Source organism: Crinia signifera, unplaced genomic scaffold (assembly GCF_055691185.1).
Source record: "Crinia signifera unplaced genomic scaffold, ASM5569118v1 HAP2_SCAFFOLD_73, whole genome shotgun sequence".
In the NCBI taxonomy this organism is placed as follows: domain Eukaryota; kingdom Metazoa; phylum Chordata; class Amphibia; order Anura; family Myobatrachidae; genus Crinia; species Crinia signifera.
This window is the reverse complement of record NW_028142632.1, coordinates 74,661-146,749: the sequence shown is the minus strand read 5'-3', so window position 1 is coordinate 146,749 and position 72,089 is coordinate 74,661. Positions and strand designations below refer to the sequence as shown.

Here is a 72,089-nt window from a genome sequence, read left to right as displayed (position 1 = left end):
GGGGATGTCTGTCTCGTTTCTCCCTAAAATTGCGGTTTTTCTGCGTTTACGGGAAAAGTTGAGATCCGACGCGCAAAAGTGGGGTATCGTAGAAATCACCTTTTAAAGACGCACATTTCTGGCCCCCCAAAAATGGGCATTTCAAATGAGAAATGAGTCCAATGAACAAAATAGGATGAATAAGTATGTATTTCAGGGGTGAGTTAGCAGGTTATTGGGGAAGTAAGTCCTGATATTTTTGGAGGTTGCAGGGGCCACTACACCATTCAAAATAGGCAGGCTTTAGCATATGCAGTTAGGCCCTGTAGGATGATTTTAGCTAAAAAGTGCCCCAAACACTCAAACGGGCTTGCATCTGGGAAGGGAAAATATGGGAAACATGACTTAGACACCAAAAGATTCACTAAATGCCATGTTTCCAAATTTTTATGCACAGTGGTTACAGCATGAAGCGAATGCATGTGAATATACAAAGGTGCATTGCATTAAACAAGTCCAATGAGCGTCCCAAAATGGCCGGCCTGCCTGCTTTCATCCATCAATTGTTCTAAATTTTTCATTACCCAATGAGCTGAGGTGGAGTCTTAGCCAGTGGTACCATCAGGGAGGTGTGTAATGCACTTTAGGCTAGACAGCCAATCAGCTGCCAGCTTCCATCTGTCAATCAAATACAGCAGCCAATCAGAAAGCTGCCCATTGATCAGCAGGCCCTTTATGACATCACAGACAGACCCTCAGAACTATCTGTGCATGTCTAATGGCTGGCTGTCAGTTGGGTGGGTGGGTGGCAGAGGGAGGGGATGTCTGTCTCGTTTCTCCTGAAAATTTCGCTTTTTCTGCGTTCACGGGAAAAGTTGAGGTCCGACGCGCAAAAGTGGGGTATCGTAGAAATCACCTTTTAAAGACGCACATTTCTGGCCCCCCAAAAATGGGCATTTCAAATGAGAAATGAGTCCAATGAACAAAATAGAATGAATAAGTATGTATTTCAGGGGTGAGTTAGCAGGTTATTGGGGAAGTAAGTCCTGATATTTTTGGAGGTTGCAGGGGCTACTACACCATTCAAAATAGGCAGGCTTTAGCATATGCAGTTAGGCCCCGTAGGATGATTTTAGCTAAAAAGTGCCCCAAACACTCAAACGGGCTTGTATCTGGGAAGGGAAAATATGGGAAACATGACTTAGACAGCAAATGATACACTGTTTGCCATGTTTACAAATTTTTATGCACAGTGGTTACAGCATGAAGCGAATGCATGTGAATATACAAAGGTGCATTGCATTAAACAAGTCCACTGAGTGTCCCAAAATGGCCGGCCTGCCTGCTTTCATCCATCAATTGTTCTAAATTTTTCATTACCCAATGAGCTGAGGTGGAGTCTTAGCCAGTGGTACCATCAGGGAGGTGTGTAAAGCACTTTAGGCTAGACAGCCAATCAGCTGCCAGCTTCCATCTGTCAATCAAATACAGCAGCCAATCAGAAAGCTGCCCATTGATCAGCAGGCCCTTTATGACATCACATAAAGACCCTCAGAACTATCTGTGCATGTCTAATGGCTGGCTGTCAGTTGGGCGGGTGGGTGGCAGAGGGAGGGGATGTCTGTCTCGTTTCTCCTGAAAATTGCGCTTTTTCTGCGTTTACGGGAAAAGTTGAGGTCCGACGCGCAAAAGTGGGGTATCGTAGAAATCACCTTTTAAAGACGCACATTTATGGCCCCCCAAAAATGGGCATTTCAAATAAGAAATGAGTCCAATGTACAAAATAGGGTGAATAAGTATGTATTTCAGGGGTGAGTTAGCAGGTTATTGGGGAAGTAAGTCCTGATATTTTTTGGAGGTTGCAGGGGCCACTACACCATTCAAAATAGGCAGGTTTTAGCATATGCAGTTAGGCCCCGTAGGATGATTTTAGCTAAAAAGTGCCCCAAACACTCAAACGGGCTTGCATCTGGGAAGGGAAAATATGGGAAACATGACTTAGACACCAAAAGATACACTAAATGCCATGTTTCCAAATTTTTATGCACAGTGGTTACAGCATGAAGCGAATGCATGTGAATATACAAAGGTGCATTGCATTAAACAAGTCTAATGAGTGTCCCAAAATTGCCGGCCTGCCTGCTTTCATCCATCAATTGTTCTAAATTTTTCATTACCCAATGAGCTGAGGTGGAGTCTTAGCCAGTGGTACCATCAGGGAGGTGTGTAAAGCACTTTAGGCTAGACAGCCAATCAGCTGCCAGCTTCCATCTGTCAATCAAATACAGCAGCCAATCAGAAAGCTGCCCATTGATCAGCAGGCCCTTTATGACATCACATAAAGACCCTCAGAACTATCTGTGCATGTCTAATGGCTGGCTGTCAGTTGGGCGGGTGGGTGGCAGAGGGAGGGGATGTCTGTCTCGTTTCTCCTGAAAATTGCGCTTTTTCTGCGTTTACGGGAAAAGTTGAGGTCCGACGCGCAAAAGTGGGGTATCGTAGAAATCACCTTTTAAAGACGCACATTTATGGCCCCCCAAAAATGGGCATTTCAAATAAGAAATGAGTCCAATGTACAAAATAGGGTGAATAAGTATGTATTTCAGGGGTGAGTTAGCAGGTTATTGGGGAAGTAAGTCCTGATATTTTTTGGAGGTTGCAGGGGCCACTACACCATTCAAAATAGGCAGGTTTTAGCATATGCAGTTAGGCCCCGTAGGATGATTTTAGCTAAAAAGTGCCCCAAACACTCAAACGGGCTTGCATCTGGGAAGGGAAAATATGGGAAACATGACTTAGACACCAAAAGATACACTAAATGCCATGTTTCCAAATTTTTATGCACAGTGGTTACAGCATGAAGCGAATGCATGTGAATATACAAAGGTGCATTGCATTAAACAAGTCTAATGAGTGTCCCAAAATTGCCGGCCTGCCTGCTTTCATCCATCAATTGTTCTAAATTTTTCATTACCCAATGAGCTGAGGTGGAGTCTTAGCCACTGGTACCATCAGGGAGGTGTGTAAAGCACTTTAGGCTAGACAGCCAATCAGCTGCCAGCTTCCATCTGTCAATCAAATACAGCAGCCAATCAGAAAGCTGCCCATTGATCAGCAGGCCCTTTATGACATCACAGACAGACCCTCAGAACTATCTGTGCATGTCTAATGGCTGGCTGTCAGTTGGGCGGGTGGGTGGCAGAGGGAGGGGATGTCTGTCTCATTTCTCCTGAAAATTGCGGTTTTTCTGCGTTTACGGGAAAAGTTGAGGTCCGACGCGCAAAAGTGGGGTATCGTAGAAATCACATTTTAAAGACGCACATTTCTGGCCCCCCAAAAATGGGCATTTCAAATGAGAAATGAGTCCAATGAACAAAATAGGGTGAATAAGTATGTATTTCAGGGGTGAGTTAGCAGATTATTGGGGAAGTAAGTCCTGATATTTTTGGAGGTTGCAGGGGCCACTACACCATTCAAAAAAGGCAGGTTTTAGCATACAGTATGCAGTTAGGCCCCGTAGGATGATTTTAGCTAAAAAGTGCCCCAAACACTCAAACGGGCTTGTATCTGGGAAGGGAAAATATGGGAAACATGACTTAGACACCAAATGATACACTATATGCCATGTTTCCAAATTTTTATGCACAGTGGTTACAGCATGAAGCGAATGCATGTGAATATACAAAGGTATTGCATTAAACAAGTCCACTGAGTGTCCCAAAATGGCCAGCCTGCCTGCTTTCATCCATCAATTGTTCTAAATTTTTCATTACCCAATGAGCTGAGGTGGAGTCTTAGCCAGTGGTACCATCAGGGAGGTGTGTAAAGCACTTTAGGCTAGACAGCCAATCAGCTGCCAGCTTCCATCTGTCAATCAAATACAGCAGCCAATCAGAAAGCTGCCCATTGATCAGCAGGCCCTTTATGACATCACAGACAGACCCTCAGAACTATCTGTGCATGTCTAATGGCTGGCTGTCAGTTGGGCGGGTGGGTGGCAGAGGGAGGGGATGTCTGTCTCATTTCTCCTGAAAATTGCGGTTTTTCTGCGTTTACGGGAAAAGTTGAGGTCCGACGCGCAAAAGTGGGGTATCGTAGAAATTACATTTTAAAGACGCACATTTCTGGCCCCCCAAAAATGGGCATTTCAAATGAGAAATGAGTCCAATGAACAAAATAGGGTGAATAAGTATGTATTTCAGGGGTGAGTTAGCAGATTATTGGGGAAGTAAGTCCTGATATTTTTGGAGGTTGCAGGGGCCACTACACCATTCAAAAAAGGCAGGTTTTAGCATATGCAGTTAGGCCCCGTAGGATGATTTTAGCTAAAAAGTGCCCCAAACACTCAAACGGGCTTGTATCTGGGAAGGGAAAATATGGGAAACATGACTTAGACACCAAATGATACACTATATGCCATGTTTCCAAATTTGTATGCACAGTGGTTACAGCATGAAGCGAATGCATGTGAATATACAAAGGTATTGCATTAAACAAGTCCACTGAGTGTCCCAAAATGGCCAGCCTGCCTGCTTTCATCCATCAATTGTTCTAAATTTTTCATTACCCAATGAGCTGAGGTGGAGTCTTAGCCAGTGGTACCATCAGGGAGGTGTGTAAAGCACTTTAGGCTAGACAGCCAATCAGCTGCCAGCTTCCATCTGTCAATCAAATACAGCAGCCAATCAGAAAGCTGCCCATTGATCAGCAGGCCCTTTATGACATCACAGACAGACCCTCAGAACTATCTGTGCATGTCTAATGGCTGGCTGTCAGTTGGGTGGGTGGGTGGCAGAGGGAGGGGATGTCTGTCTCGTTTCTCCTGAAAATTGCGCTTTTTCTGCGTTTACGGGAAAAGTTGAGGTCCGACGCGCAAAAGTGGGGTATCGTAGAAATAACCTTTTAAAGACGCACATTTCTGGCCCACCAAAAATGGGCATTTCAAATGAGAAATGAGTCCAATGAACAAAATAGGATGAATAAGTATGTATTTCAGGGGTGAGTTAGCAGGTTATTGGGGAAGTAAGTCCTGATATTTTTGGAGGTTGCTGGGGCCACTACACCATTCAAAATAGGCAGGCTTTAGCATATGCAGTTAGGCCTCGTAGGATGATTTTAGCTAAAAAGTGCCCCAATCACTCAAACGGGCTTGTATCTGGGAAGGGAAAATATGGGAAACATGACTTAGACAGAAAATGATACACTGTATGCCATGTTTCCAAATTTTTATGCACAGTGGTTACAGCATGAAGCGAATGCATGTGAATATACAAAGGTGCATTGCATTAAACAAGTCCAATGAGCGTCCCAAAATGGCCGGCCTGCCTGCTTTCATCCATCAATTGTTCTAAATTTTTCATTACCCAATGAGCTGAGGTGGAGTCTTAGCCAGTGGTACCATCAGGGAGGTGTGTAAAGCACTTTAGGCTAGACAGCCAATCAGCTGCCAGCTTCCATCTGTCAATCAAATACAGCAGCCAATCAGAAAGCTGCCCATTGATCAGCAGGCCCTTTATGACATCACAAACAGACCCTCAGAACTATCTGTGCATGTCTAATGGCTGGCTGTCAGTTGGGCGGGTGGGTGGCAGAGGGAGGGGATGTCTGTCTCGTTTCTCCTGAAAATTGCGGTTTTTCTGCGTTTACGGGAAAAGTTGAGGTCCGACGCGCAAAAGTGGGGTATCGTAGAAATCACATTTTAAAGACGCACATTTCTGGCCCCCCAAAAATGGGCATTTCAAATGAGAAATGAGTCCAATGAACAAAATAGGGTGAATAAGTATGTATTTCAGGGGTGAGTTAGCAGGTTATTGGGGAAGTAAGTCCTGATATTTTTGGAGGTTGCAGGGGCCACTACACCATTCAAAATAGGCAGGCTTTAGCATATGCAGTTAGGCCTCGTAGGATGATTTTAGCTAAAAAGTGCCCCAATCACTCAAACGGGCTTGTATCTGGGAATTGAAAATATGGGAAACATGACTTAGACAGCAAATGATACACTGTTTGCCATGTTTCCAAATTTTTATGCACAGTGGTTACAGCAAGAAGCGAATGCATGTGAATATACAAAGGTGCATTGCATTAAACAAGTCCACTGAGTGTCCCAAAATGGCCGGCCTGCCTGCTTTCATCAATCAATTGTTCTAAATTTTTCATTACCCAATGAGCTGAGGTGGAGTCTTAGCCAGTGGTACCATCAGGGAGGTGTGTAAAGCACTTTAGGCTAGACAGCCAATCAGCTGCCAGCTTCCATCTGTCAATCAAATACAGCAGCCAATCAGAAAGCTGCCCATTGATCAGCAGGCCCTTTATGACATCACAGAAAGACTCTCAGAACTATCTGTGCATGTCTAATGGCTGGCTGTCAGTTGGGCGGGTGGGTGGCAGAGGGAGGGGATGTCTGTCTCGTTTCTCCTGAAAATTGCGGTTTTTCTGCGTTTACGGGAAAAGTTGAGGTCCGACGCGCAAAAGTGGGGTATCGTAGAAATCACATTTTAAAGACGCACATTTCTGGCCCCCCAAAAATGGGGATTTCAAATGAGAAATGAGTCCAATGAACAAAATAGGGTGAATAAGTATGTATTTCAGGGGTGAGTTAGCAGGTTATTGGGGAAGTAAGTCCTGATATTTTTGGAGGTTGCAGGGGCCACTACACCATTCAAAATAGGCAGGCTTTAGCATATGCAGTTAGGCCTCGTAGGATGATTTTAGCTAAAAAGTGGCCCAATCACTCAAACGGGCTTGTATCTGGGAATTGAAAATATGGGAAACATGACTTAGACAGCAAATGATACACTGTTTGCCATGTTTCCAAATTTTTATGCACAGTGGTTACAGCATGAAGCGAATGCATGTGAATATACAAAGGTGCATTGCATTAAACAAGTCCACTGAGTGTCCCAAAATGGCCGGCCTGCCTGCTTTCATCCATCAATTGTTCTAAATTTTTCATTACCCAATGAGCTGAGGTGGAGTCTTAGCCAGTGGTACCATCAGGGAGGTGTGTAAAGCACTTTAGGCTAGACAGCCAATCAGCTGCCAGCTTCCATCTGTCAATCAAATACAGCAGCCAATCAGAAAGCTGCCCATTGATCAGCAGGCCCTTTATGACATCACAGAAAGACTCTCAGAACTATCTGTGCATGTCTAATGGCTGGCTGTCAGTTGGGTGGGTGGGTGGCAGAGGGAGGGGATGTCTGTCTCGTTTCTCCTGAAAATTTCGCTTTTTCTGCGTTTACGGGAAAAGTTGAGGTCCGACGCGCAAAAGTGGGGTATCGTAGAAATCACCTTTTAAAGACGCACATTTCTGCCCCCCCAAAAATGGGCATTTCAAATGAGAAATGAGTCCAATGAACAAAATAGAATGAATAAGTATGTATTTCAGGGGTGAGTTAGCAGGTTATTGGGGAAGTAAGTCCTGATATTTTTGGAGGTTGCAGGGGCTACTACACCATTCAAAATAGGCAGGCTTTAGCATATGCAGTTAGGCCCCGTAGGATGATTTTAGCTAAAAAGTGCCCCAAACACTCAAACGGGCTTGTATCTGGGAAGGGAAAATATGGGAAACATGACTTAGACAGCAAATGATACACTGTTTGCCATGTTTCCAAATTTTTATGCACAGTGGTTACAGCATGAAGCGAATGCATGTGAATATACAAAGGTGCATTGCATTAAACAAGTCCACTGAGTGTCCCAAAATGGCCGGCCTGCCTGCTTTCATCCATCAATTGTTCTAAATTTTTCATTACCCAATGAGCTGAGGTGGAGTCTTAGCCAGTGGTACCATCAGGGAGGTGTGTAAAGCACTTTAGGCTAGACAGCCAATCAGCTGCCAGCTTCCATCTGTCAATCAAATACAGCAGCCAATCAGAAAGCTGCCCATTGATCAGCAGGCCCTTTATGACATCACATAAAGACCCTCAGAACTATCTGTGCATGTCTAATGGCTGGCTGTCAGTTGGGCGGGTGGGTGGCAGAGGGAGGGGATGTCTGTCTCGTTTCTCCTGAAAATTGCGCTTTTTCTGCGTTTACGGGAAAAGTTGAGGTCCGACGCGCAAAAGTGGGGTATCGTAGAAATCACCTTTTAAAGACGCACATTTATGGCCCCCCAAAAATGGGCATTTCAAATAAGAAATGAGTCCAATGTACAAAATAGGGTGAATAAGTATGTATTTCAGGGGTGAGTTAGCAGGTTATTGGGGAAGTAAGTCCTGATATTTTTTGGAGGTTGCAGGGGCCACTACACCATTCAAAATAGGCAGGTTTTAGCATATGCAGTTAGGCCCCGTAGGATGATTTTAGCTAAAAAGTGCCCCAAACACTCAAACGGGCTTGCATCTGGGAAGGGAAAATATGGGAAACATGACTTAGACACCAAAAGATACACTAAATGCCATGTTTCCAAATTTTTATGCACAGTGGTTACAGCATGAAGCGAATGCATGTGAATATACAAAGGTGCATTGCATTAAACAAGTCCACTGAGTGTCCCAAAATTGCCGGCCTGCCTGCTTTCATCCATCAATTGTTCTAAATTTTTCATTACCCAATGAGCTGAGGTGGAGTCTTAGCCACTGGTACCATCAGGGAGGTGTGTAAAGCACTTTAGGCTAGACAGCCAATCAGCTGCCAGCTTCCATCTGTCAATCAAATACAGCAGCCAATCAGAAAGCTGCCCATTGATCAGCAGGCCCTTTATGACATCACAAACAGACCCTCAGAACTATCTGTGCATGTCTAATGGCTGGCTGTCAGTTGGGCGGGTGGGTGGCAGAGGGAGGGGATGTCTGTCTCATTTCTCCTGAAAATTGCGGTTTTTTTGCATTTACGGGAAAAGTTGAGGTCCGACGCGCAAAAGTGGGGTATCGTAGAAATCACATTTTAAAGACGCACATTTCTGGCCCCCCAAAAATGGGCATTTCAAATGAGAAATGAGTCCAATGAACAAAATAGGGTGAATAAGTATGTATTTCAGGGGTGAGTTAGCAGATTATTGGGGAAGTAAGTCCTGATATTTTTGGAGGTTGCAGGGGCCACTACACCATTCAAAAAAGGCAGGTTTTAGCATATGCAGTTAGGCCCCGTAGGATGATTTTAGCTAAAAAGTGCCCCAAACACTCAAACGGGCTTGTATCTGGGAAGGGAAAATATGGGAAACATGAATTAGACAGAAAATGATACACTGTATGCCATGTTTCCAAATTTTTATGCACAGTGGTTACATCATGAAGCGAATGCATGTGAATATACAAAGGTGCATTGCATTAAACAAGTCCAATGAGCGTCCCAAAATGGCCGGCCTGCCTGCTTTCATCCATCAATTGTTCTAAATTTTTCATTACCCAATGAGCTGAGGTGGAGTCTTAGCCAGTGGTACCATCAGGGAGGTGTGTAAAGCACTTTAGGCTAGACAGCCAATCAGCTGCCAGCTTCCATCTGTCAATCAAATACAGCAGCCAATCAGAAAGCTGCCCATTGATCAGCAGGCCCTTTATGACATCACAAACAGACCCTCAGAACTATCTGTGCATGTCTAATGGCTGGCTGTCAGTTGGGCGGGTGGGTGGCAGAGGGAGGGGATGTCTGTCTCGTTTCTCCTGAAAATTGCGGTTTTTCTGCGTTTACGGGAAAAGTTGAGGTCCGACGCGCAAAAGTGGGGTATCGTAGAAATCACATTTTAAAGACGCACATTTCTGGCCCCCCAAAAATGGGCATTTCAAATGAGAAATGAGTCCAATGAACAAAATAGGGTGAATAAGTATGTATTTCAGGGGTGAGTTAGCAGGTTATTGGGGAAGTAAGTCCTGATATTTTTGGAGGTTGCAGGGGCCACTACACCATTCAAAATAGGCAGGCTTTAGCATATGCAGTTAGGCCTCGTAGGATGATTTTAGCTAAAAAGTGCCCCAATCACTCAAACGGGCTTGTATCTGGGAATTGAAAATATGGGAAACATGACTTAGACAGCAAATGATACACTGTTTGCCATGTTTCCAAATTTTTATGCACAGTGGTTACAGCATGAAGCGAATGCATGTGAATATACAAAGGTGCATTGCATTAAACAAGTCCACTGAGTGTCCCAAAATGGCCGGCCTGCCTGCTTTCATCCATCAATTGTTCTAAATTTTTCATTACCCAATGAGCTGAGGTGGAGTCTTAGCCAGTGGTACCATCAGGGAGGTGTGTAAAGCACTTTAGGCTAGACAGCCAATCAGCTGCCAGCTTCCATCTGTCAATCAAATACAACAGCCAATCAGAAAGCTGCCCATTGATCAGCAGGCCCTTTATGACATCACAGAAAGACTCTCAGAACTATCTGTGCATGTCTAATGGCTGGCTGTCAGTTGGGCGGGTGGGTGGCAGAGGGAGGGGATGTCTGTCTCGTTTCTCCTGAAAATTGCGGTTTTTCTGCGTTTACGGGAAAAGTTGAGGTCCGACGCGCAAAAGTGGGGTATCGTAGAAATCACATTTTAAAGACGCACATTTCTGGCCCCCCAAAAATGGGCATTTCAAATGAGAAATGAGTCCAATGAACAAAATAGGGTGAATAAGTATGTATTTCAGGGGTGAGTTAGCAGGTTATTGGGGAAGTAAGTCCTGATATTTTTGGAGGTTGCAGGGGCCACTACACCATTCAAAATAGGCAGGCTTTAGCATATGCAGTTAGGCCTCGTAGGATGATTTTAGCTAAAAAGTGCCCCAATCACTCAAACGGGCTTGTATCTGGGAATTGAAAATATGGGAAACATGACTTAGACAGCAAATGATACACTGTTTGCCATGTTTCCAAATTTTTATGCACAGTGGTTACAGCATGAAGCGAATGCATGTGAATATACAAAGGTGCATTGCATTAAACAAGTCCACTGAGTGTCCCAAAATGGCCGGCCTGCCTGCATTCATCCATCAATTGTTCTAAATTTTTCATTACCCAATGAGCTGAGGTGGAGTCTTAGCCAGTGGTACCATCAGGGAGGTGTGTAAAGCACTTTAGGCTAGACAGCCAATCAGCTGCCAGCTTCCATCTGTCAATCAAATACAGCAGCCAATCAGAAAGCTGCCCATTGATCAGCAGGCCCTTTATGACATCACATAAAGACCCTCAGAACTATCTGTGCATGTCTAATGGCTGGCTGTCAGTTGGGCGGGTGGGTGGCAGAGGGAGGGGATGTCTGTCTCGTTTCTCCTGAAAATTGCGCTTTTTCTGCGTTTACGGGAAAAGTTGAGGTCCGACGCGCAAAAGTGGGGTATCGTAGAAATCACCTTTTAAAGACGCACATTTATGGCCCCCCAAAAATGGGCATTTCAAATAAGAAATGAGTCCAATGTACAAAATAGGGTGAATAAGTATGTATTTCAGGGGTGAGTTAGCAGGTTATTGGGGAAGTAAGTCCTGATATTTTTTGGAGGTTGCAGGGGCCACTACACCATTCAAAATAGGCAGGTTTTAGCATATGCAGTTAGGCCCCGTAGGATGATTTTAGCTAAAAAGTGCCCCAAACACTCAAACGGGCTTGCATCTGGGAAGGGAAAATATGGGAAACATGACTTAGACACCAAAAGATACACTAAATGCCATGTTTCCAAATTTTTATGCACAGTGGTTACAGCATGAAGCGAATGCATGTGAATATACAAAGGTGCATTGCATTAAACAAGTCCACTGAGTGTCCCAAAATTGCCGGCCTGCCTGCTTTCATCCATCAATTGTTCTAAATTTTTCATTACCCAATGAGCTGAGGTGGAGTCTTAGCCACTGGTACCATCAGGGAGGTGTGTAAAGCACTTTAGGCTAGACAGCCAATCAGCTGCCAGCTTCCATCTGTCAATCAAATACAGCAGCCAATCAGAAAGCTGCCCATTGATCAGCAGGCCCTTTATGACATCACAAACAGACCCTCAGAACTATCTGTGCATGTCTAATGGCTGGCTGTCAGTTGGGCGGGTGGGTGGCAGAGGGAGGGGATGTCTGTCTCATTTCTCCTGAAAATTGCGGTTTTTTTGCATTTACGGGAAAAGTTGAGGTCCGACGCGCAAAAGTGGGGTATCGTAGAAATCACATTTTAAAGACGCACATTTCTGGCCCCCCAAAAATGGGCATTTCAAATGAGAAATGAGTCCAATGAACAAAATAGGGTGAATAAGTATGTATTTCAGGGGTGAGTTAGCAGATTATTGGGGAAGTAAGTCCTGATATTTTTGGAGGTTGCAGGGGCCACTACACCATTCAAAAAAGGCAGGTTTTAGCATATGCAGTTAGGCCCCGTAGGATGATTTTAGCTAAAAAGTGCCCCAAACACTCAAACGGGCTTGTATCTGGGAAGGGAAAATATGGGAAACATGAATTAGACAGAAAATGATACACTGTATGCCATGTTTCCAAATTTTTATGCACAGTGGTTACATCATGAAGCGAATGCATGTGAATATACAAAGGTGCATTGCATTAAACAAGTCCAATGAGCGTCCCAAAATGGCCGGCCTGCCTGCTTTCATCCATCAATTGTTCTAAATTTTTCATTACCCAATGAGCTGAGGTGGAGTCTTAGCCAGTGGTACCATCAGGGAGGTGTGTAAAGCACTTTAGGCTAGACAGCCAATCAGCTGCCAGCTTCCATCTGTCAATCAAATACAGCAGCCAATCAGAAAGCTGCCCATTGATCAGCAGGCCCTTTATGACATCACAAACAGACCCTCAGAACTATCTGTGCATGTCTAATGGCTGGCTGTCAGTTGGGCGGGTGGGTGGCAGAGGGAGGGGATGTCTGTCTCGTTTCTCCTGAAAATTGCGGTTTTTCTGCGTTTACGGGAAAAGTTGAGGTCCGACGCGCAAAAGTGGGGTATCGTAGAAATCACATTTTAAAGACGCACATTTCTGGCCCCCCAAAAATGGGCATTTCAAATGAGAAATGAGTCCAATGAACAAAATAGGGTGAATAAGTATGTATTTCAGGGGTGAGTTAGCAGGTTATTGGGGAAGTAAGTCCTGATATTTTTGGAGGTTGCAGGGGCCACTACACCATTCAAAATAGGCAGGCTTTAGCATATGCAGTTAGGCCTCGTAGGATGATTTTAGCTAAAAAGTGCCCCAATCACTCAAACGGGCTTGTATCTGGGAATTGAAAATATGGGAAACATGACTTAGACAGCAAATGATACACTGTTTGCCATGTTTCCAAATTTTTATGCACAGTGGTTACAGCATGAAGCGAATGCATGTGAATATACAAAGGTGCATTGCATTAAACAAGTCCACTGAGTGTCCCAAAATGGCCGGCCTGCCTGCTTTCATCCATCAATTGTTCTAAATTTTTCATTACCCAATGAGCTGAGGTGGAGTCTTAGCCAGTGGTACCATCAGGGAGGTGTGTAAAGCACTTTAGGCTAGACAGCCAATCAGCTGCCAGCTTCCATCTGTCAATCAAATACAACAGCCAATCAGAAAGCTGCCCATTGATCAGCAGGCCCTTTATGACATCACAGAAAGACTCTCAGAACTATCTGTGCATGTCTAATGGCTGGCTGTCAGTTGGGCGGGTGGGTGGCAGAGGGAGGGGATGTCTGTCTCGTTTCTCCTGAAAATTGCGGTTTTTCTGCGTTTACGGGAAAAGTTGAGGTCCGACGCGCAAAAGTGGGGTATCGTAGAAATCACATTTTAAAGACGCACATTTCTGGCCCCCCAAAAATGGGCATTTCAAATGAGAAATGAGTCCAATGAACAAAATAGGGTGAATAAGTATGTATTTCAGGGGTGAGTTAGCAGGTTATTGGGGAAGTAAGTCCTGATATTTTTGGAGGTTGCAGGGGCCACTACACCATTCAAAATAGGCAGGCTTTAGCATATGCAGTTAGGCCTTGTAGGATGATTTTAGCTAAAAAGTGCCCCAATCACTCAAACGGGCTTGTATCTGGGAATTGAAAATATGGGAAACATGACTTAGACAGCAAATGATACACTGTTTGCCATGTTTCCAAATTTTTATGCACAGTGGTTACAGCATGAAGCGAATGCATGTGAATATACAAAGGTGCATTGCATTAAACAAGTCCACTGAGTGTCCCAAAATGGCCGGCCTGCCTGCATTCATCCATCAATTGTTCTAAATTTTTCATTACCCAATGAGCTGAGGTGGAGTCTTAGCCAGTGGTACCATCAGGGAGGTGTGTAAAGCACTTTAGGCTAGACAGCCAATCAGCTGCCAGCTTCCATCTGTCAATCAAATACAGCAGCCAATCAGAAAGCTGCCCATTGATCAGCAGGCCCTTTATGACATCACAGAAAGACTCTCAGATCTATCTGTGCATGTCTAATGGCTGGCTGTCAGTTGGGTGGGTGGGTGGCAGAGGGAGGGGATGTCTGTCTCGTTTCTCCTGAAAATTGCGCTTTTTCTGCGTTTACGGGAAAAGTTGAGAGCCGACGCGCAAAAGAGGGGTATCGTAGAAATCACCTTTTAAAGATGCACATTTCTGCCCCCCCAAAAATGGGCTTTTCAAATGAGACATGAGTCCAATGAACAAAATAGGGTGAATAAGTATGTATTTCAGGGGTGAGTTAGCAGGTTATTGGGGAAGTAAGTCCTGATATTTTTGGAGGTTGCAAGGGCCACTACACCATTCAAAATAGGCAGGCTTTAGCATATGCAGTTAGGCCTCGTAGGATGATTTTAGCTAAAAAGTGCCCCAATCACTCAAACGGGCTTGTATCTGGGAATTGAAAATATGGGAAACATGACTTAGACAGCAAATGATACACTGTTTGCCATGTTTCCAAATTTTTATGCACAGTGGTTACAGCATGAAGCGAATGCATGTGAATATACAAAGGTGCATTGCATTAAACAAGTCCACTGAGTGTCCCAAAATGGCCGGCCTGCCTGCTTTCATCCATCAATTGTTCTAAATTTTTCATTACCCAATGAGCTGAGGTGGAGTCTTAGCCAGTGGTACCATCAGGGAGGTGTGTAAAGCACTTTAGGCTAGACAGCCAATCAGCTGCCAGCTTCCATCTGTCAATCAAATACAGCAGCCAATCAGAAAGCTGCCCATTGATCAGCAGGCCCTTTATGACATCACAGAAAGACTCTCAGAACTATCTGTGCATGTCTAATGGCTGGCTGTCAGTTGGGCGGGTGGGTGGCAGAGGGAGGGGATGTCTGTCTCGTTTCTCCTGAAAATTGCGGTTTTTCTGCGTTTACGGGAAAAGTTGAGGTCCGACGCGCAAAAGTGGGGTATCGTAGAAATCACATTTTAAAGACGCACATTTCTGGCCCCCCAAAAATGGGCATTTCAAATGAGAAATGAGTCCAATGAACAAAATAGGGTGAATAAGTATGTATTTCAGGGGTGAGTTAGCAGATTATTGGGGAAGTAAGTCCTGATATTTTTGGAGGTTGCAGGGGCCACTACACCATTCAAAAAAGGCAGGTTTTAGCATATGCAGTTAGGCCCCGTAGGATGATTTTAGCTAAAAAGTGCCCCAAACACTCAAACGGGCTTGTATCTGGGAAGGGAAAATATGGGAAACATGACTTAGACACCAAATAATACACTATATGCCATGTTTCCAAATTTTTATGCACAGTGGTTACAGCATGAAGCGAATGCATGTGAATATACAAAGGTGCATTGCATTAAACAAGCCCACTGAGTGTCCCAAAATGGCCGGCCTGCCTGCTTTCATCCATCAATTGTTCTAAATTTTTCATTACCCAATGAGCTGAGGTGGAGTCTTAGCCAGTGGTACCATCAGGGAGGTGTGTAAAGCACTTTAGGCTAGACAGCCAATCAGCTGCCAGCTTCCATCTGTCAATCAAATACAGCAGCCAATCAGAAAGCTGCCCATTGATCAGCAGGCCCTTTATGACATCACAGAAAGACTCTCAGAACTATCTGTGCATGTCTAATGGCTGGCTGTCAGTTGGGTGGGTGGGTGGCAGAGGGAGGGGATGTCTGTCTCGTTTCTCCTGAAAATTGCGCTTTTTCTGCGTTTACGGGAAAAGTTGAGAGCCGACGCGCAAAAGTGGGGTATCGTAGAAATCACCTTTTAAAGATGCACATTTCTGCCCCCCCAAAAATGGGCATTTCAAATGAGAAATGAGTCCAATGAACAAAATAGGGTGAATAAGTATGTATTTCAGGGGTGAGTTAGCAGGTTATTGGGGAAGTAAGTCCTGATATTTTTGGAGGTTGCAGGGGCCACTACACCATTCAAAATAGGCGGGCTTTAGCATATGCAGTTAGGCCCCGTAGGTTGATTTTAGCTAAAAAGTGCCCCAAACACTCAAACGGGCTTGTATCTGGGAAGGGAAAATATGGGAAACATGACTTAGACAGCAAATGATACACTGTATGCCATTTTTCCAAATTTTTATGCACAGTGGTTACAGCATGAAGCGAATGCATGTGAATATACAAAGGTGCATTGCATTAAACAAGTCCAATGAGCGTCCCAAAATGGCCGGCCTGCCTGCTTTCATCCATCAATTGTTCTAAATTTTTCATTACCCAATGAGCTGAGGTGGAGTCTTAGCCACTGGTATCATCAGGGAGGTGTGTAAAGCACTTTAGGCTAGACAGCCAATCAGCTGCCAGCTTCCATCTGTCAATCAAATACAGCAGCCAATCAGAAAGCTGCCCATTGATCAGCAGGCCCTTTATGACATCACAAACAGACCCTCAGAACTATCTGTGCATGTCTAATGGCTGGCTGTCATTTGGTCGGGTGGGTGGCAGAGGGAGGGGATGTCTGTCTCGTTTCTCCTGAAAATTGCGGTTTTTCTGCGTTTACGGGAAAAGTTGAGGTCCGACGCGCAAAAGTGGGGTATCGTAGAAATCACATTTTAAAGACGCACATTTCTGCCCCCCCAAAAATGGGCATTTCAAATGAGAAATGAGTCCAATGAACAAAATAGGGTGAATAAGTATGTATTTCAGGGGTGAGTTAGCAGATCATTGTGGAAGTAAGTCCTGATATTTTTGGAGGTTGCAGGGGCCACTACACCATTCAAAAAAGGCAGGTTTTAGGATATGCAGTTAGGCCCCGTAGGATGATTTTAGCTAAAAAGTGCCCCAAACACTCAAACGGGCTTGTATCTGGGAAGGGAAAATATGGGAAACATGACTTAGACACCAAATGATACACTATATGCCATGTTTCCAAATTTTTATGCACAGTGGTTACAGCATGAAGCGAATGCATGTGAATATACAAAGGTGCATTGCATTAAACAAGTCCACTGAGTGTCCCAAAATGGCCGGCCTGCATGCTTTCATCCATCAATTGTTCTAAATTTTTCATTACCCAATGAGCTGAGGTGGAGTCTTAGCCAGTGGTACCATCAGGGAGGTGTGTAAAGCACTTTAGGCTAGACAGCCAATCAGCTGCCAGCTTCCATCTGTCAATCAAATACAGCAGCCAATCAGAAAGCTGCCCATTGATCAGCAGGCCCTTTATGACATCACAGACAGACCCTCAGAACTATCTGTGCATGTCTAATGGCTGGCTGTCAGTTGGGTGGGTGGGTGGCAGAGGGAGGGGATGTCTGTCTCGTTTCTCCTGAAAATTGCGCTTTTTCTGCGTTTACGGGAAAAGTTGAGGTCCGACGCGCAAAAGTGGGGTATCGTAGAAATAACCTTTTAAAGACGCACATTTCTGGCCCACCAAAAATGGGCATTTCAAATGAGAAATGAGTCCAATGAACAAAATAGGATGAATAAGTATGTATTTCAGGGGTGAGTTAGCAGGTTATTGGGGAAGTAAGTCCTGATATTTTTGGAGGTTGCAGGGGCCACTACACCATTCAAAATAGGCAGGCTTTAGCATATGCAGTTAGGCCTCGTAGGATGATTTTATCTAAAAAGTGCCCCAATCACTCAAACGGGCTTGTATCTGGGAAGGGAAAATATGGGAAACATGACTTAGACAGCAAATGATACACTGTTTGCCATGTTTCCAAATTTTTATGCACAGTGGTTACAGCATGAAGCGAATGCATGTGAATATACAAAGGTGCATTGCATTAAACAAGTCCACTGAGTGTCCCAAAATGGCCGGCCTGCCTGCTTTCATCCATCAATTGTTCTAAATTTTTCATTACCCAATGAGCTGAGGTGGAGTCTTAGCCAGTGGTACCATCAGGGAGGTGTGTAAAGCACTTTAGGCTAGACAGCCAATCAGCTGCCAGCTTCCATCTGTCAATCAAATACAGTTGGCAATCAGAAAGCTGCCCATTGATCAGCAGGCCCTTTATGACATCACAAACAGACCCTCAGAACTATCTGTGCATGTCTAATGGCTGGCTGTCAGTTGGGCGGGTGGGTGGCAGAGGGAGGGGATGTCTTTCTCGTTTCTCCTGAAAATTGCGCTTTTTCTGCGTTTACGGGAAAAGTTGAGGTCCGACGCGCAAAAGTGGGGTATCGTAGAAATCACATTTTAAAGACGCACATTTCTGGCCCCCCAAAAATGGGCATTTCAAATGAGAAATGAGTCCAATGAACAAAATAGGGTGAATAAGTATGTATTTCAGGGGTGAGTTAGCAGATTATTGGGGAAGTAAGTCCTGATATTTTTGGAGGTTGCAGGGGCCACTACACCATTCAAAATAGGCAGGTTTTAGCATATGCAGTTAGGCCCCGTAGGATGATTTTAGCTAAAAAGTGCCCCAAACACTCAAACGGGCTTGTATCTGGGAAGGGAAAATATGGGAAACATGACTTAGACAGAAAATGATACACTGTATGCCATGTTTCCAAATTTTTATGCACAGTGGTTACAGCATGAAGCGAATGCATGTGAATATACAAAGGTGCATTGCATTAAACAAGTCCAATGAGCGTCCCAAAATGGCCGGCCTGCCTGCTTTCATCCATCAATTGTTCTAAATTTTTCATTACCCAATGAGCTGAGGTGGAGTCTTAGCCAGTGGTACCATCAGGGAGGTGTGTAAAGAACTTTAGGCTAGACAGCCAATCAGCTGCCAGCTTCCATCTGTCAATCAAATACAGCAGCCAATCAGAAAGCTGCCCATTGATCAGCAGGCCCTTTATGACATCACAGACAGACCCTCAGAACTATCTGTGCATGTCTAATGGCTGGCTGTCAGTTGGGTGGGTGGGTGGCAGAGGGAGGGGATGTCTGTCTCGTTTCTCCTGAAAATTGCGCTTTTTCTGCGTTTACGGGAAAAGTTGAGGTCCGACGCGCAAAAGTGGGGTATCGTAGAAATAACCTTTTAAAGACGCACATTTCTGGCCCACCAAAAATGGGCATTTCAAATGAGAAATGAGTCCAATGAACAAAATAGGATGAATAAGTATGTATTTCAGGGGTGAGTTAGCAGGTTATTGGGGAAGTAAGTCCTGATATTTTTGGAGGTTGCAGGGGCCACTACACCATTCAAAATAGGCAGGCTTTAGCATATGCAGTTAGGCCTCGTAGGATGATTTTAGCTAAAAAGTGCCCCAATCACTCAAACGGGCTTGTATCTGGGAAGGGAAAATATGGGAAACATGACTTAGACAGCAAATGATACACTGTTTGCCATGTTTCCAAATTTTTATGCACAGTGGTTACAGCATGAAGCGAATGCATGTGAATATACAAAGGTGCATTGCATTAAACAAGTCCACTGAGTGTCCCAAAATGGCCGGCCTGCCTGCTTTCATCCATCAATTGTTCTAAATTTTTCATTACCCAATGAGCTGAGGTAGAGTCTTAGCCAGTGGTACCATCAGGGAGGTGTGTAAAGCACTTTAGGCTAGACAGCCAATCAGCTGCCAGCTTCCATCTGTCAATCAAATACAGCAGCCAATCAGAAAGCTGCCCATTGATCAGCAGGCCCTTTATGACATCACAAACAGACCCTCAGAACTATCTGTGCATGTCTAATGGCTGGCTGTCAGTTGGGCGGGTGGGTGGCAGAGGGAGGGGATGTCTGTCTCGTTTCTCCTGAAAATTGCGCTTTTTCTGCGTTTACGGGAAAAGTTGAGGTCCGACGCGCAAAAGTGGGGTATCGTAGAAATCACCTTTTAAAGACGCACATTTATGGCCCCCCAAAAATGGGCATTTCAAATAAGAAATGAGTCCAATGTACAAAATAGGGTGAATAAGTATGTATTTCAGGGGTGAGTTAGCAGGTTATTGGGGAAGTAAGTCCTGATATTTTTTGGAGGTTGCAGGGGCCACTACACCATTCAAAATAGGCAGGTTTTAGCATATGCAGTTAGGCCCCGTAGGATGATTTTAGCTAAAAAGTGCCCCAAACACTCAAACGGGCTTGTATCTGGGAAGGGAAAATATGGGAAACATGACTTAGACACCAAATGATACACTATATGCCATGTTTCCAAATTTTTATGCACAGTGGTTACAGCATGAAGCGAATGCATGTGAATATACAAAGGTATTGCATTAAACAAGTCCACTGAGTGTCCCAAAATGGCCAGCCTGCCTGCTTTCATCCATCAATTGTTCTAAATTTTTCATTACCCAATGAGCTGAGGTGGAGTCTTAGCCAGTGGTACCATCAGGGAGGTGTGTAAAGCACTTTAGGCTAGACAGCCAATCAGCTGCCAGCTTCCATCTGTCAATCAAATACAGCAGCCAATCAGAAAGCTGCCCATTGATCAGCAGGCCCTTTATGACATCACAGACAGACCCTCAGAACTATCTGTGCATGTCTAATTTCTGGCTGTCAGTTGGGTGGGTGGGTGGCAGAGGGAGGGGATGTCTGTCTCGTTTCTCCTGAAAATTGCGCTTTTTCTGCGTTTACGGGAAAAGTTGAGGTCCGACGCGCAAAAGTGGGGTATCGTAGAAATAACCTTTTAAAGACGCACATTTCTGGCCCACCAAAAATGGGCATTTCAAATGAGAAATGAGTCCAATGAACAAAATAGGATGAATAAGTATGTATTTCAGGGGTGAGTTAGCAGGTTATTGGGGAAGTAAGTCCTGATATTTTTGGAGGTTGCTGGGGCCACTACACCATTCAAAATAGGCAGGCTTTAGCATATGCAGTTAGGCCTCGTAGGATGATTTTAGCTAAAAAGTGCCCCAATCACTCAAACAGGCTTGTATCTGGGAAGGGAAAATATGGGAAACATGACTTAGACAGAAAATGATACACTGTATGCCATGTTTCCAAATTTTTATGCACAGTGGTTACAGCATGAAGCGAATGCATGTGAATATACAAAGGTGCATTGCATTAAACAAGTCCAATGAGCGTCCCAAAATGGCCGGCCTGCCTGCTTTCATCCATCAATTGTTCTAAATTTTTCATTACCCAATGAGCTGAGGTGGAGTCTTAGCCAGTGGTACCATCAGGGAGGTGTGTAAAGCACTTTAGGCTAGACAGCCAATCAGCTGCCAGCTTCCATCTGTCAATCAAATACAGCAGCCAATCAGAAAGCTGCCCATTGATCAGCAGGCCCTTTATGACATCACAAACAGACCCTCAGAACTATCTGTGCATGTCTAATGGCTGGCTGTCAGTTGGGCGGGTGGGTGGCAGAGGGAGGGGATGTCTGTCTCGTTTCTCCTGAAAATTGCGGTTTTTCTGCGTTTACGGGAAAAGTTGAGGTCCGACGCGCAAAAGTGGGGTATCGTAGAAATCACATTTTAAAGACGCACATTTCTGGCCCCCCAAAAATGGGCATTTCAAATGAGAAATGAGTCCAATGAACAAAATAGGGTGAATAAGTATGTATTTCAGGGGTGAGTTAGCAGGTTATTGGGGAAGTAAGTCCTGATATTTTTGGAGGTTGCAGGGGCCACTACACCATTCAAAATAGGTAGGCTTTAGCATATGCAGTTAGGCCTCGTAGGATGATTTTAGCTAAAAAGTGCCCCAATCACTCAAACGGGCTTGTATCTGGGAATTGAAAATATGGGAAACATGACTTAGACAGCAAATGATACACTGTTTGCCATGTTTCCAAATTTTTATGCACAGTGGTTACAGCATGAAGCGAATGCATGTGAATATACAAAGGTGCATTGCATTAAACAAGTCCACTGAGTGTCCCAAAATGGCCGGCCTGCCTGCTTTCATCCATCAATTGTTCTAAATTTTTCATTACCCAATGAGCTGAGGTGGAGTCTTAGCCAGTGGTACCATCAGGGAGGTGTGTAAAGCACTTTAGGCTAGACAGCCAATCAGCTGCCAGCTTCCATCTGTCAATCAAATACAGCAGCCAATCAGAAAGCTGCCCATTGATCAGCAGGCCCTTTATGACATCACAGAAAGACTCTCAGAACTATCTGTGCATGTCTAATGGCTGGCTGTCAGTTGGGCGGGTGGGTGGCAGAGGGAGGGGATGTCTGTCTCGTTTCTCCTGAAAATTGCGGTTTTTCTGCGTTTACGGGAAAAGTTGAGGTCCGACGCGCAAAAGTGGGGTATCGTAGAAATCACATTTTAAAGACGCACATTTCTGGCCCCCCAAAAATGGGGATTTCAAATGAGAAATGAGTCCAATGAACAAAATAGGGTGAATAAGTATGTATTTCAGGGGTGAGTTAGCAGGTTATTGGGGAAGTAAGTCCTGATATTTTTGGAGGTTGCAGGGGCCACTACACCATTCAAAATAGGCAGGCTTTAGCATATGCAGTTAGGCCTCGTAGGATGATTTTAGCTAAAAAGTGGCCCAATCACTCAAACGGGCTTGTATCTGGGAATTGAAAATATGGGAAACATGACTTAGACAGCAAATGATACACTGTTTGCCATGTTTCCAAATTTTTATGCACAGTGGTTACAGCATGAAGCGAATGCATGTGAATATACAAAGGTGCATTGCATTAAACAAGTCCACTGAGTGTCCCAAAATGGCCGGCCTGCCTGCTTTCATCCATCAATTGTTCTAAATTTTTCATTACCCAATGAGCTGAGGTGGAGTCTTAGCCAGTGGTACCATCAGGGAGGTGTGTAAAGCACTTTAGGCTAGACAGCCAATCAGCTGCCAGCTTCCATCTGTCAATCAAATACAGCAGCCAATCAGAAAGCTGCCCATTGATCAGCAGGCCCTTTATGACATCACAGAAAGACTCTCAGAACTATCTGTGCATGTCTAATGGCTGGCTGTCAGTTGGGTGGGTGGGTGGCAGAGGGAGGGGATGTCTGTCTCGTTTCTCCTGAAAATTTCGCTTTTTCTGCGTTTACGGGAAAAGTTGAGGTCCGACGCGCAAAAGTGGGGTATCGTAGAAATCACCTTTTAAAGACGCACATTTCTGGCCCCCCAAAAATGGGCATTTCAAATGAGAAATGAGTCCAATGAACAAAATAGAATGAATAAGTATGTATTTCAGGGGTGAGTTAGCAGGTTATTGGGGAAGTAAGTCCTGATATTTTTGGAGGTTGCAGGGGCTACTACACCATTCAAAATAGGCAGGCTTTAGCATATGCAGTTAGGCCCCGTAGGATGATTTTAGCTAAAAAGTGCCCCAAACACTCAAACGGGCTTGTATCTGGGAAGGGAAAATATGGGAAACATGACTTAGACAGCAAATGATACACTGTTTGCCATGTTTCCAAATTTTTATGCACAGTGGTTACAGCATGAAGCGAATGCATGTGAATATACAAAGGTGCATTGCATTAAACAAGTCCACTGAGTGTCCCAAAATGGCCGGCCTGCCTGCTTTCATCCATCAATTGTTCTAAATTTTTCATTACCCAATGAGCTGAGGTGGAGTCTTAGCCAGTGGTACCATCAGGGAGGTGTGTAAAGCACTTTAGGCTAGACAGCCAATCAGCTGCCAGCTTCCATCTGTCAATCAAATACAGCAGCCAATCAGAAAGCTGCCCATTGATCAGCAGGCCCTTTATGACATCACATAAAGACCCTCAGAACTATCTGTGCATGTCTAATGGCTGGCTGTCAGTTGGGCGGGTGGGTGGCAGAGGGAGGGGATGTCTGTCTCGTTTCTCCTGAAAATTGCGCTTTTTCTGCGTTTACGGGAAAAGTTGAGGTCCGACGCGCAAAAGTGGGGTATCGTAGAAATCACCTTTTAAGGACGCACATTTATGGCCCCCCAAAAATGGGCATTTCAAATAAGAAATGAGTCCAATGTACAAAATAGGGTGAATAAGTATGTATTTCAGGGGTGAGTTAGCAGGTTATTGGGGAAGTAAGTCCTGATATTTTTTGGAGGTTGCAGGGGCCACTACACCATTCAAAATAGGCAGGTTTTAGCATATGCAGTTAGGCCCCGTAGGATGATTTTAGCTAAAAAGTGCCCCAAACACTCAAACGGGCTTGCATCTGGGAAGGGAAAATATGGGAAACATGACTTAGACACCAAAAGATACACTAAATGCCATGTTTCCAAATTTTTATGCACAGTGGTTACAGCATGAAGCGAATGCATGTGAATATACAAAGGTGCATTGCATTAAACAAGTCCACTGAGTGTCCCAAAATTGCCGGCCTGCCTGCTTTCATCCATCAATTGTTCTAAATTTTTCATTACCCAATGAGCTGAGGTGGAGTCTTAGCCACTGGTACCATCAGGGAGGTGTGTAAAGCACTTTAGGCTAGACAGCCAATCAGCTGCCAGCTTCCATCTGTCAATCAAATACAGCAGCCAATCAGAAAGCTGCCCATTGATCAGCAGGCCCTTTATGACATCACAAACAGACCCTCAGAACTATCTGTGCATGTCTAATGGCTGGCTGTCAGTTGGGCGGGTGGGTGGCAGAGGGAGGGGATGTCTGTCTCATTTCTCCTGAAAATTGCGGTTTTTCTGCATTTACGGGAAAAGTTGAGGTCCGACGCGCAAAAGTGGGGTATCGTAGAAATCACATTTTAAAGACGCACATTTCTGGCCCCCCAAAAATGGGCATTTCAAATGAGAAATGAGTCCAATGAACAAAATAGGGTGAATAAGTATGTATTTCAGGGGTGAGTTAGCAGATTATTGGGGAAGTAAGTCCTGATATTTTTGGAGGTTGCAGGGGCCACTACACCATTCAAAAAAGGCAGGTTTTAGCATATGCAGTTAGGCCCCGTAGGATGATTTTAGCTAAAAAGTGCCCCAAACACTCAAACGGGCTTGTATCTGGGAAGGGAAAATATGGGAAACATGAATTAGACAGAAAATGATACACTGTATGCCATGTTTCCAAATTTTTATGCACAGTGGTTACATCATGAAGCGAATGCATGTGAATATACAAAGGTGCATTGCATTAAACAAGTCCAATGAGCGTCCCAAAATGGCCGGCCTGCCTGCTTTCATCCATCAATTGTTCTAAATTTTTCATTACCCAATGAGCTGAGGTGGAGTCTTAGCCAGTGGTACCATCAGGGAGGTGTGTAAAGCACTTTAGGCTAGACAGCCAATCAGCTGCCAGCTTCCATCTGTCAATCAAATACAGCAGCCAATCAGAAAGCTGCCCATTGATCAGCAGGCCCTTTATGACATCACAAACAGACCCTCAGAACTATCTGTGCATGTCTAATGGCTGGCTGTCAGTTGGGCGGGTGGGTGGCAGAGGGAGGGGATGTCTGTCTCGTTTCTCCTGAAAATTGCGGTTTTTCTGCGTTTACGGGAAAAGTTGAGGTCCGACGCGCAAAAGTGGGGTATCATAGAAATCACATTTTAAAGACGCACATTTCTGGCCCCCCAAAAATGGGCATTTCAAATGAGAAATGAGTCCAATGAACAAAATAGGGTGAATAAGTATGTATTTCAGGGGTGAGTTAGCAGGTTATTGGGGAAGTAAGTCCTGATATTTTTGGAGGTTGCAGGGGCCACTACACCATTCAAAATAGGCAGGCTTTAGCATATGCAGTTAGGCCTCGTAGGATGATTTTAGCTAAAAAGTGCCCCAATCACTCAAACGGGCTTGTATCTGGGAATTGAAAATATGGGAAACATGACTTAGACAGCAAATGATACACTGTTTGCCATGTTTCCAAATTTTTATGCACAGTGGTTACAGCATGAAGCGAATGCATGTGAATATACAAAGGTGCATTGCATTAAACAAGTCCACTGAGTGTCCCAAAATGGCCGGCCTGCCTGCTTTCATCCATCAATTGTTCTAAATTTTTCATTACCCAATGAGCTGAGGTGGAGTCTTAGCCAGTGGTACCATCAGGGAGGTGTGTAAAGCACTTTAGGCTAGACAGCCAATCAGCTGCCAGCTTCCATCTGTCAATCAAATACAGCAGCCAATCAGAAAGCTGCCCATTGATCAGCAGGCCCTTTATGACATCACAGAAAGACTCTCAGAACTATCTGTGCATGTCTAATGGCTGGCTGTCAGTTGGGCGGGTGGGTGGCAGAGGGAGGGGATGTCTGTCTCGTTTCTCCTGAAAATTGCGGTTTTTCTGCGTTTACGGGAAAAGTTGAGGTCCGACGCGCAAAAGTGGGGTATCGTAGAAATCACATTTTAAAGACGCACATTTCTGGCCCCCCAAAAATGGGGATTTCAAATGAGAAATGAGTCCAATGAACAAAATAGGGTGAATAAGTATGTATTTCAGGGGTGAGTTAGCAGGTTATTGGGGAAGTAAGTCCTGATATTTTTGGAGGTTGCAGGGGCCACTACACCATTCAAAATAGGCAGGCTTTAGCATATGCAGTTAGGCCTCGTAGGATGATTTTAGCTAAAAAGTGGCCCAATCACTCAAACGGGCTTGTATCTGGGAATTGAAAATATGGGAAACATGACTTAGACAGCAAATGATACACTGTTTGCCATGTTTCCAAATTTTTATGCACAGTGGTTACAGCATGAAGCGAATGCATGTGAATATACAAAGGTGCATTGCATAAAACAAGTCCACTGAGTGTCCCAAAATGGCCGGCCTGCCTGCTTTCATCCATCAATTGTTCTAAATTTTTCATTACCCAATGAGCTGAGGTGGAGTCTTAGCCAGTGGTACCATCAGGGAGGTGTGTAAAGCACTTTAGGCTAGACAGCCAATCAGCTGCCAGCTTCCATCTGTCAATCAAATACAGCAGCCAATCAGAAAGCTGCCCATTGATCACCAGTCCCTTTATGACATCACAGAAAGACTCTCAGAACTATCTGTGCATGTCTAATGGCTGGCTGTCAGTTGGGTGGGTGGGTGGCAGAGGGAGGGGATGTCTGTCTCGTTTCTCCTGAAAATTTCGCTTTTTCTGCGTTTACGGGAAAAGTTGAGGTCCGACGCGCAAAAGTGGGGTATCGTAGAAATCACCTTTTAAAGACGCACATTTCTGGCCCCCCAAAAATGGGCATTTCAAATGAGAAATGAGTCCAATGAACAAAATAGGGTGAATAAGTATGTATTTCAGGGGTGAGTTAGCAGGTTATTGGGGAAGTAAGTCCTGATATTTTTGGAGGTTGCAGGGGCCACTACACCATTCAAAATAGGCAGGCTTTAGCATATGCAGTTAGGCCTCGTAGGATGATTTTAGCTAAAAAGTGCCCCAATCACTCAAACGGGCTTGTATCTGGGAATTGAAAATATGGGAAACATGACTTAGACAGCAAATGATACACTGTTTGCCATGTTTCCAAATTTTTATGCACAGTGGTTACAGCATGAAGCGAATGCATGTGAATATACAAAGGTGCATTGCATTAAACAAGTCCACTGAGTGTCCCAAAATGGCCGGCCTGCCTGCTTTCATCCATCAATTGTTCTAAATTTTTCATTACCCAATGAGCTGAGGTGGAGTCTTAGCCAGTGGTACCATCAGGGAGGTGTGTAAAGCACTTTAGGCTAGACAGCCAATCAGCTGCCAGCTTCCATCTGTCAATCAAATACAGCAGCCAATCAGAAAGCTGCCCATTGATCAGCAGGCCCTTTATGACATCACAGAAAGACTCTCAGAACTATCTGTGCATGTCTAATGGCTGGCTGTCAGTTGGGTGGGTGGGTGGCAGAGGGAGGGGATGTCTGTCTCGTTTCTCCTGAAAATTTCGCTTTTTCTGCGTTTACGGGAAAAGTTGAGGTCCGACGCGCAAAAGTGGGGTATCGTAGAAATCACCTTTTAAAGACGCACATTTCTGGCCCCCCAAAAATGGGCATTTCAAATGAGAAATGAGTCCAATGAACAAAATAGAATGAATAAGTATGTATTTCAGGGGTGAGTTAGCAGGTTATTGGGGAAGTAAGTCCTGATATTTTTGGAGGTTGCAGGGGCTACTACACCATTCAAAATAGGCAGGCTTTAGCATATGCAGTTAGGCCCCGTAGGATGATTTAAGCTAAAAAGTGCCCCAAACACTCAAACGGGCTTGTATCTGGGAAGGGAAAATATGGGAAACATGACTTAGACAGCAAATGATACACTGTTTGCCATGTTTCCAAATTTTTATGCACAGTGGTTACAGCATGAAGCGAATGCATGTGAATATACAAAGGTGCATTGCATTAAACAAGTCCACTGAGTGTCCCAAAATGGCCGGCCTGCCTGCTTTCATCCATCAATTGTTCTAAATTTTTCATTACCCAATGAGCTGAGGTGGAGTCTTAGCCAGTGGTACCATCAGGGAGGTGTGTAAAGCACTTTAGGCTAGACAGCCAATCAGCTGCCAGCTTCCATCTGTCAATCAAATACAGCAGCCAATCAGAAAGCTGCCCATTGATCAGCAGGCCCTTTATGACATCACATAAAGACCCTCAGAACTATCTGTGCATGTCTAATGGCTGGCTGTCAGTTGGGCGGGTGGGTGGCAGAGGGAGGGGATGTCTGTCTCGTTTCTCCTGAAAATTGCGCTTTTTCTGCGTTTATGGGAAAAGTTGAGGTCCGACGCGCAAAAGTGGGGTATCGTAGAAATCACCTTTTAAAGACGCACATTTATGGCCCCCCAAAAATGGGCATTTCAAATAAGAAATGAGTCCAATGTACAAAATAGGGTGAATAAGTATGTATTTCAGGGGTGAGTTAGCAGGTTATTGGGGAAGTAAGTCCTGATATTTTTTGGAGGTTGCAGGGGCCACTACACCATTCAAAATAGGCAGGTTTTAGCATATGCAGTTAGGCCCCGTAGGATGATTTTAGCTAAAAAGTGCCCCAAACACTCAAACGGGCTTGCATCTGGGAAGGGAAAATATGGGAAACATGACTTAGACACCAAAAGATACACTAAATGCCATGTTTCCAAATTTTTATGCACAGTGGTTACAGCATGAAGCGAATGCATGTGAATATACAAAGGTGCATTGCATTAAACAAGTCCACTGAGTGTCCCAAAATTGCCGGCCTGCCTGCTTTCATCCATCAATTGTTCTAAATTTTTCATTACCCAATGAGCTGAGGTGGAGTCTTAGCCACTGGTACCATCAGGGAGGTGTGTAAAGCACTTTAGGCTAGACAGCCAATCAGCTGCCAGCTTCCATCTGTCAATCAAATACAGCAGCCAATCAGAAAGCTGCCCATTGATCAGCAGGCCCTTTATGACATCACAAACAGACCCTCAGAACTATCTGTGCATGTCTAATGGCTGGCTGTCAGTTGGGCGGGTGGGTGGCAGAGGGAGGGGATGTCTGTCTCATTTCTCCTGAAAATTGCGGTTTTTCTGCATTTACGGGAAAAGTTGAGGTCCGACGCGCAAAAGTGGGGTATCGTAGAAATCACATTTTAAAGACGCACATTTCTGGCCCCCCAAAAATGGGCATTTCAAATGAGAAATGAGTCCAATGAACAAAATAGGGTGAATAAGTATGTATTTCAGGGGTGAGTTAGCAGATTATTGGGGAAGTAAGTCCTGATATTTTTGGAGGTTGCAGGGGCCACTACACCATTCAAAAAAGGCAGGTTTTAGCATATGCAGTTAGGCCCCGTAGGATGATTTTAGCTAAAAAGTGCCCCAAACACTCAAACGGGCTTGTATCTGGGAAGGGAAAATATGGGAAACATGAATTAGACAGAAAATGATACACTGTATGCCATGTTTCCAAATTTTTATGCACAGTGGTTACATCATGAAGCGAATGCATGTGAATATACAAAGGTGCATTGCATTAAACAAGTCCAATGAGCGTCCCAAAATGGCCGGCCTGCCTGCTTTCATCCATCAATTGTTCTAAATTTTTCATTACCCAATGAGCTGAGGTGGAGTCTTAGCCAGTGGTACCATCAGGGAGGTGTGTAAAGCACTTTAGGCTAGACAGCCAATCAGCTGCCAGCTTCCATCTGTCAATCAAATACAGCAGCCAATCAGAAAGCTGCCCATTGATCAGCAGGCCCTTTATGACATCACAAACAGACCCTCAGAACTATCTGTGCATGTCTAATGGCTGGCTGTCAGTTGGGCGGGTGGGTGGCAGAGGGAGGGGATGTCTGTCTCGTTTCTCCTGAAAATTGCGGTTTTTCTGCGTTTACGGGAAAAGTTGAGGTCCGACGCGCAAAAGTGGGGTATCGTAGAAATCACATTTTAAAGACGCACATTTCTGGCCCCCCAAAAATGGGCATTTCAAATGAGAAATGAGTCCAATGAACAAAATAGGGTGAATAAGTATGTATTTCAGGGGTGAGTTAGCAGGTTATTGGGGAAGTAAGTCCTGATATTTTTGGAGGTTGCAGGGGCCACTACACCATTCAAAATAGGCAGGCTTTAGCATATGCAGTTAGGCCTCGTAGGATGATTTTAGCTAAAAAGTGCCCCAATCACTCAAACGGGCTTGTATCTGGGAATTGAAAATATGGGAAACATGACTTAGACAGCAAATGATACACTGTTTGCCATGTTTCCAAATTTTTATGCACAGTGGTTACAGCATGAAGCGAATGCATGTGAATATACAAAGGTGCATTGCATTAAACAAGTCCACTGAGTGTCCCAAAATGGCCGGCCTGCCTGCTTTCATCCATCAATTGTTCTAAATTTTTCATTACCCAATGAGCTGAGGTGGAGTCTTAGCCAGTGGTACCATCAGGGAGGTGTGTAAAGCACTTTAGGCTAGACAGCCAATCAGCTGCCAGCTTCCATCTGTCAATCAAATACAGCAGCCAATCAGAAAGCTGCCCATTGATCAGCAGGCCCTTTATGACATCACAGAAAGACTCTCAGAACTATCTGTGCATGTCTAATGGCTGGCTGTCAGTTGGGTGGGTGGGTGGCAGAGGGAGGGGATGTCTGTCTCGTTTCTCCTGAAAATTGCGCTTTTTCTGCGTTTACGGGAAAAGTTGAGAGCCGACGCGCAAAAGTGGGGTATCGTAGAAATCACCTTTTAAAGATGCACATTTCTGCCCCCCCAAAAATGGGCATTTCAAATGAGAAATGAGTCCAATGAACAAAATAGGGTGAATAAGTATGTATTTCAGGGGTGAGTTAGCAGGTTATTGGGGAAGTAAGTCCTGATATTTTTGGAGGTTGCAGGGGCCACTACACCATTCAAAATAGGCGGGCTTTAGCATATGCAGTTAGGCCCCGTAGGTTGATTTTAGCTAAAAAGTGCCCCAAACACTCAAACGGGCTTGTATCTGGGAAGGGAAAATATGGGAAACATGACTTAGACAGCAAATGATACACTGTATGCCATTTTTCCAAATTTTTATGCACAGTGGTTACAGCATGAAGCGAATGCATGTGAATATACAAAGGTGCATTGCATTAAACAAGTCCAATGAGCGTCCCAAAATGGCCGGCCTGCCTGCTTTCATCCATCAATTGTTCTAAATTTTTCATTACCCAATGAGCTGAGGTGGAGTCTTAGCCACTGGTATCATCAGGGAGGTGTGTAAAGCACTTTAGGCTAGACAGCCAATCAGCTGCCAGCTTCCATCTGTCAATCAAATACAGCAGCCAATCAGAAAGCTGCCCATTGATCAGCAGGCCCTTTATGACATCACAAACAGACCCTCAGAACTATCTGTGCATGTCTAATGGCTGGCTGTCATTTGGTCGGGTGGGTGGCAGAGGGAGGGGATGTCTGTCTCGTTTCTCCTGAAAATTGCGGTTTTTCTGCGTTTACGGGAAAAGTTGAGGTCCGACGCGCAAAAGTGGGGTATCGTAGAAATCACATTTTAAAGACGCACATTTCTGCCCCCCCAAAAATGGGCATTTCAAATGAGAAATGAGTCCAATGAACAAAATAGGGTGAATAAGTATGTATTTCAGGGGTGAGTTAGCAGATCATTGGGGAAGTAAGTCCTGATATTTTTGGAGGTTGCAGGGGCCACTACACCATTCAAAAAAGGCAGGTTTTAGCATATGCAGTTAGGCCCCGTAGGATGATTTTAGCTAAAAAGTGCCCCAAACACTCAAACGGGCTTGTATCTGGGAAGGGAAAATATGGGAAACATGACTTAGACACCAAATGATACACTATATGCCATGTTTCCAAATTTTTATGCACAGTGGTTACAGCATGAAGCGAATGCATGTGAATATACAAAGGTGCATTGCATTAAACAAGTCCACTGAGTGTCCCAAAATGGCCGGCCTGCATGCTTTCATCCATCAATTGTTCTAAATTTTTCATTACCCAATGAGCTGAGGTGGAGTCTTAGCCAGTGGTACCATCAGGGAGGTGTGTAAAGCACTTTAGGCTAGACAGCCAATCAGCTGCCAGCTTCCATCTGTCAATCAAATACAGCAGCCAATCAGAAAGCTGCCCATTGATCAGCAGGCCCTTTATGACATCACAGACAGACCCTCAGAACTATCTGTGCATGTCTAATGGCTGGCTGTCAGTTGGGTGGGTGGGTGGCAGAGGGAGGGGATGTCTGTCTCGTTTCTCCTGAAAATTGCGCTTTTTCTGCGTTTACGGGAAAAGTTGAGGTCCGACGCGCAAAAGTGGGGTATCGTAGAAATAACCTTTTAAAGACGCACATTTCTGGCCCACCAAAAATGGGCATTTCAAATGAGAAATGAGTCCAATGAACAAAATAGGATGAATAAGTATGTATTTCAGGGGTGAGTTAGCAGGTTATTGGGGAAGTAAGTCCTGATATTTTTGGAGGTTGCAGGGGCCACTACACCATTCAAAATAGGCAGGCTTTAGCATATGCAGTTAGGCCTCGTAGGATGATTTTATCTAAAAAGTGCCCCAATCACTCAAACGGGCTTGTATCTGGGAAGGGAAAATATGGGAAACATGACTTAGACAGCAAATGATACACTGTTTGCCATGTTTCCAAATTTTTATGCACAGTGGTTACAGCATGAAGCGAATGCATGTGAATATACAAAGGTGCATTGCATTAAACAAGTCCACTGAGTGTCCCAAAATGGCCGGCCTGCCTGCTTTCATCCATCAATTGTTCTAAATTTTTCATTACCCAATGAGCTGAGGTGGAGTCTTAGCCAGTGGTACCATCAGGGAGGTGTGTAAAGCACTTTAGGCTAGACAGCCAATCAGCTGCCAGCTTCCATCTGTCAATCAAATACAGTTGGCAATCAGAAAGCTGCCCATTGATCAGCAGGCCCTTTATGACATCACAAACAGACCCTCAGAACTATCTGTGCATGTCTAATGGCTGGCTGTCAGTTGGGCGGGTGGGTGGCAGAGGGAGGGGATGTCTTTCTCGTTTCTCCTGAAAATTGCGCTTTTTCTGCGTTTACGGGAAAAGTTGAGGTCCGACGCGCAAAAGTGGGGTATCGTAGAAATCACATTTTAAAGACGCACATTTCTGGCCCCCCAAAAATGGGCATTTCAAATGAGAAATGAGTCCAATGAACAAAATAGGGTGAATAAGTATGTATTTCAGGGGTGAGTTAGCAGATTATTGGGGAAGTAAGTCCTGATATTTTTGGAGGTTGCAGGGGCCACTACACCATTCAAAATAGGCAGGTTTTAGCATATGCAGTTAGGCCCCGTAGGATGATTTTAGCTAAAAAGTGCCCCAAACACTCAAACGGGCTTGTATCTGGGAAGGGAAAATATGGGAAACATGACTTAGACAGAAAATGATACACTGTATGCCATGTTTCCAAATTTTTATGCACAGTGGTTACAGCATGAAGCGAATGCATGTGAATATACAAAGGTGCATTGCATTAAACAAGTCCAATGAGCGTCCCAAAATGGCCGGCCTGCCTGCTTTCATCCATCAATTGTTCTAAATTTTTCATTACCCAATGAGCTGAGGTGGAGTCTTAGCCAGTGGTACCATCAGGGAGGTGTGTAAAGCACTTTAGGCTAGACAGCCAATCAGCTGCCAGCTTCCATCTGTCAATCAAATACAGCAGCCAATCAGAAAGCTGCCCATTGATCAGCAGGCCCTTTATGACATCACAGACAGACCCTCAGAACTATCTGTGCATGTCTAATGGCTGGCTGTCAGTTGGGTGGGTGGGTGGCAGAGGGAGGGGATGTCTGTCTCGTTTCTCCTGAAAATTGCGCTTTTTCTGCGTTTACGGGAAAAGTTGAGGTCCGACGCGCAAAAGTGGGGTATCGTAGAAATAACCTTTTAAAGACGCACATTTCTGGCCCACCAAAAATGGGCATTTCAAATGAGAAATGAGTCCAATGAACAAAATAGGATGAATAAGTATGTATTTCAGGGGTGAGTTAGCAGGTTATTGGGGAAGTAAGTCCTGATATTTTTGGAGGTTGCAGGGGCCACTACACCATTCAAAATAGGCAGGCTTTAGCATATGCAGTTAGGCCTCGTAGGATGATTTTATCTAAAAAGTGCCCCAATCACTCAAACGGGCTTGTATCTGGGAAGGGAAAATATGGGAAACATGACTTAGACAGCAAATGATACACTGTTTGCCATGTTTCCAAATTTTTATGCACAGTGGTTACAGCATGAAGCGAATGCATGTGAATATACAAAGGTGCATTGCATTAAACAAGTCCACTGAGTGTCCCAAAATGGCCGGCCTGCCTGCTTTCATCCATCAATTGTTCTAAATTTTTCATTACCCAATGAGCTGAGGTGGAGTCTTAGCCAGTGGTACCATCAGGGAGGTGTGTAAAGCACTTTAGGCTAGACAGCCAATCAGCTGAGTAGATAAGGCACACTTTTTCTTCAAACTAATTGGTTTTGACAGGTCCACGCCCCTTTTATACAGTTTGTCCACGCCCCCATTTATCCGCGTTTGATATCAAACTTGATAGCGCGTGATAAGCCCGTATCACGTTTGATATGAAAGTGGTATAAATAATATTAACCCCCCGTATTAAAATATAATTGGTTTGATACTGTAACTTCATACACTGATATTGGTTATGTGAAATAACACATATATAAAGTACGCGATATCTTAATCAGCTGGTAGAATTTCTAAACATAATGCTAAAAAAAAAAAAAGTTGTTAGAAAAATATGGTATACAACAGATCTACAATTCGTAGAACTGTAGATCTGTTGTATACCATATTTTTCTAGGAATATGATATGCGTATCGGATATAAATCAACAGTAGCAATGTGATTTGGTATCGCTCATAGATCTTTCACAGTGAATAATACAGGCAGATCATTACCAACTATAATAACACTTACCTTAGAACGATCCAAAAGCGCTACAACGAAGTGTCTGACCAAACGTGTATCAAAAATAAATAAAATAAAAATAAGGGTATAATCCACACAAATGCTTAAACAAAGGATTTGTAGAACATGTAAGTATAGTTGATAAGACTGGTTTGAATGGTGATGTGGGGTGTGGGGTGCATATGTTATGCATTTAAAGACAGGGGCCTGAGAAATGGCATATTGTTTTACACACACGTCAACCCATTTTGACTGATGATTGTAATTTTCAAAAGTAATTTTAAACACCGGATTCCATAGTCTTTGAAGACGTTGATATTTACGTATGACGCAATTAGCGTAGACAGCACAGCAGGGCTGGTAACAATTATATTCATTAGAAAGATCATACCTCTGAAAAAAACATTTTCACAGGACTATCAGCTTAATTAGCTTAGACAGAACAAAGAAAGGCCATGAAATCTTTGCAACAGAGCATGAGTGGCATCTAGTGGCCATGTATTGCAGGTGCAAGCAAGTTCCAGACGGAGCTAGAGACTACAGAATTAACTTATATATAATGTATTTAACTGAACATTATCAATGCTGATAAATAAGGTATCTATATACAGTATATATATATATATATATATATATATATATATATATATATGTGTGTAATGTGAAGGTAGCATTATATTGTGATGAATAAAACACGGATAATGAGCTATATTATTTAAATCAAAAATATATTTTAGAAATAAAAAAAAAAAAAAAATAATGTCTAGCGATTCATGAAGCACAACCACGTCACTAATATTCTATATATAATCACAGCTGTAGCGTCAACGTAGTATATATTTTAAATTAAAAATTGAAGGATGTTGTTGATGGTGAGCCATATCTGTCATTTATTAATAAGAATTATTAATAATAAGAATAAGGGTTTTTATACAGGGCAATTTAGTGGCGAACAAAATATTCTAAACACAGCTGTGTTTTGTACAATATGCTATATTATTTAAATCAATTATGTATATATATATATATATATATATATATATATATATATATATATATATATTTGTTATGTCTGTCTATGCCTTTGGAACACAACTCATGAATATTCAAATGAGACAAATGCAACACAGATGTGTTAACTGACTGAAACATATAAATATGTTCTCCATGGGACAGGCAACTACCAGGCATCTGCCACACATTGAGGTTGAAGGTCTTCACACACACACACTATTCAAGACAGAGAACTTGTAGTTTTGACTTGAAGTTTTGTTCCAGAACAGTGGGTAAGTTTAATTTAATTTTCTAAATAAATAAATATATATATATATATATATATATATATACACAATATTTCTAAATAGCATAGTTTTAATATTTTATAATATACATAGCAAAATGTATTATTTAGCGGCATTGTGGGAGTGTTTAGTACGCTTTTAAACAATCTTAAAATATACTTTGGTGCTTTATGCTAGTTATTAAGGGGGCCTAGGCTGTATAGAGACTTACGCTGGTTTAGTATGTTGTGGAATTACAAACCCCGGCATGGCTGGCCTCAATTTTGTTATTAGGCGTTGTTAATACAAAGGCAATGCATGCGGGTGTTTGTAGTTGATAACCGGCCATTTGTATGTGTAGTTCTGTGATTAGTGTGTTGTATATAGCGATTTAAAATGTATTATTTAGCGGCATGGTGGGAGTGTTTAGTACGCTTTTAAACAATCTTAAAATATACTTTGGTGCTTTATGCTAGTTATTAAGGGGGCCTAGGCTGTATAGAGACTTACGCTGGTTTAGTATGTTGTGAAATTACAAACCCCGGCATGGCTGGCCTCAATTTTGTTATTAGGCGTTGTTAATACAAAGGCAATGCATGCGGGTGTTTGTAGTTGATAACCGGCCATTTGTATGTGTAGTTCTGTGATTAGTGTGTTGTATATAGCGATTTAAAATGTATTATTTAGCGGCATGGTGGGAGTGTTTAGTACGCTTTTAAACAATCTTAAAATATAGTTTGGTGCTGTATGCTAGTTATTAAGGGGGTCTAGGCTGTATAGAGACTTACGCTGGTTTAGTATGTTGTGGAATTACAAACCCCGGCATGGCTGGCCTCAATTTTGTTATTAGGAGTTGTTAATACAATGGCAATGCATGCGGGTGTTTGTAGTTGATAACCGGCCATTTGTATGTGTAGTTCTGTGATTAGTGTGTTGTATATAGCGATTTAAAATGTATTATTTAGCGGCATGGTGGGAGTGTTTAGTACGCTTTTAAACAATCTTAAAATATAGTTTGGTGCTGTATGCTAGTTATTAAGGGCGGCCTAGGCTGTATAGAGACTTACGCTGGTTTAGTATGTTGTGGAATTACAAGAGGTTTTTTGTGAGAGCGTTAATAGTTTTATGTGATTTTGTGCACGCAAATTTCGTTATGTAGTAGTTTGTTGCGGCATGCATTGTGTTGTGATGTATTGGGAGTACATACAGGCATACTGGCTGCTTGTTGTTAAACATTTATTTAGGAAAGAAAAATATTGAGCCTATGGTACTTTAACTGTCCATTTGCATGTGCAGTGGTTAGTGTATTGTGGTCTGTACATTATACATATTGCTTTTAAAAATACAGTATATTGTGTTATTACAATTTACAGTTCGTTAATGTTAGTCATCGCAGATTACGGTATTACGGCTTTGATATATATAAATAGCAACATTTTAATATTGCATCATTGTCTTATACATAATGGTTTTAAATAATGAGCTAGTTATTACATTTTCATGTGTAAAGCCGCACGCTATGCTGCCATGTATGGCTGTCTGCTGGCTAAACATGCGATATGGTGGGATTAGTCGTTAGCATTGTTGGATCCCCCTGTAATTAATTTTTATAGGCCGATCTATAGAATACAATGTCAGGAGGTATTCATAGATCAGGTTTTTGTGAGAGCGTTAATAGTTTTATGTGATTTTGTGCACGCATATTTCGTTATGGAAACTTATCTTGTTATCTTTTATTATCAACAGTGCCATCTAGTGGTTGTTGCAGAAAACACCTTTGAACTTAAGCTATCAACAAAACCTCAACATGCAGGTGTGTATATGATATTTACAATAGTTTAACAATATCTTATTGTATTGTTATTTCAACTTATTATTATTTATTACAGAGAAAGGAATACAAAACCATTAATGCAAATAAAATAAGTCTCAGAGATTTTCAAGATTTACCCAGCTTCCAACAGCCGTCAAATGAGCAGACAAATACATGTAAGTTTACAGACCAAAGACACATTGTTGTTGCTAGGGGCATGATTTGTTAAGGCACAGGGGCTATTGACAGGTTTTATAAATGTTACATTGTTGGTGTTAATTATTATTATTACCAGGCTCAGTTGTGTTAGTCACAGGATCTGTTAAGACAAGCGCCCTATTGGTATAAATGTTACACGTGTTGATTGTATTTTTCGTTCTACAAAATTGTTGTGTTAATTTTTATTTTATTTTTTATGTATATATTATTTTTTATTAAATTGTTAACCCCCATAAATCAGTTTCAGATGTCACAAATGACGCATCTGAAGTTGGATCATATGGTTCGGATTTCACAGTCGGTCCGGATCTGACGACATTCGAAAACCCATACGCAGCATACTCTGATTTGTCCGAATCGCAAAAATGTAGGTGGTCATAAGCCGTCAAAAAATGTGATGTATGTTAAAAAATGTGATATATTATTATTTCCAAAAATATGTCTCTCTCTCTCTCTCTCTCACGCTATCTCGCGCGAACTCTCACGTTCTCACTCATATATATATATATATATATATATATATATATATATATATATATATGTATATATATATCCTGTTATATTCATTTTTATACCGCCTGTGATATTAATGTGTTATTTGTTCTCTGTTAGTATCGCCGATTATGTCGAAATCTGATGCAGAACACATAATGGATGATCTCTGGAATTTACCATCGGCAAAACACTATAAACAGCTATACCAGACCCCGGCTATACAAGGTGAATTTTGACGATTGGTTAGCGGTGTTTTTATAATGTGTTTTTGTGTTAAATGATGCATATCGTCGCAAAATCATGAATAGTGTCCACAGGAGTTGTTGTTATCATGACTTAAATGACAGTTTTTTTTTTTTTTTTTTTTTTTTTTTTTTTTCAAGTCAGCGAATGTGTCGTTAATTGATAATATATGTATTACAGATGACATAGCTAGCCGGTATGAACCTACGGTACCTAGGGCCGATACGTGTGAAGCGGGACCATCCGGATACAGAGAACCGACATCGGGTGCTGAATCAAACGCCAAACAACACAACAGCGCTTTGGCTAAAGGCGCAAAAAGAGCCCAGATCAGCGATCAAGCTTTCTGGTCATTGTTTAAAGGAACCATGCCGGCGCAAACCTTTGACAAATACCCGGGTATGTTTATTTATTTGGTTTCTTATATAGCACAACATTTACCATTGTTCTTTACAAATGGAAACCACAGGTATTAAACAGCCTGTGTAGACGTAAGCCGACAAGGAAGGTGGGGGTGGGGGTGGGGGTGATCCTGAAGGTGTTATAAAGCGACTGTCTTTGTGGCCGCGTATGTGTAACTAAAACGGTGTGATTTTTATTACAGTAGGAACCACGCCGATGGAAAGATCTGGCAAATATTCAGGTGTGTAATGTAATGTTTATTTATTTAGTTTCTTATATAGGACCGCGTTCATTATTGCTCTTTACAAATGGAAACCATCGGTATTAAACAGACTGTGTAGATGCAAACCGACATGGAGGGGTGGGTGTTTTGGGAGGCGGGCCTGAAGGTGTTATAAAGCGTCCGCGAATGTGTAACTAAAACGTTGTTATTTTTTATTTACAGCGGATCCGCGACAAATCGCAAAAATGATAGCCGCGGCCGGGGTTGCTCAATCACTCAATGCTGAAATGGATGGGGGAGAATCCGCTAAAACGGCGATCGACCCACAACGCCAAGAAAATGTATCAAGGGCCGAGATCATGGCAACCGAGCGCGACGATTTCAAGCCAAGCAAGCGGAGAATTACAAAAAGTCGAGCCGGTCAAGAAAACAAGGCCGATTTATCAGATCTTAAAAGAAGATTGAAATATTCGGAAGGTAGGCCCGTGAGAAAAAGAATTGCATTACAAACCGTGCCAACCGTGAGTAATGTGGATTACCCGCACGCATTTACAACACCTGCAACACCTACTGAATCCGACATTGACATTGCCGGTAATACAAAGACTGTGAAGACTCGTAAAACTTTACGACTGTCAAGAGAGAGATACACGCCGCTGACGGATGATGATGTCATCGTAATTTCAGACACGCAGGAACATCATACTACAGAAACGCAAAGCGTGGGCAGTAACACGCCTGCAGCTACATTATCCGCTAATGATGAGGACTTAAATGGGCAAACATTTTTTATCACCCCTAGTGAAGAGTCAGTCTCAGATACACCACAGAATGATGATGAGGCTGTAACATCTGTAGCCGGAATCCCTGATAAAGTAATGGGTGATGATTACACAAAACTGCCCAGTGTTTTTACCACGGTCGGCGAGGCAACCGCATCGGGCGGTGCGGATGCCCCGCCGACCGTGGTATCGACAGACATAGTTGATGGGGTTCAGAATGTGGAACAATTAGGACAAGATGCGGAAATACAATACTACGCGGTCATGGGGAGGATGCGTGAGCATATAGGGTACATGCGTAGAAATGTCAATACCATGTTGAACCGTATAAAAGATGAGCTTTATGGTTCAAAAAAGAAGCCAGAGATCATTAAAGAACTTGTAGAAATGTACATGAATGTAACATCAAGTCATATATCAGAGACCGTGAGGACTAGGGATTTTATTAAAGCGAACATGTATCATTTTGCCGAGATAATTGAAACGGACCCGTGACTAGGCATGGTGGGTTATGGGTTGAAACGTAATTTACATGTGTGTAAAAAAGCCCCAAGAATTAAAGCAAATGTACCGTGCAAAATCTCACACTTATTTCGCCGTTCGAAAATAAAACAGGCTTTAAAATGCATATACAGGCTGAGAAAGCGTAAACAACACAGGGGGCGATGCACAACCCCAACCCCAGGTGCACAGGCCAACCATTCACCGGACCAACCATTACCGGGTGACGCTGCGTCACCTGACAATGTTGAACACCCCGCAACGCCCATGCATAATGACATAGATGGGGGTGCGCCACCCGGTAATGGTGAAGGTCGGCGAGATGTGTACTTAGAAGCTGTTAACAGGTATGAGCGACACCATCCTAATTTCAGAGCTATTGAGTATCATAATCATTTTCAATTTGTTAATTTGGAAAGAGTTACATCATTTGCAGAGGGTGTTGAAGCCGTACACAACGCTATACAGGTTATGATTGATGAATTCATGGTTGGTGTTGACCCTAATGATCGTGTACAGTTAAGATTGGAGGGGGGTGGTTTACACAACGCCATCTACTCACACCGAAAGCCGCAAGAATCATTAGACGCTGTCAGTTTCTTGAATCAAATTACAAACACTCTTCAAAGTAACGCTGAATTCTTATTAGGCACGGGTTTAAGGTTTGTGATCACTGTTTTTAGAAATAGAGCGGGTGGGGCCCTAACTGGTCGCGGCCTTAGACGCATTCCATACAGCTTAATTATAGAAAGGCGCAGAAGACACCTGTATGATTTCAACAATACGCACAATTATTTGTGCTTTGCGGCATCGATCTGCAAACTTCTGGATAAAGGTAATGCCACAGACGCTGAAATACACGATCGGGCGCTTCAAATTCATAAGGATTTGAACCTACCGATCGATAAAGCAGTCAGCTTTAGCGACGTTGTTGTTTTTGAAAAACACTTAAAAACAAAAATTACAATATTATATCATAATAATCGTTCTTGGCATTACTATTCTTCAGAGTCGCGCTACGGTGATACCCTGTATGTATTATATCACGATTCACACTATTATGGCCTGATTAATATCTGCGCATTTCTCGGATCGAGATATTTCTGTTCCTTATGTAATCGAACTTATGAGCGCAAAAATAGCCACGATTGTCTTTTCTTTTGTAAGGCTTGTCACAGACAAGCGTGCGCTGATGATGGGGCTTCCGCATTAAGATGTTCGGTTTGTAGGGTGTTTTGCAGATCGCGTGAATGTTTAGAGGAGCACAAATCCTTAGCTTTAGATCGCAAAATATCCTGTCTTGAACATGTTTATTGCGACAGGTGTTGTCTCTACCGTCGCAGGTCTCATGAGTGTCAGGGGCTAAAGTGTTCTACTTGCAAGGCATATGTTGATGGGTTTGCGGATCATTTGTGTTACATACAGCCCATCAAAGCGGAAGAACCCACCACCAAATACATCTTTTTTGATTTCGAATGCATGCAGGAGACAGGTATACATATACCAAACTACTGTTACGCCCTCACATTAATGGGTGAGAAATCCTGGGAGTTTAAGGGCAAAGCTTGTATCGATGATTTTGTAAAGACGTTCATGAAACCAAAATTTGCGCATTACACATTCATAGCCCATAACGCTGGACGGTATGATTCGTATTTTGTATTGAACAAGATCATCAAAGAACGGTATACAGTATCCCTCATCTCTAATGGCGGAAACATAATGTGTATCACAATAAAAGATCTGAAGATTAGGTTTATAGACTCTCTCAATTTTCTCCCCATGAAATTGAGCAGATTTCCAAAGGCCATGGGATTTGATGGCGTTAAAGGTCATTTCCCGCATTTTTTTAACACAGCCGATAACCAAAATTACATAGGGGTCATGCCCTCAATAGAATATTTTGGCCTACAACACATGATGCCTGAGGAGGCCGCTGATGTTACAGAGTGGTACGAAAAAAACAAACACAAGGCGTTTAATTTTCAAAAAGAATTAATACGATATTGTAAAGAGGATGTCAGAATATTGCAAAAAGGGTGCGCAGCTTTCAGATCAGCCGTTATAGCCATGACAGAACAGGCGTTTGTAATAGCGGCAGAGAAAAAAGATGTAGCCGTTAAACGTCACGTTGATCCATTCCAACTGACGACTTTAGCGTCGGTTTGTATGGCTATGTATCGTTGTAAATATTTACAGGCAAACACATTGGCTCTTGTACCGGGTGATAACTATCACAAGACCCAGAAGCGTTACTCAACACCAGCCATACAGTGGTTAATGTACATAGAACACAAAGAAGGTGTGAGTATAAGACACGCTTTACAAGGTGGTGAGAAGAAAGTCGGTAGATACAGTCTGGATGGTTACGCCGTGATTAACGGCGTGCCAACAGCTTTTGAATTCCAGGGGTGTTTTTATCACGGTTGTGACAACTGTTACAAAACCGATGATGAAAACAATCTGACTAAAACAACCTACGGTCAACTGCGGCACAAGACACAGTTAAGGATACAATACCTTAAACGGTGTGGATTTCAGATAAGGGAGATGTGGGGGTGTGAGTGGAAGAAAATGAGGGAGACTGATGAGGAGCTTCAGGTTTTTCTGAAAGGTTTGGAAATCCCTGACCCCTTGGATCCTCGTGATGGTCTTTATGGCGGCCGCACTAACGCCATAAAACTTTATCACAAGACAGAGTGCAATGAAAAAATACACTATTTTGACTTTACTAGCCTATACCCATTTGTCAACAAGACCAAAACATATCCTATACGTCACCCACGCATCATTTATAAGGACTTTGATGATGTCACAAAGTATTTCGGTTTTGTTAAATTAAAAATTAATCCTCCGCGAGGCCTTTTCTTTCCAGTTTTACCGGTTAAAATGAATGGTAAGTTAATGTTTCCGCTGTGCCGCACATGCGCCGAATCTGGACAGTGTGAGCCGTGTGTTCATGACTCAGAAAACCGCGCCCTAACCGGTACATGGTGCACAGTGGAGATAAATCTTGCTATAGAAAAGGGGTACAAAGTGTGTAAAATCTATGAGGTGTGGCATTTTGATGAGAGATCTGATGATCTGTTTTCAGGTTACATTAAAACACACCTCAGAGATAAACAGGAGGCTTCTGGTTACCCCGATTGGTGTACAGACTCTGTGAAACAACAAGAGTACATAGACGCGTATCAAAAAAATGAGGGCATAGCTTTAAGACACGAACACATAAATGTCAACCCCGCCAAAAGACAAATTTCTAAATTGTTTTTAAACTCATTATGGGGTAAATTTGGTCAACGTAGCAACATGCCCAATACTTGTTTAGTGACAGATCCTGATAAGCTTTTTGAATATGCCTTTCAACCACACTATGAGGTGTCTGCTTTAGACTTCATAGACTCAGAAACTGTTATGGTCAACTGGAAATACGCCAAAGACCATTATACCAGGTCTTCAACAACAAATATATTTATAGCAGCATTTACCACAGCGCACGCCCGCGTCGAGTTGTACAACCTATTGGATAGATTACAAGATAGATGTCTGTATCACGATACAGATTCTGTAATTTTTGTCAGCAGGCCCGGTGACTGGAATCCGCCATTAGGCGATTATCTAGGGGAGTTGACCAGCGAACTACCATCTGGTACGCATATAACAGAGTTTGTTTCAGCCGGCCCCAAGTCATACGGCTATAGACTAAGCAACGGCAAGACGAGCCTCAAGGTCAAAGGTATAACGTTGAATGTTTGTAATGAGCAGCACGTTAACTTTGACAGTCTGAAAGAACTGGTCTTAGATTATCCTTTAAACCCCAAAGGCGAGGATCAGAAAAAAATTGTGACCAGGCAGCCCGGTATAGTACGTGTGAAAAAGTACTGGCAGATTGAAACCCGTATGCTGCAGAAAACGCAAAAGTGCGTTTACACTAAACGTAACCTCACGGATAATTTTACAACCCTACCATTTGGTTATTAAGATGGATATCCGTTTTCAACACCCCTTCTCCTGTATTTTAGCCGGACCCTCCAATTCGGGGAAAAGTTATTTTGTGAAAACGCTAATACAACACGCATCCACACATATGACGCATGTACCTGATAATATTGTTTGGTTTTACACCTGTTGGCAACCGATATATGACCAACTTCTGAGTGCTCACCCTGGTATGCGTTTTATAGAGGGGTTGCCCGAGTCATTTAGCGACGACCAGCTTTTTCCCCCTGATAAGATTAATTTAACGGTGATAGATGACTTGATGGATGCTGCGAGTAATAATTCTGAGGTTGAGAAAGCGTTCACAAAGTATGTGCACCATCGTAATCTCAGTGTCATGTACCTTGTGCAAAACATATTTTGTCAAGGTAGAAAGAGCAGGACTATACATTTAAACACAAAATATATGGTCCTGTTTAAAAACCCCAGGGATAAAATGCAGGTTAGCATTCTGGCTAGACAAATGTACCCATCAAAATATCGTTTTTTTCTTGAAGCCTATGAGTCCGCTACGGAGCCTCCATACGGTTATTTACTGGTTGATTTAAGAAACAATGCCCTTGATGATTATCGTTTACGAAGCGGTTTATTTCCCCCCGACACACCAGTAGCTTATGTTGTTAAGAAGCGGGGTTCTAAATAGCTATAACCGCGCATCCTATAGTCATTCATTACCACTTCTAACAACTGTGAACATGTCGACCAGGATAAGGCGTAATTGGGCCCTTTTAAAAACCCTCATTAAAGCCAAACCGGCCCAAAGAAACGCTATATTATCCAACGCTTCAAACGATTTGGTGACAGCCATATGTGAGATTGCTCTCAATACGCTTAAAGGTAAAATACCCCTGTCACAGCGCCAGTTGAACTACCTTAAAAAGAAGAGGTCCCTTATAAAATCGCTTTGTAATAAGAAATGCGCCATTGGGAAAAAGAAGAGGTTGGTGAAACAGTCGGGTGGGTTCATCGGATCGTTGCTAGGATTTGCCATTCCATTAATTACCGGACTACTGTCTAATCGGTGATGGAATACTCTGAGAAAATGTATCTGGTCCCCCAGCAACAGATAGACCGTTTAAACAACAAACCAACCGGCGATGATATACGCAAAACAGCCACGCAAAGCCTAGATGCTGAGATCATAAGTATACTACATAATAATGCTTTATCAGAGTATGAAAAGGCAAAACGCTACACAGCTGTGTTACAGAGATACCTGGTGTTGAGTAAACAAACTGATAGAGAAATGTCAACTTTAACGCTTTTATCACCCGGTGCAAATGCTGTTGAGGATACAACTAACCCAACACAAGACGATGCTACCGACGCTGTTTACCACGATGTCTTGAACAGTGTTAATGCGCGGTATAAAAAGAACTGTGAAATACTAATGAGTAAAATGGTTCGCTCTAAAGACATTGCGAATTGGGACCGCAAGGGTGTGTTTATGTATAAAGGTGTCACAGTGCCAGGATCCAATGTGTTAGACTTGATAAGGGGTATCACGCAAAACCACAGCGTGACGAGTCATAAAATGCCTAACGGATGGATTGAATTTATGCGCGCTATGGCTGAGTTGAATATCCCGTCCACTGTAGTTGGTAATGCATCAAACAGATTACAGTTAGATCGCTTAAAAGCTGAAATCTACGATGATGAAATTGGCAATGTAAATATAGCCTCCCCAATACACAACATTAAAAAAAGTCGTATAAATGTTTTAAATTCCCCCGGGTTAACAACGCCACACGGATACTTACTACCGAGGAAAAGATCCGTAAATCTGTTTCAGGATTCGCAGTGGTTGAACCTTTAACATATAACTATTTTATAATGTTTTTATACGATGTATTTTTTTTTTTGTTTGTTTAATTTGTACGATGACGTTTAATTTGTATTGTATCATGTATTTAGTGTATTGTTTTAACTGTAAAGTTTATCGTGTTATTCGTGATTATTTTGCTGTAAATACATTTTGTCTGTACCAATAAAATATGATTATGATTTATAAAATGCTGTTTTGTTCTTTGATTCTAACCAGTTTGTCTGCAAAAATATGCAATCACATGGTATAAAGTTCAATAAGCAAGATTTTTTAATAGAAAGTAACCATAAGCAATGTACATACAGCGCTTCAATCACAACATTAGTTACAAGTTACACAAACAATTTTGTATTACACATTATTTTTATCAAACACATGTTGGTTACTGGTGACACAGGACTGTATACAGTTACCCGTATATCGACTCAAACAATGACTTCTAGGGAGACGTCTTACAAAGTTTGATACATAGCGATCATTACGTTTTGTATCAAAACTAAAACGGCCCAACACATCTGTATATTTGTAATTTTTACACATGAAAAATATAAAGTATATACAATATTGTCCACAAACGGTACTGTTAAAACCTTGCAACTGCTTATTTTGGTGATAAATTCTTTTTGAATTTGAGTTTAAAAAATTTATTATGGCCTTTGGGAATAGGGGGTTGTCAGGTTCTAAACCGTAAGAGTCCAAAAAGTAACACTCGCGCTGGTTGTTAAAATAAACGGCCAACCAATGCTCCCCCGGTTGGGCGCTGGTGTGTGTGTTGATTACAAACGCGCAGGGGTATTGCGATAGTTTACCGCTCGGAAGCATATCACACGGGTAGGTCCCTTTAAAAAACAGGCGCGTCACCGGATTAGCGTACAGTATACAATTTATCTGCAATGTGTTCATATCGCTGATGGGGTGATGAATATTGGTAAATATACGATAAATATAAAAATTATTTATTTCATTTATAGATAATCATACAGCACATCGCGTCGCTGGTTGATCTCGATGATATTATCAAATAATGCGTATATTATTATGTTGACTGTCCGGTCTAGCGCTCCTGCAAACCGGAATTCAGCTCGTAGATTTCCGGTTCTGATTAGAGACAGATGCTCCGCGCATTCCTGTTCAGGCGACAGATCAAAAGCAAATAGTGTGTAGCCGTTGAGGTACTCTTCACGGTCAATTAGTATACCCGAATCTGATTTCTGTTTATTTGTGATCTGAATGAGCGACATATACTCGCGAACCGCATTACCGTGTTCAAAGTCTGGTTGAAATGGTTTGGCCGGATGCGGTGTTCCATCCAGGTATAGGGATGCGAAGTTTACATTTTTATGTTCAAACCGTAGAGGGTTTTTGTCATAGGCTCCTGAAAACGCTTCATTATCTACAAAAGCGGCTATAACGGTTTTTGGCACCTGTCCTAAAAACAGATTTTCTAAATTAAATACGCGACTCCCCGTCGGTATGCTATAGATCTTCATGCCCACTCTATCGATCGCATATTTGGCGTTGGTGGTCAGTAAGGCCTGGGCGTGTCCAATCCGGACGGCGGGTGAGACCTGAACCCTTTTCACAAACAGGGACGCTGCAACAATCTGAATTTTAAAGGCCTCCGCTTCAGCAGACATTAAGCAGAAAGCATCTTTGTTTCTGATGAGTTTTATCTTCAAGTCCACGGCGTTCAATATTAGTTTATGTTGATGAAAAAGGTCACAGTGTAGCGGCCCCAATAATTCAACCGTTCGACTTTGTGCCGTTGTTCTTGCCCTTTTTATAAACCCTGTGTTTACACCATCCAGGGTTCTTGTGTTGTGTTCTCCAGCCACATCTTTGTAGAATAATCCAGTTGTGTGTTTTGTGGATAGCGCATCTGAGCTATAATTCAGTATGGTCTCTATGTAGGCCCTATAAGCGTAAAGATTATTGGACTGCGATATTAGCCTATCGCCCAATGTGACATCAACCTGACTAAATAAAGTTGCTATGGGGTAATTAATAAGAGCGACCTTGGCGTCTTGAGGTATAGCCGTGTTATCAGGCCGTACGATCTTGCAGGTCACGTACAGCAACGTGTTGTTCAGATCGTAGTAGTGTTCACCGCTGGCCGCTATGTAGAATTCAAGCGGCGCGGTCTCGGATAATGCCGCCAAAGGTTGAACTTCGACGTAGAGGCTTTTCTCTACGCTGGTCTGCGTCGGTGGTACGTCAAAAAGGTCAAGTTCAGATTTTGCGCATTCCATGGATTCATTGTGTATGAAAGACATGCTTAAAAAATATCACCGACCCTTCGCTTCGGTTTCCTTTTTTTAATTAAGCCGCGTCTGCTCCGTTTTTTGTTTAAAAGGGGTCTGCACCATGTCGGAAGTCGTATTGCCCGCTTCCGTTTATTTTTAGCCGCCCCTTTCCTGGCATAGATTAAACCTGATCCATCTTGCTTCGCTTGATTTGCGTCGTGTATTTTGCTCACAACAGCCGCTGTGGCTTGTCCGATGACGTCTTTCGCGATGTTGCGTGCTGCATTCTTCACGTGGGGCTTTGCTATCGCCAGCCCTCTTCGGAAAAGCGGTACCGCTTTTCTGAACAGGCTTCGAAAAATTCCACCTAAACCGCACCCGTACATATACGCGCTGCCGTGAAAACCGGGTAATCCATTACCGGCCTGTGTTTTATAATATTGCGCGTAGAGCCCCGGGTCGCCATAATTTTTAACGGCCACCATTGTCTTTAATAAAATTCGGATTTGCGGCGTCTGAAATGTAGTTTCACGTTCGCTTTCCCAAACTTGAATGACATGTTTTCGTTCTGATCATTCTTTATCTCTATGGCTATAGTGTCAAAATGCGTCTTGCACAACGGAACATAATCGGGCTTCTCATACCGTATAGTGACCATCTCGTTGTTACGGCCCTTTATTTCAACGGTACGCAACAACGGAACATAACTATCACCGACCCTCTGATGTTCGATAATATCTGTGTACACGAAGAGCGTATATTGACCGCCGCTGATGTCAGCGCACGGTTTTAAAAACTTAGTTTTCGGGTATAACCCCAGTATTCTCGACAATTTAGGACCGGCTGTGATGTTGTACATCGCCTTGTTGTCGATGATTATCTCTCGTTCAAGCGGATCGTACAATAGTTTTAAACCATCCAGTTTATGTCGGTCAATTTCAGCGTTGAAAGAAAACAGTAACGCCCCGATGGTTTCATAAAACCCCGGTTTAACGCAAACCCTCGTTGCTGTACCGCTCGTCCCATCCCACTTTGTTATTTTCAACACACAATCACGCACATCGATTGTATTCCAGGTGTGTGGGTATTGTATTTCTGTAAGAGCTACTTCCCAATCTCCACTTAAGTCTATCGGCCTTGCTAACTTTGTGGTATAGTCAGAAATCTTATTTTGTGGAAATGTATCGGCTGAGGCGTTACTCGGCAATGTTATGTAGAAGGGTTTGTCATCCATCTTCCTCTTTGTTTATATATCTTTTATCTCCGATGCAGCGACCCAACTGTTAAATTTTGTGGGGTATCCACGCCACTTGACTAATACGTGTTTCCTCCCTCTAACCGTCTTATTTTTTAAAATCTTCTCCACTTTGTAAATCCTATTATAGTTTTTCGGTATACTTTGAAGTTCTTCGGGGTAAAAACTACCCGTTATAGCCTCCCCGTAGAGATCCTCCAACGTGTAAAGCGGCTTAAGTCCTTTAGTGTTCACTCCGCGTATTACAAATATTTCCTCAGAAAAACTCTGTTCGTAACCTTTCTGAAATATATCCTTATATTTTGAGATACGAACGTGGTCCCCGATCGCTAAACAAGCCTTTGTTTTCTTACTTCTAAAGTAATCGCCATATATCGTCTTGAAGACATCCAGCGCATTAGAGCCATCCACCTCATTCGGCGCCCGCTTAATCGTTCTATGGTATGTGTTATTATAACTGGTAATGAACGCTTGTAAAACGTCTATATATCGGTATGTATTATTCGCCGTGAAATATCGCCACATTCGTGTTTTTAAAGTCCTATTGAAGCGTTCTATAACGGCTGCTTTCACATCATTATTGGTTGTGAAATGTTGTATACCGTATTTTTCTAACAACTTTTTTAGGACTTTGTTTAGAAACTCTTTACCATTATCGGTTTGTAGTTTCCGCGGTACGTCCCCCTGTTGGAATAATTTTTCAAAAGCCTTAGCGACAGTCGTCGCGCTCTTAGCAGTCAGACTTTCAGCCCAGGCCCTCTTACTGAATATATCGATGACGGTTAGTATATATTTTACGCCGTCGTTGTGCTTTGCCAGATCTATGAGTGATACCAAATCACATTGCCACTGTTGATTTATATCCGATACGCATATCATATTCCTTTTATAGTTTTTTCTAGCCGGTTTGTGCAATGTGTACGCGTCTTGCTCTTGTAACCATTTTCTCACATCGGATCTTTTAAATTTATTTTTCAAAGCTTTATAATATTTATCAAAGCCGCAAAAACTCCCCGGCTTTAATACGTTATAATAACTGGCTTTCAGCCGGCTGTTTTGATGATCGGCGTTGCGCGACATCCTACACAAATCAAATTTGATATAAAACAAGATCTACAGTTCTACGAATTATATATCTGTTGTATACCATATTTTTCTAACAACTTTTTTTTTTTTTAGCATTATGTTTAGAAATTCTACCAGCTGATTAAGATATCGCGTACTTTATATATGTGTTATTTCACATAACCAATATCAGTGTATGAAGTTACAGTATCAAACCAATTATATTTTAATACGGGGGGTTAATATTATTTATACCACTTTCATATCAAACGTGATACGGGCTTATCACGCGCTATCAAGTTTGATATCAAACGCGGATAAATGGGGGCGTGGACAAACTGTATAAAAGGGGCGTGGACCTGTCAAAACCAATTAGTTTGAAGAAAAAGTGTGCCTTATCTACTCAGCTGCCAGCTTCCATCTGTCAATCAAATACAGTTGGCAATCAGAAAGCTGCCCATTGATCAGCAGGCCCTTTATGACATCACAAACAGACCCTCAGAACTATCTGTGCATGTCTAATGGCTGGCTGTCAGTTGGGCGGGTGGGTGGCAGAGGGAGGGGATGTCTTTCTCGTTTCTCCTGAAAATTGCGCTTTTTCTGCGTTTACGGGAAAAGTTGAGGTCCGACGCGCAAAAGTGGGGTATCGTAGAAATCACATTTTAAAGACGCACATTTCTGGCCCCCCAAAAATGGGCATTTCAAATGAGAAATGAGTCCAATGAACAAAATAGGGTGAATAAGTATGTATTTCAGGGGTGAGTTAGCAGATTATTGGGGAAGTAAGTCCTGATATTTTTGGAGGTTGCAGGGGCCACTACACCATTCAAAATAGGCAGGTTTTAGCATATGCAGTTAGGCCCCGTAGGATGATTTTAGCTAAAAAGTGCCCCAAACACTCAAACGGGCTTGTATCTGGGAAGGGAAAATATGGGAAACATGACTTAGACAGAAAATGATACACTGTATGCCATGTTTCCAAATTTTTATGCACAGTGGTTACAGCATGAAGCGAATGCATGTGAATATACAAAGGTGCATTGCATTAAACAAGTCCAATGAGCGTCCCAAAATGGCCGGCCTGCCTGCTTTCATCCATCAATTGTTCTAAATTTTTCATTACCCAATGAGCTGAGGTGGAGTCTTAGCCAGTGGTACCATCAGGGAGGTGTGTAAAGCACTTTAGGCTAGACAGCCAATCAGCTGCCAGCTTCCATCTGTCAATCAAATACAGCAGCCAATCAGAAAGCTGCCCATTGATCAGCAGGCCCTTTATGACATCACAAACAGACCCTCAGAACTATCTGTGCATGTCTAATGGCTAGCTGTCAGTTGGGCGGGTGGGTGGCAGAGGGAGGGGATGTCTGTCTCGTTTCTCCTAAAAATTGTGCTTTTTCTGCGATTACGGGAAAAGTTGAGGTCCGACGCGCAAAAGTGGGGTATTGTAGAAATCACCTTTTAAAGACGCACATTTCTGCCGCCCCCCCAAAAAATGGGCATTTCAAATGAGAAATGAGTCAAATGAACAAAATAGGGTGAATAAGTATGTATTTCAGGGGTGAGTTAGTAGGTTATTGGGGAAGTAAGTCCTGATATTTTTGGAGGTTGCAGGGGCCACTACACCATTCAAAATAGGCAGGCTTTAGCATATGCAGTTAGGCCTCGTAGGATGATTTTAGCTAAAAAGTGCCCCAATCACTCAAACGGGCTTGTATCTGGGAAGGGAAAATATGGGAAACATGACTTACACAGCAAATGATACACTGTTTGCCATGTTTCCAAATTTTTATGCACAGTGGTTACAGCATGAAGCGAATGCATGTGAATATACAAAGGTGCATTGCATTAAACAAGTCCACTGAGTGTCCCAAAATGGCCGGCCTGCCTGCTTTCATCCATCAATTGTTCTAAATTTTTCATTAACCAATGAGCTGAGGTGGAGTCTTAGCCAGTGGTACCATCAGGGAGGTGTGTAAAGCACTTTAGGCTAGACAGCCAATCAGCTGCCAGCTTCCATCTGTCAATTAAATACAGCAGCCAATCAAAAAGCTGCCCATTGATCAGCAGGCCCTTTATGACATCACAGAAAGACTCTCAGAACTATCTGTGCATGTCTAATGGCTGGCTGTCAGTTGGGTGGGTGGGTGGCAGAGGGAGGGGATGTCTGTCTCGTTTCTCCTGAAAATTGCGCTTTTTCTGCGTTTACGGGAAAAGTTGAGATCCGACGCGCAAAAGTGGGGTATCGTAGAAATCACCTTTTAAAGATGCACATTTCTGCCCCCCCAAAAATGGGCATTTCAAATGAGAAATGAGTCCAATGAACAAAATAGTGTGAATAAGTATGTATTTCAGGGGTGAGTTAGCAGGTTATTGGGGAAGTAAGTCCTGATATTTTTGGAGGTTGCAGGGGCCACTACACCATTCAAAATAGGCGGGCTTTAGCATATGCAGTTAGGCCCCGTAGGTTGATTTTAGCTAAAATGTGCCCCAAACACTCAAACGGGCTTGTATCTGGGAAGGGAAAATATGGGAAACATGACTTAGACAGCAAATGATACAGTGTATGCCATGTTTCCAAATTTTTATGCACAGTGGTTACAGCATGAAGCGAATGCCTGTGAATATACAAAGGTGCATTGCATTAAACAAGTCCAATGAGCGTCCCAAAATGGCCGGCCTGCCTGCTTTCATCCATCAATTGTTCTAAATTTTTCATTACGCAATGAGCTGAGGTGGAGTCTTAGCCAGTGGTACCATCAGGGAGGTGTGTAAAGCACTTTAGGCTAGACAGCCAATCCGCTGCCAGCTTCCATCTGTCAATCAAATACAGCAGCCAATCAGAAAGCTGCCCATTGATCAGCAGGCCCTTTATGACATCACAAACAGACCCTCAGAACTATCTGTGCATGTCTAATGGCTGGCTGACAGTTGGGCGGGTGGGTGGCAGAGGGAGGGGATGTCTGTCTCGTTTCTCCTGAAAATTGCGGTTTTTCTGCGTTTACGGGAAAAGTTGAGGTCCGACGCGCAAAAGTGGGGTATCGTAGAAATCACATTTTAAAGACGCACATTTCTGGCCCCCCAAAAATGGGCATTTCAAATGAGAAATGAGTCCAATGAACAAAATAGGGTGAATAAGTATGTATTTCAGGGGTGAGTTAGCAGATTATTGGGGAAGTAAGTCATGATATTTTTGGAGGTTGCAGGGGCCACTACACCATTCAAAATAGGCATGTTTTAGCATATGCAGTTAGGCCCCGTAGGATGATTTTAGCTAAAAAGTGCCCCAAACACTCAAACGGGCTTGTATCTGGGAAGGGAAAATATGGGAAACATGACTTAGACAGAAAATGATACACTGTATGCCATGTTTCCAAATTTTTATGCATAGTGGTTACAGCATGAAGCGAATGCATGTGAATATACAAAGGTGCATTGCATTAAACAAGTCCAATGAGCGTCCCAAAATGGCCGGCCTGCCTGCTTTCATCCATCAATTGTTCTAAATTTTTCATTACCCAATGAGCTGAGGTGGAGTCTTAGCCAGTGGTACCATCAGGGAGGTGTGTAAAGCACTTTAGGCTAGACAGCCAATCAGCTGCCAGCTTCCATCTGTCAATCAAATACAGCAGCCAATCAGAAAGCTGCCCATTGATCAGCAGGCCCTTTATGACATCACAAACAGACCCTCAGAACTATCTGTGCATGTCTAATGGCTGGCTGTCAGTTGGGCGGGTGGGTGGCAGAAGGAGGGGATGTCTGTCTCGTTTCTCCTGAAAATTGCGGTTTTTCTGCGTTTACGGGAAAAGTTGAGGTCCGACGCGCAAAAGTGGGGTATCGTAGAAATCACCTTTTAAAGACGCACATTTCTGCCCCCCCCCCAAAAAATGGGCATTTCAAATGAGAAATGAGTCAAATGAACAAAATAGGGTGAATAAGTATGTATTTCAGGGGTGAGTTAGCAGGTTATTGGGGAAGTAAGTCCTGATATTTTTGGAGGTTGCAGGGGCCACTACACCATTCAAAATAGGCAGGCTTTAGCATATGCAGTTAGGCCTCGTAGGATGATTTTAGCTAAAAAGTGCCCCAATCACTCAAACGGGCTTGTATCTGGGAAGGGAAAATATGGGAAACATGACTTAGACAGCAAATGATACACTGTTTGCCATGTTTCCAAATTTTTATGCACAGTGGTTACAGCATGAAGCGAATGCATGTGAATATACAAAGGTGCATTGCATTAAACAAGTCCACTGAGTGTCCCAAAATGGCCGGCCTGCCTGCTTTCATCCATCAATTGTTCTAAATTTTTCATTAACCAATGAGCTGAGGTGGAGTCTTAGCCAGTGGTACCATCAGGGAGGTGTGTAAAGCACTTTAGGCTAGACAGCCAATCAGCTGCCAGCTTCCATCTGTCAATCAAATACAGCAGCCAATCAGAAAGCTGCCCATTGATCAGCAGGCCCTTTATGACATCACAGAAAGACTCTCAGAACTATCTGTGCATGTCTAATGGCTGGCTGTCAGTTGGGTGGGTGGGTGGCAGAGGGAGGGGATGTCTGTCTCGTTTCTCCTGAAAATTGCGCTTTTTCTGCGTTTACGGGAAAAGTTGAGATCCGACGCGCAAAAGTGGGGTATCGTAGAAATCACCTTTTAAAGATGCACATTTCTGCCCCCCCAAAAATGGGCATTTCAAATGAGAAATGAGTCCAATGAACAAAATAGGGTGAATAAGTATGTATTTCAGGGGTGAGTTAGCAGGTTATTGGGGAAGTAAGTCCTGATATTTTTGGAGGTTGCAGGGGCCACTACACCATTCAAAATAGGCGGGCTTTAGCATATGCAGTTAGGCCCCGTAGGTTGATTTTAGCTAAAAAGTGCCCCAAACACTCAAACGGGCTTGTATCTGGGAAGGGAAAATATGGGAAACATGACTTAGACAGCAAATAATACGGTGTATGCCATGTTTCCAAATTTGTATGCACAGTGGTTACAGCATGAAGCGAATGCATGTGAATATACAAAGGTGCATTGCATTAAACAAGTCCAATGAGCGTCCCAAAATGGCCGGCAAGCCTGCTTTCATCCATCAATTGTTCTAAATTTTTCATTACCCAATGAGCTGAGGTGGAGTCTTAGCCAGTGGTACCATCAGGGAGGTGTGTAAAGCACTTTAGGCTAGACAGCCAATCAGCTGCCAGCTTCCATCTGTCAATCAAATACAGCAGCCAATCAGAAAGCTGCCCATTGATCAGCAGGCCCTTTATGACATCACAAACAGACCCTCAGAACTATCTGTGCATGTCTAATGGCTGGCTGTCAGTTGGGCGGGTGGGTGGCAGAGGGAGGGGATGTCTGTCTCGTTTCTCCTGAAAATTGCGGTTTTTCTGCGTTTACGGGAAAAGTTGAGGTCCGACGCGCAAAAGTGGGGTATCGTAGAAATCACCTTTTAAAGACGCACATTTATGGCGCCCCAAAAATGGGCATTTCTAATGAGAAATGAGTCCAATGAACAAAATAGGGTGAATAAGTATGTATTTCAGGGGTGAGTTAGCAGATTATTGGGAAAGTAAGTCCTGATATTTTTGGAGGTTGCAGGGGCCACTACACCATTCAAAATAGGCAGGTTTTAGCATATGCAGTTAGGCCCCGTAGGATGATTTTAGCTAAAAAGTGCCCCAAACACTCAAACGGGCTTGTATCTGGGAAGGGAAAATATGGGAAACATGACTTAGACAGAAAATGATACACTGTATGCCATGTTTCCAAATTTTTATGCACAGTGGTTACAGCATGAAGCGAATGCATGTGAATATACAAAGGTGCATTGCATTAAACAAGTCCACTGAGTGTCCCAAAATTGCCGGCCTGCCTGCTTTCATCCATCAATTGTTCTAAATTTTTCATTACCCAATGAGCTGAGGTGGAGTCTTAGCCACTGGTACCATCAGGGAGGTGTGTAAAGCACTTTAGGCTAGACAGCCAATCAGCTGCCAGCTTCCATCTGTCAATCAAATACAGCAGCCAATCAGAAAGCTGCCCATTGATCAGCAGGCCCTTTATGACATCACAAACAGACCCTCAGAACTATCTGTGCATGTCTAATGGCTGGCTGTCAGTTGGGCGGGTGGGTGGCAGAGGGAGGGGATGTCTGTCTCGTTTCTCCTGAAAATTGCGGTTTTTCTGCGTTTACGGGAAAAGTTGAGGTCCGACGCGCAAAAGTGGGGTATCGTAGAAATCACATTTTAAAGACGCACATTTCTGGCCCCCCAAAAATGGGCATTTCAAATGAGAAATGAGTCCAATGAACAAAATAGGGTGAATAAGTATGTATTTCAGGGGTGAGTTAGCAGATTATTGGGGAAGTAAGTCCTGATATTTTTGGAGGTTGCAGGGGCCACTACACCATTCAAAAAAGGCAGGTTTTAGCATATGCAGTTAGGCCCCGTAGGATGATTTTAGCTAAAAAGTGCCCCAAACACTCAAACGGGCTTGTATCTGGGAAGGGAAAATATGGGAAACATGACTTAGACACCAAATGATACACTATATGCCATGTTTCCAAATTTTTATGCACAGTGGTTACAGCATGAAGCGAATGCATGTGAATATACAAAGGTGCATTGCATTAAACAAGCCCACTGAGTGTCCCAAAATGGCCGGCCTGCCTGCTTTCATCCATCAATTGTTCTAAATTTTTCATTACCCAATGAGCTGAGGTGGAGTCTTAGCCAGTGGTACCATCAGGGAGGTGTGTAAAGCACTTTAGGCTAGACAGCCAATCAGCTGCCAGCTTCCATCTGTCAATCAAATACAGCAGCCAATCAGAAAGCTGCCCATTGATCAGCAGGCCCTTTATGACATCACAGACAGACCCTCAGAACTATCTGTGCATGTCTAATGGCTGGCTGTCAGTTGGGTGGGTGGGTGGCAGAGGGAGGGGATGTCTGTCTCGTTTCTCCTGAAAATTGCGCTTTTTCTGCGTTTACGGGAAAAGTTGAGGTCCGACGCGCAAAAGTGGGGTATCGTAGAAATAACCTTTTAAAGACGCACATTTCTGGCCCACCAAAAATGGGCATTTCAAATGAGAAATGAGTCCAATGAACAAAATAGGATGAATAAGTATGTATTTCAGGGGTGAGTTAGCAGGTTATTGGGGAAGTAAGTCCTGATATTTTTGGAGGTTGCAGGGGCCACTACACCATTCAAAATAGGCAGGCTTTAGCATATGCAGTTAGGCCTCGTAGGATGATTTTAGCTAAAAAGTGCCCCAATCACTCAAACGGGCTTGTATCTGGGAAGGGAAAATATGGGAAACATGACTTAGACAGCAAATGATACACTGTTTGCCATGTTTCCAAATTTTTATGCACAGTGGTTACAGCATGAAGCGAATGCATGTGAATATACAAAGGTGCATTGCATTAAACAAGTCCACTGAGTGTCCCAAAATGGCCGGCCTGCCTGCTTTCATCCATCAATTGTTCTAAATTTTTCATTACCCAATGAGCTGAGGTAGAGTCTTAGCCAGTGGTACCATCAGGGAGGTGTGTAAAGCACTTTAGGCTAGACAGCCAATCAGCTGCCAGCTTCCATCTGTCAATCAAATACAGCAGCCAATCAGAAAGCTGCCCATTGATCAGCAGGCCCTTTATGACATCACAAACAGACCCTCAGAACTATCTGTGCATGTCTAATGGCTGGCTGTCAGTTGGGCGGGTGGGTGGCAGAGGGAGGGGATGTCTGTCTCGTTTCTCCTGAAAATTGCGCTTTTTCTGCGTTTACGGGAAAAGTTGAGGTCCGACGCGCAAAAGTGGGGTATCGTAGAAATCACATTTTAAAGACGCACATTTCTGGCCGCCCAAAAATGGGCATTTCAAATGAGAAATGAGTCCAATGAACAAAATAGGGTGAATAAGTATGTATTTCAGGGGTGAGTTAGCAGATTATTGGGGAAGTAAGTCCTGATATTTTTGGAGGTTGCAGGAGCCACTACACCATTCAAAATAGGCAGGTTTTAGCATATGCAGTTAGGCCCCGTAGGATGATTTTAGCTAAAAAGTGCCCCAAACACTCAAACGGGCTTGTATCTGGGAAGGGAAAATATGGGAAACATGACTTAGAAAGAAAATGATACACTGTATGCCATGTTTCCAAATTTTTATGCACAGTGGTTACAGCATGAAGCGAATGCATGTGAATATACAAAGGTGCATTGCATTAAACAAGTCCAATGAGCGTCCCAAAATGGCCGGCCTGCCTGCTTTCATCCATCAATTGTTCTAAATTTTTCACTACCCAATGAGCTGAGGTAGAGTCTTAGCCAGTGGTACCATCAGGGAGGTGTGTAAAGCACTTTAGGCTAGACAGCCAATCAGCTGCCAGCTTCCATCTGTCAATCAAATACAGCAGCCAATCAGAAAGCTGCCCATTGATCAGCAGGCCCTTTATGACATCACAAACAGACCCTCAGAACTATCTGTGCATGTCTAATGGCTGGCTGCAGGGCCGGCCTTAGGCATAGGCACACTAGGCAATTGCCTAGGGCATTTGGAATTCCTAGGGGCATCAGCAGCTTCTGCTGATTAAAATGATATGCAGCATGCCTATATTCTGTGTGTGAGTGAGGCTGTATCTGCATATGAAATAGTGTATTTATGGAAATCACTGTAACATAGCAGTCCGTATGCAGGTACAGCCACAGTCGCACACAAAATATAGGCATGCCGCATATCATTTTAATCATCGAAAGCTCCTTGTGTGTGCTCGTCATAACAATGCAAATAAGACGAATTTTCAGCAAAAAAGGCCCCCAACGTTAGCAGAAGGGCCAGGAGCTGCATGGCCTATTGAGACAAGATGTATGAGGAAACATCTGAATCCAAGCAGAGGCAGAGGTCACAGTATTAGCGGCTGTGCGAGTGCGGTCTGCGGGTGGGTTGGTTGTGCAATAGTGTTCGGCATATGTGTAAGGGGCATTATGTGTGTCATGTATAAATGCATTAATAATGTGCGACATATGTGTAACAAGCATTATGTGTGTCATGTGTATAAGGGCATTAATAATGTGCGACATGTGTAATGGGCATTTTGTGTGTCATGTGTATAAGGGCATTAATAATGTGAAACATATGTGTAAGGGGCATTATGTGTGTCATGTGTATGAAGGGCATTAATAAAGGTTGGCATAATGTGTAAGGGGCATTACGGTTATAAGGACATAAATAATGTGTGTCATGTGTAAGGGGCATTACTGTGTGGTATTATCAGGGGTGCCGAGAGAAAGGGGTAGGGGGTACAAATTACCCAGGCCAAAGCCTGATGGGAGGGCCCAGTGGGGGCCCTGGGCCCCCTCCCCTTAAGTGACAGCAGCAGCTGCAGCTCTTCTCCTCTGCCCAGCACACACTGCTTTGTGCTGGGTTGCAGTGTGGCCATGGAGGTGGTTAAAATACAATATTTTCTCAGGATTTTTTTCTAAGGGTATAATTTGATGAGTAATGTATATAAGGTAAAGTGGTACTACAATGTGATGTAACATGAATAAGGGACACTCTCACATGATATAATGTGAATAAAGTTGCACTACTGTGTGGCATAATTTGAATTTGGGGTAAAATTGTGTGGCCATGCCCCTTCCCAGCAAGAACGCACCCCTAATTGGGCTGCGCACCGAATGTGTGCACTGTTTCTATTTAAAATATTGCGGGTAGGAGCACCAAAATGATGACTGCTATGATGAGGGTTGATGGTGCTGGGAAAGGGGAGCAGGGTCAGAGGCGGAACTAGTGGCGGTGCTAGGGGGCACCAGCCAAAATCTTGCCTAGGGCATCATTTAGGCTAGGGCCAGCTCTGGCTGGCTGTCAGTTGGGCGGGTGGGTGGCAGAGGGAGGGGATGTCTGTCTCGTTTCTCCTGAAAATTGCGGTTTTTCTGAGTTTACGGGAAAAGTTGAGGTCCGACGCGCAAAAGTGGGGTATCGTAGAAATCACCTTTTAAAGACGCACATTTCTGCCCCCCCCCAAAATGGGCATTTCAAATGAGAAATGAGTCCAATGAACAAAATAGGGTGAATAAGTATGTATTTCAGGGGTGAGTTAGCAGGTTATTGGAGAAGTAAGTTCTGATATTTTTGGAGGTTGCAGGGGTCACTACACCATTCAAAATAGGCAGGCTTTAGCATATGCAGTTAGGCCCCGTAGGTTGATTTTAGCTAAAAAGTGCCCCAAACACTGAAACGGGCTTGTATCTGGGAAGGGAAAATATGGGAAACATGACCTAGACAGCAAATGATACACTGTATGCCATGTTTCCAAATTTTTATGCACAGTGGTTACAGCATGAAGCGAATGCATGTGAATATACAAAGGTGCATTGCATTAAACAAGTCCAATGAGCGTCCCAAAATGGCCGGCCTGCCTGCTTTCATCCATCAATTGTTCTAAATTTTTCATTACCCAATGAGCTGAGGTGGAGTCTTAGCCAGTGGTACCATCAGGGAGGTGTGTAAAGCACTTTAGGCTAGACAGCCACTCAGCTGCCAGCTTCCATCTGTCAAGCAAATACAGCAGCCAATCAGAAAGCTGCCCATTGATCAGCAGGCCCTTTATGACATCACAAACAGACCCTCAGAACTATCTGTGCATGTCTAATGGCTGGCTGTCAGTTGGGCGGGTGGGTGGCAGAAGGAGGGGATGTCTGTCTCGTTTCTCCTGAAAATTGCGCTTTTTCTGCTTTACGGGAAAAGTTGAGGTCCGACGCGCAAAAGTGGGGTATCGTAGAAATCACCTTTTAAAGACGCACATTTCTGGCCCCCCAAAAATGGGCATTTCAAATGAGAAATGAGTCCAATGAACAAAATAGGATGAATAAGTACAGTAGGAGCAAGTTTCAGCTTTGCTCCTTTGGGCGTGGCTAGCCATGGCTAGCCATGGCTATTCTATTGTTCTCAGCTGCAATACAATACGTATTGCAGCTGAGAACAATAGAATAGCCATGGCTGGCCATGGCTAGCCATAGCCAAAGGAGCAAAGATGAAACTTGCTCCTACTGTATGTATTTCAGGGGTGAGTTAGCAGGTTATTGGGGAAGTAAGTCCTGATATTTTTGGAGGTTGCAGGGGCCACTACACCATTCAAAATAGGCAGGCTTTAGCATATGCAGTTAGGCCCTGTAGGATGATTTTAGCTAAAAAGTGCCCCAAACACTCAAACGGGCTTGCATCTGGGAAGGGAAAATATGGGAAACATGACTTAGACAGCAAATGATACACTGTTTGCCATGTTTACAAATTTTTATGCACAGTGGTTACAGCATGAAGCGAATGCATGTGAATATACAAAGGTGCATTGCATTAAACAAGTCCACTGAGTGTCCCAAAATGGCCGGCCTGCCTGCTTTCATCCATCAATTGTTCTAAATTTTTCATTACCCAATGAGCTGAGGTGGAGTCTTAGCCAGTGGTACCATCAGGGAGGTGTGTAAAGCACTTTAGGCTAGACAGCCAATCAGCTGCCAGCTTCCATCTGTCAATCAAATACAGCAGCCAATCAGAAAGCTGCCCATTGATCAGCAGGCCCTTTATGACATCACAGAAAGACCCTCAGAACTATCTGTGCATGTCTAATGCCTGGCTGTCAGTTGGGCGGGTGGGTGGCAGAGGGAGGGGATGTCTGTCTCGTTTCTCCCTAAAATTGCGGTTTTTCTGCGTTTACGGGAAAAGTTGAGATCCGACGCGCAAAAGTGGGGTATCGTAGAAATCACCTTTTAAAGACGCACATTTCTGGCCCCCCAAAAATGGGCATTTCAAATGAGAAATGAGTCCAATGAACAAAATAGGATGAATAAGTATGTATTTCAGGGGTGAGTTTGCAGGTTATTGGGGAAGTAAGTCCTGATATTTTTGGAGGTTGCAGGGGCCACTACACCATTCAAAATAGGCAGGCTTTAGCATATGCAGTTAGGCCCTGTAGGATGATTTTAGCTAAAAAGTGCCCCAAACACTCAAACGGGCTTGCATCTGGGAAGGGAAAATATGGGAAACATGACTTAGACACCAAAAGATACACTAAATGCCATGTTTCCAAATTTTTATGCACAGTGGTTACAGCATGAAGCGAATGCATGTGAATATACAAAGGTGCATTGCATTAAACAAGTCCAATGAGTGTCCCAAAATGGCCGGCCTGCCTGCTTTCATCCATCAATTGTTCTAAATTTTTCATTACCCAATGAGCTGAGGTGGAGTCTTAGCCAGTGGTACCATCAGGGAGGTGTGTAAAGCACTTTAGGCTAGACAGCCAATCAGCTGCCAGCTTCCATCTGTCAATCAAATACAGCAGCCAATCAGAAAGCTGCCCATTGATCAGCAGGCCCTTTATGACATCACAGAAAGACCCTCAGAACTATCTGTGCATGTCTAATGGCTGGCTGTCAGTTGGGTGGGTGGGTGGCAGAGGGAGGGGATGTCTGTCTCGTTTCTCCTGAAAATTTCGCTTTTTCTGCGTTTACGGGAAAAGTTGAGGTCCGACGCGCAAAAGTGGGGTATCGTAGAAATCACCTTTTAAAGACGCACATTTCTGGCCCCCCAAAAATGGGCATTTCAAATGAGAAATGAGTCCAATGAACAAAATAGGATGAATAAGTATGTATTTCAACGGTGAGTTAGCAGGTTATTGGGGAAGTAAGTCCTGATATTTTTGGAGGTTGCAGGGGCCACTACACCATTCAAAATAGGCAGGCTTTAGCATATGCAGTTAGGCCCTGTAGGATGATTTTAGCTAAAAAGTGCCCCAAACACTCAAACGGGCTTGCATCTGGGAAGGGAAAATATGGGAAACATGACTTAGACAGCAAATGATACACTGTTTGCCATGTTTCCAAATTTTTATGCACAGTGGTTACAGCATGAAGCGAATGCATGTGAATATACAAAGGTGCATTGCATTAAACAAGTCCACTGAGTGTCCCAAAATGGCCGGCCTGCCTGCTTTCATCCATCAATTGTTCTAAATTTTTCATTACCCAATGAGCTGAGGTGGAGTCTTAGCCAGTGGTACCATCAGGGAGGTGTGTAAAGCACTTTAGGCTAGACAGCCAATCAGCTGCCAGCTTCCATCTGTCAATCAAATACAGCAGCCAATCAGAAAGCTGCCCATTGATCAGCAGGCCCTTTATGACATCACAGAAAGACCCTCAGAACTATCTGTGCATGTCTAATGCCTGGCTGTCAGTTGGGCGGGTGGGTGGCAGAGGGAGGGGATGTCTGTCTCATTTCTCCCTAAAATTGCGTTTTTTCTGCGTTTACGGGAAAAGTTGAGATCCGACGCGCAAAAGTGGGGTATCGTAGAAATCACCTTTTAAAGACGCACATTTCTGGCCCCCCAAAAATGGGCATTTCAAATGAGAAATGAGTCCAATGAACAAAATAGGATGAATAAGTATGTATTTCAGGGGTGAGTTTGCAGGTTATTGGGGAAGTAAGTTCTGATATTTTTGGAGGTTGCAGGGGCCACTACACCATTCAAAATAGGCAGGCTTTAGCATATGCAGTTAGGCCCTGTAGGATGATTTTAGCTAAAAAGTGCCCCAAACACTCAAACGGGCTTGCATCTGGGAAGGGAAAATATGGGAAACATGACTTAGACACCAAAAGATACACTAAATGCCATGTTTCCAAATTTTTATGCACAGTGGTTACAGCATGAAGCGAATGCATGTGAATATACAAAGGTGCATTGCATTAAACAAGTCCAATGAGCGTCCCAAAATGGCCGGCCTGCCTGCTTTCATCCATCAATTGTTCTAAATTTTTCATTACCCAATGAGCTGAGGTGGAGTCTTAGCCAGTGGTACCATCAGGGAGGTGTGTAATGCACTTTAGGCTAGACAGCCAATCAGCTGCCAGCTTCGAACTGTCAATCAAATACAGCAGCCAATCAGAAAGCTGCCCATTGATCAGCAGGCCCTTTATGACATCACAGACAGACCCTCAGAACTATCTGTGCATGTCTAATGGCTGGCTGTCAGTTGGGTGGGTGGGTGGCAGAGGGAGGGGATGTCTGTCTCGTTTCTCCTGAAAATTTCGCTTTTTCTGCGTTTACGGGAAAAGTTGAGGTCCGACGCGCAAAAGTGGGGTATCGTAGAAATCACCTTTTAAAGACGCACATTTCTGGCCCCCCAAAAATGGGCATTTCAAATGAGAAATGAGTCCAATGAACAAAATAGAATGAATAAGTATGTATTTCAGGGGTGAGTTAGCAGGTTATTGGGGAAGTAAGTCCTGATATTTTTTGGAGGTTGCAGGGGCCACTACACCATTCAAAATAGGCAGGTTTTAGCATATGCAGTTAGGCCCCGTAGGATGATTTTAGCTAAAAAGTGCCCCAAACACTCAAACGGGCTTGCATCTGGGAAGGGAAAATATGGGAAACATGACTTAGACAACAAAAGATACACTAAATGCCATGTTTCCAAATTTTTATGCACAGTGGTTACAGCATGAAGCGAATGCATGTGAATATACAAAGGTGCATTGCATTAAACAAGTCCACTGAGTGTCCCAAAATTGCCGGCCTGCCTGCTTTCATCCATCAATTGTTCTAAATTTTTCATTACCCAATGAGCTGAGGTGGAGTCTTAGCCACTGGTACCATCAGGGAGGTGTGTAAAGCACTTTAGGCTAGACAGCCAATCAGCTGCCAGCTTCCATCTGTCAATCAAATACAGCAGCCAATCAGAAAGCTGCCCATTGATCAGCAGGCCCTTTATGACATCACAAACAGACCCTCAGAACTATCTGTGCATGTCTAATGGCTGGCTATCAGTTGGGCGGGTGGGTGGCAGAGGGAGGGGATGTCTGTCTCGTTTCTCCTGAAAATTGCGGTTTTTCTGCGTTTACGGGAAAAGTTGAGGTCCGACGCGCAAAAGTGGGGTATCGTAGAAATCACATTTTAAAGACGCACATTTCTGGCCCCCCAAAAATGGGCATTTCAAATGAGAAATGAGTCCAATGAACAAAATAGGGTGAATAAGTATGTATTTCAGGGGTGAGTTAGCAGATTATTGGGGAAGTAAGTCCTGATATTTTTGGAGGTTGCAGGGGCCACTACACCATTCAAAAAAGGCAGGTTTTAGCATATGCAGTTAGGCCCCGTAGGATGATTTTAGCTAAAAAGTGCCCCAAACACTCAAACGGGCTTGTATCTGGGAAGGGAAAATATGGGAAACATGACTTAGACACCAAATGATACACTATATGCCATGTTTCCAAATTTTTATGCACAGTGGTTACAGCATGAAGCGAATGCATGTGAATATACAAAGGTGCATTTCATTAAACAAGTCCACTGAGTGTCCCAAAATGGCCGGCCTGCCTGCTTTCATCCATCAATTGTTCTAAATTTTTCATTACCCAATGAGCTGAGGTGGAGTCTTAGCCAGTGGTACCATCAGGGAGGTGTGTAAAGCACTTTAGGCTAGACAGCCAATCAGCTGCCAGCTTCCATCTGTCACTCAAATACAGCAGCCAATCAGAAAGCTGCCCATTGATCAGCAGGCCCTTTATGACATCACAAACAGACCCTCAGAACTATCTGTGCATGTCTAATGGCTGGCTGTCAGTTGGGCGGGTGGGTGGCAGAGGGAGGGGATGTCTGTCTCGTTTCTCCTGAAAATTGCGCTTTTTCTGCGTTTACGGGAAAAGTTGAGGTCCGACGCGCAAAAGTGGGGTATCGTAGAAATCACATTTTAAAGACGCACATTTCTGGCCCCCCAAAAATGGGCATTTCAAATGAGAAATGAGTCCAAAGAACAAAATAGGGTGAATAAGTATGTATTTCAGGGGTGAGTTAGCAGATTATTGGGGAAGTAAGTCCTGATATTTTTGGAGGTTGCAGGGGCCACTACACCATTCAAAATAGGCAGGTTTTAGCATATGCAGTTAGGCCCCGTAGGATGATTTTAGCTAAAAAGTGCCCCAAACACTCAAACAGGCTTGTATCTGGGAAGGGAAAATATGGGAAACATGACTTAGACAGAAAATGATACACTGTATGCCATGTTTCCAAATTTTTATGCACAGTGGTTACAGCACGAAGCGAATGCATGTGAATATACAAAGGTGCATTGCATTAAACAAGTCCAATGAGTGTCCCAAAATGGCCGGCCTGCCTGCTTTCATCCATCAATTGTTCTAAATTTTTCATTACCCAATGAGCTGAGGTGGAGTCTTAGCCAGTGGTACCATCAGGGAGGTGTGTAAAGCACTTTAGGCTAGACAGCCAATCAGCTGCCAGCTTCCATCTGTCAATCAAATACAGCAGCCAATCAGAAAGCTGCCCATTGATCAGCAGGCCCTTTATGACATCACAAACAGACCCTCAGAACTATCTGTGCATGTCTAATGGCTGGCTGTCAGTTGGGCGGGTGGGTGGCAGAGGGAGGGGATGTCTGTCTCGTTTCTCCTGAAAATTGCGGTTTTTCTGCGTTTACGGGAAAAGTTGAGGTCCGACGCGCAAAAGTGGGGTATTGTAGAGATCACATTTTAAAGACGCACATTTCTGGCCCCCCAAAAATGGGCATTTCAAATGAGAAATGAGTCCAATGAACAAAATAGGGTGAATAAGTATGTATTTCAGGGGTGAGTTAGCAGGTTATTGGGGAAGTAAGTCCTGATATTTTTGGAGGTTGCAGGGGCCACTACACCATTCAAAATAGGCAGGCTTTAGCATATGCAGTTAGGACTCGTAGGATGATTTTAGCTAAAAAGTGCCCCAATCACTCAAACGGGCTTGTATCTGCGAAGGGAAAATATGGGAAACATGACTTAGACAGCAAATGATACACTGTTTGCCATGTTTCCAAATTTTTATGCACAGTGGTTACAGCATGAAGCGAATGCATGTGAATATACAAAGGTGCATTGCATTAAACAAGTCCACTGAGTGTCCCAAAATGGCCGGCCTGCCTGCTTTCATCCATCAATTGTTCTAAATTTTTCATTACCCAATGAGCTGAGGTGGAGTCTTAGCCAGTGGTACCATCAGGGAGGTGTGTAAAGCACTTTAGGCTAGACAGCCAATCAGCTGCCAGCTTCCATCTGTCAATCAAATACAGCAGCCAATCAGAAAGCTGCCCATTGATCAGCAGGCCCTTTATGACATCACAGAAAGACTCTCAGAACTATCTGTGCATGTCTAATGGCTGGCTGTCAGTTGGGTGGGTGGGTGGCAGAGGGAGGGGATGTCTGTCTCGTTTCTCCTGAAAATTGCGCTTTTTCTGCGTTTACGTGAAAAGTTGAGATCCGACGCGCAAAAGTGGGGTAACGTAGAAATCACCTTTTAAAGATGCACATTTCTGCCCCCCCAAAAATGGGCATTTCAAATGAGAAATGAGTCCAATGAACAAAATAGGGTGAATAAGTATGTATTTCAGGGGTGATTTAGCAGATTATTGGGGAAGTTAGTCCTGATATTTTTGGAGGTTGCAGGGGCCACTACACCATTTAAAATAGGCAGGTTTTAGCATATGCAGTTAGGCCCTGTAGGATGATTTTAGCTAAAAAGTGCCCCTAACACTCAAATGGGCTTGTATCTGGGAAGGGAAAAAATGGGAAACATGACTTAGACACCAAATGATACACTGTTTGCCATGTTTCCAAATTTTTATGCACAGCGGTTACAGCATGAAGCGAATGCATGTGAATATACAAAGGTGCATTGCATTAAACAAGTCCAATGAGCGTCCCAAAATGGCCGGCCTGCCTGCTTTCATCCATCAATTGTTCTAAATTTTTCATTTCCCAACGAGCTGATGTGGAGTCTTAGCCAGTGGTACCATCAGGGAGGTGTGTAAAGCACTTTAGGCTAGACTGCCAATCAGCTGCCAGCTTCTATCTGTCAATCAAATACAGCAGCCAATCAGAAAGCTGCCCCTTAATCAGCAGGCCCTTTATGACATCACAGAAAAACCCTCAGAACTATCTGTGCATGTCTAATGGCTGGCTGTCAGTTGGGCGGGTGGGTGGCAGAGGGAGGGGATGTCTGTCTCGTTTCTCCTGAAAATTGCGTTTTTTCTGGGTTTACGGGAAAAGTTGAGGTCCGACGCGCAAAAGTGGGGTATCGTAGAAATCACCTTTTAAAGAAGCACATTTCTGGCCCCCCAAAAATGGGCATTTGAAATGAGAAATGAGTCCAATGAACAAAATAGGGTGAATAAGTATGTATTTCAGGGGTGAGTTAGCAGGTTATTGGGGAAGTAAGTCCTGATATTTTTGGAGGTTGCAGGGGCCACTACACCATTCAAAATAGGCAGGCTTTAGCATATGCAGTTAGGCCCCGTAGGTTGATTTTAGCTAAAAAGTGCCCCAAACACTCAAACGGGCTTGTATCTGGGAAGGGAAAATATGGGAAACATGACTTAGACAGCAAATGATACACTGTTTGCCATGTTTCCAAATTTGTATGCACAGTGGTTTCAGCATGAAGCGAATGCATGTGAATATACAAAGGTGCATTGCATTAAACAAGTCTAATGAGCGTCCCAAAATGGCCGGCCTGCCTGCTTTCATCCATCAATTGTTCTAAATTTTTCATTACCCAATGAGCTGAGGTGGAGTCTTAGCCAGTGGTACCATCAGGGAGGTGTGTAAAGCACTTTAGGCTAGACAGCCAATCAGCTGCCAGCTTCCATCTGTCAATCAAATACAGCAGCCAATCAGAAAGCTGCCCAGTGATCAGCAGGCCCTTTATGACATCACAGAAAGACCCTCAGAACTATCTGTGCATGTCTAATGGCTGGCTGTCTGTTGGGTGGGTGGGTGGCGGAGGGAGGGGATGTCTGTCTCGTTTCTCCTGAAAATTGCGCTTTTTCTGCGTTTACGGGAAAAGTTGAGGTCCCACGCGCAAAAGTGGGGTATCGTAGAAATCACCTTTTAAAGACGCACATTTCTGGCCCCCCAAAAATGGGCATTTCAAATGAGAAATGAGTCCAATGAACAAAATAGTGTTAATAAGTATGTATTTCAGGGGTGAGTTAGCAGGTTATTGGGGAAGTAAGTCCTGATATTTTTGGAGGTTGCAGGGGCCACTACACCATTCAAAATAGGCAGGCTTTAGCATATGCAGTTAGGCCCCGTAGGATGATTTTAGCTAAAAAGTGCCCCAAACACTCAAACGGGCTTGTATCTGGAAGGGAAAATATGAGAAACATGACTTAGACAGCAAATGATACACTGTTTGCCATGTTTCCAAATTTTTATGCACAGTGGTTACAGCATGAAGCGAATGCATGTGAATATACAAAGGTGCATTGCATTAAACAAGTCCACTGAGTGTCCCAAAATGGCTGGCCTGCCTGCTTTCATCCATCAATTGTTCTAAATTTTTCATTACCCAATGAGCTGAGGTAGAGTCTTAGCCAGTGGTACCATCAGGGAGGTGTGTAAAGCACTTTAGGCTAGACAGCCAATCAGCTGCCAGCTTCCATCTGTCAATCAAATACAGCAACCAATCAGAAAGCTGCCCATTGATCAGCAGGCCCTTTATGACATCACAGACAGACCCTCAAAACTATCTGTGCATGTCTAATGGCTGGCTGTCAGTTGGGCGGGTGGGTGGCAGAGGGAGGGGATGTCTGTCTCGTTTCTCCTGAAAATTGCAGTTTTTCTGCGTTTATGGGAAAAGTTGAGGTCCGACGCGCAAAAGTGGGGTATCGTAGAAATCACCTTTTAAAGTCGCACATTTCCAGCCCCCCAAAAATGGGCATTTCAAATGAGAAATGAGTCCAATGAACAAAATAGAGTGAATAAGTATGTATTTCAGGGGTGAGTTAGCAGGTTATTGGGGAAGTAAGTCCTGATATTTTTGGAGGTTGCAGGGGCCACTACACCATTTAAAATAGGCAGGTTTTAGCATATGCAGTTAGGCCCTGTAGGATGATTTTAGCTAAAAAGTGCCCCAAACACTCAAATGGGCTTGTATCTGGGAAAGGAAAAAATTGGAAACATGACTTAGACACCAAATGATACACTGTTTGCCATGTTTCCAAATTTTTATGCACAGCGGTTACAGCATGAAGCGAATGCATGTGAATATACAAAGGTGCATTTCATTAAACAAGTCCAATGAGCATCCCAAAATGGCCGGCCTGCCTGCTTTCATCCATTAATTGTTCTAAATTTTTCATTTCCCAACGAGCTGAGGTGGAGTCTTAGCCAGTGGTACCATCAGGGAGGTGTGTAAAGCACTTTTGGCTAGACAGCCAATCAGCTGCCAGCTTCCATTCTTCAATCAAATACAGCAGCCAATCAGAAAGCTGCCCATTGATCAGTAGGCCCTTTATGACATCACAGACAGACCCTCAGAACTATCTGTGCATGTCTAAT

General features: G+C 43.3%; 1 protein-coding gene across 1 annotated transcript; it reads left to right on the top strand.

Moving 5' to 3' along the window:
- The first annotated feature begins 36,464 nt into the window (after positions 1-36,464).
- Positions 36,465-43,404, top strand: LOC146056018 (uncharacterized). Its single transcript, XM_083168346.1, has 8 exons — positions 36,465-36,655; positions 38,396-38,462; positions 38,539-38,638; positions 38,923-39,048; positions 39,294-39,401; positions 39,600-39,818; positions 40,024-40,062; positions 40,267-43,404. The coding sequence occupies exons 2-8, from the start codon at positions 38,457-38,459 to the stop codon at positions 41,319-41,321; spliced, it is 1,653 nt and encodes a 550-aa protein (XP_083024472.1). The 5' UTR covers positions 36,465-36,655; positions 38,396-38,456; the 3' UTR covers positions 41,322-43,404.
- Positions 43,405-72,089: the final 28,685 nt, after the last annotated feature.

Bases quoted from the DNA above. Each gene is read 5' to 3' on its own strand.
- LOC146056018 (XM_083168346.1), top strand. The intron at 38,639-38,922 runs GTAAGTTTACAG...CCCATAAATCAG, and splicing joins AAATGAGCAGACAAATACAT to TTTCAGATGTCACAAATGAC. The intron at 40,063-40,266 runs GTGTGTAATGTA...TTTTATTTACAG, and splicing joins AAGATCTGGCAAATATTCAG to CGGATCCGCGACAAATCGCA.